We start from the raw sequence: 54,400 nt of genomic DNA on the forward strand, positions 1-54,400 counted from the left end.
CTGCACTCCACAAGCATCTGGCAGCAGTGATGAACCAGCTGCTGGTCAATGAGAGACACCTGGAATGGCTAACCGAAGGCCGGACAGTCCTGATCCTCGAGGACTGCCAGAAGGGACCGGTCCCTTCCAACTACAAGCCAATAACCTGCCTCAGTACCACATGGAAGCTCCTATCAGGTATCATAGCCATTACAAGAAGGCCTATGACCCGATGTCCCACACCTGGATCCTGGAATGCCTATAACTATACAAGAGGATACAGGAACTCAATGGGGATGTGGCGTACAACACTGGAGGCTAACTTCAAGCCAATAGCACAAGTCACCATCAAGTGAGGGACCAAGGAGAGGCTCTGTTCCCACTGCCATTCTGCATAGACCTGAACCAGTGAGATCATAGACATAGATCATAGTCTCGATAAATGCACGGCGTTTCGGCGGGTACACTGGCTTCCGCGAGTGTGATGCTTATTTGGAGCAATGAAAAAATAATAAAATATAATTTTATTTTTAAATTTCAATATCACAATAATCTTCCAATTTAGAAGTACAAGGGTTTTTTTTTTTTTTTTTTTTTTTAAAGAACTAACATAAATAAAATACACTTCAGCTAAATACTTCTAATTTATTTTCCCAAACCACGAGGAGCCGCACTATAACGACTAAAGAGCCGCATGCGGCTCCGGAGCCGCAGGTTGCCGACCCCTGGTCTATACCTTACCCTAACACTATACTGTTTATACCGTCTTTATACGCAGGGGTGTCAAACTCCAGGCCTCGAGGGCCGGTGTCCTGCAGGTTTTAGATCTCACCCAGGGTCAACACACCTGAATCAAATGATTAGTTCATTACCAGGCCTCTGGAGAACTTCAAGACATGTTGAGGAGGTCATTTAGCCATTTAAATCAGCTGTCTTGGATCACGGACACATCTAAAACCTGCAGGACACCAGCCCTCGAGGCCTGGAGTTCGACACCTGTGCCATACAGTATAAGGTGTCTATAAAGTTGGAATGTCAGAAAATTAATCTCTGCTATACTAACACAAAAATTAATTCTCAAACTCCTAACTACATTCACAAAACACACAGTAGTTTCAGATCATGCACACAACCAGTCACAATAACATATCATACTATAAGGACTGTAGTGTATTTTTGTTTCTATCACTGAGGGAACATTGACTGCACACTAAAAAGCACAGTAGCTCAACTATTTTCAGCATCATGTGTCTCTTAAATTCCTCAAAAATATGATAGGAAAAAAGAAATGGATTCTGTTTGTACTTAAACATTCGTATAATACACATTGTCCTTCTTCTGTTATTGACATAATAAAATAAAATAAAATGTTAATGTTTATGATTGAAAAATGATTATTTACACTGTTAGTGTAATATATTATTATTAATAATATATTACATTACATTATTATATAGTGTCTTAGCAATTCAGAAAAATGTATACAAAATGTAAAACTTTTACATTACCTTGATCTTCAGAGAGGAAGAAACAATCAGCCCCACAACATCTAGAGAAGTGAAACTGACCTTAAGGCTCACAGCTGAAGCTGCCAGTGATATAAGAGTGAAGGACAGGGGCGTGTCTAAAGGGTTGTCTCTGAGTTTACTTGTAATAGAGTATTTTTACACGGTAATATTGCAACGACTGCTTAAGTAAACGGTCCAAATGTTTTACAAGAGTTGATCAATACGAATACAAAACACATGAAAACCATGGCCTCTTTTTTTACTTAGCTAGTTTTTAATGCTCCATTTATTTCTGAATGAATTTTCAGAAATTTTGAAATTTCTGAATTTTCTTGGCATCTCAGTCCTTCTCTCCTGACTGGTTGCTAGTCTTTCAATGCCATCATATTTGAAAAATTCTATAATTGCCGCTGCATATCCGCATATCACGAGCATAAATAATGACATTCAAAGGTATTAGAAGTAGGAAGTTTTGCTTCTGAGGCTATATTGCACAAATAATTCATTATAAGAATCAGCACTGCAATGAGCACATTGTCTTCTTGTGGTGTAAAGGTTTCATCCAATATTTCATGATTAGTACCCTGATGTACATGTGGCATAAAAAAACTGAGATAATAACATTTTCCCTAAAGATGGTCTTTCTGCAGTCCAGGAGTCGGCAACCTTTCTGATGATGAGTGCCAAGTCAATGTGCCATTTGATTGCATTAGCAATAAATTTAATAGCACTCTATATTAGCAGTTACACGCTATATAGAACAACTTTATAGAATTATATTTGTTCACAGATGCTGGCAGCTATCAGCGAATAGTTATCAGCTATTTTTTTTTTAAAAAGAGGCACTTTTTATCCATAACAAGAACTCTATAACAGCAAACAACAGAAAATCCAAATGGTCTCCAAATGGTCTCCTCACAACAATGATAAGAAAAAATAAACTGAGCCAATACGGCATGTTTGTTAATACAGAGATACACATGTTAATGTGATCTCTGGTCTCCCACTCAGAGACACAGGTCTCCCAGCATTCAGACAGCTACCTGAGGACACTCTCCGTGTGAGAAAAAAATCTGTAGAGCCAAATACTGTAAATAACATCCCTGCAATGTTCTGAAGACAGTTAACCTTGTCAGGTAATGATGTCCAGCAGGTGAAAATGCAAGCTCCATGAACACGTACAGCTGTGGATTCCATCTGCGTTCGTAGTTCTGCAAACTTCGACTGCCAGCTAACAATGTCCGTCTCACCGGTAGGTTAAGTGATTTTTAGCCAATTACAAGATGAATCTGGTAGTTGGGGTTGTTAGCTAAGATACCGTCATTAAGAAGCCAATATGGCACAACTAATGTGTCAGCTAATGTGTCTATGGGAGGAAATTTGCGATTTGCACCGCTGGCCCGGCCATCTATTTTTTTAAGATAAGATAAGATAACCTTTATTAGTCCCACAAGTGGGAAATTTCTTTTGTATTGCACCTTCTCAGATTAATTCACTGTGTGTTGTGCCCGGGGCTGGACTGGGACAAAAAAACAGCCCGGGCATTTTGACTAGAAACAGGCCCACCAGGTACTATAGGAAAAGCCATAAAGCCTTTGAATGAAAACAAACGCTGTTGTGACAGTGATGTACACTGTTTTGTTGGTATATGTATGATTTCTATACATTTTACATCAAATAAAAACTTTGGTTATAAGATTCAGATAATTATTTATTAAAAGCGAGATATTTTAAATGAGAATAAGAAAGAAAAGTATTTCTTTGTGCCCCCCTTTCCCTGTTAATGCCCTACCTGGCCCCCCTGGCAAAACTTTGCTAGACCCGCAGCATCTGTAGAGAAAAGAGTAGGAAACAAGTATAAAATCTAACAATAAATTGGCTCATATCACTCTTTCAGAGTTTTAGACATTATTTAGACAGAGATATAGACATTACCTATTACCTATGTTATAGCCTTAACACAGAACGAAAAAAACTTCCATCAATTTTTAAGTTACAAACCTTTCTTTGCCTAATTAGCTATGAGTGTGTGATGTCTCCAGTTCCAGTTACACTCCATCTTGTCTGTTTTTTGGGTGCATGTTTGTGCAATCTAAATTCATACAATATAGCCAGGTATTTCACGACATAGAAAGTTGTATGCATCCTTCAATTCATTTATTGAATTGACCAGATATACCAGATAAAGTTAGAAATCTACTATGGAGGTTTATTTGGCTTCTTCAAACTTGTAGCCCGAGACTTCCAGTAAAAAACAAAATGATCAAATGGCTTATTCACAACTAGACAGTTTCTAGTGGGTTGATAAAAGAAATTATAAGTGAAGGCAAACATCCAAAGAGAAATAACTCAAATTGCTGAAAAATTAAATCAAGTCACCCATACATACATACATACATATTCTAATTTTGATTCTGACATGCAGGCATATAGAAACAGAGAAAACAGGGGAAACAACTGTGACGATAGGCCTGACTATAAGGTTGTCCACAAGGACTAAAACCTGAAGAATTCTTGTAAAAGCCGAGTAGAAGGTGGACAAGGCACCTCAGAAATGATCTCAGTTGATCTTTACAGTGAAGCTGAAGGGAAAACATAGATAGGCTAAGGCCTGAGAGCAAGACCAGCTGGAAACCAGTTAGATCCAAGTGAAGCTGGCGGACATAAGGTCCTTGGTCTGCGAGTCTATGGCAATGACTGTCTAGATTGATGGAGGTTGACTGTAGACGTCAAACAACTCTAGAGGATAGACTTCATTGGCTGACTCAGGATCAGGATGCACATGGCAGAACAGACTCAGGACAGAATGCCTTAGACTCAGACTTGGTATCAGGAAAGACATCTGATAAAATAATGACAGTCTGTTGCTGCTTCAAAGAAACGCCAGATTACCCAGATTCACTAACAGTTTCAGGATACATGGGGGAACAGAAAGATTGTATGATCATTCAGAAAGAGGAAATTGGTTAGCTGATCCATAGATATTTTCAGGAACTGAAAGGTCATCCACATATTTTGACTCAGAAACAGGAAATCAGTTACCTGACCAAGGGATGGTCTCAGGAACAGAAAGATATTCAGACATAGAAACAGGAAACCAGCTAGCTGACTCAGGAACAAACTCAGGAACAGGAGGTATGACAAACTCAAGGTCAGGGGAACTTGCAACCTATTCAGGTGCATTCCTTCAAGAAGGGAGAAGAGTCAACTGACCAAAGACAGTATTTATGCTGACCATCCATAAAAGGAGCTCTATGGGTTTAATGTGCAGAGTCAGGCAATCGTTTTGGTGATCATTATTAGTAAAGCTGTTATGAAATGTACACTGTGTGTGTTTTTTTATTTATTTATTTATTTTACAAATGTTATATTTTAAACCTTATGCACTGAAATCATGTTTAAATAATGTCAATGCCACTGAGGTTATCTTGCCATCAGTAAAATAAAGCAGACACATCAGTAGTAAATGTCAGGCGTAACAACTATTTGAAATTTGCAGCTTTTTCTTAACTTTTTCTTTGACTGAAAATGTCAGTTTAGTCAAATTTATTTGACTTTACCATCATCTTTCCACAATATGTAAAAAATACTACATATTGATCGATTGCTGTATTTAGTATAACATGTGCCGATGCTCTGAGACTGACTTCAAATTCAGTGTGAACTAAATATTGATGTTTGGATACAGCTTTTGTAACACAGAAATACCAGAAAGTTACACAGTCATGTGAAAAATAATGTTTTTTTACATGACTTTGTGCAGTACTGCGAAAAACTAAGTACACCATTGGTGTCTTCATAGGAATTAAGAGGGTAAATAGCTAGGTGCTGCTGATTAATTAACCATCACCAAGTGTGAGCACTTCCATAAAAGCAGAAGGTTTTGAGGTTTGTTAAATCACGCCTGAATGCACCACACACACAAATACTTTCAACACCAAACTGCTGCTCCAGGTTCAGCTGTTTGATCAGTGGTTTTTAAATAAAGTTGCCTTAGCTTGGCTTAATATTATCTTACAGTCTTCCCAAGATTAGATGTCCCAGCAAATTCACAGCCCCATGTTTGACGAAAACAGAACACAGGGTTTCAGAACATGTCAAGCAAAGTGGTAGAGGATTGATGATTTTGGTTTCTGTTTGAAGCCACAGAACTTAGGCATCTTGCAGTCACCGAGTCAACCATCAACTCCTCCGTATATCAAAGTATCTTAAAGTCAAATGTCAGGCCATCTATCCAACAGCTAAATGCTGGCCAAAATAAAATCATGCAAGAGGATGAAGAGCCCAAGCACAACAGTAAAAGAACAAAATGGCTGAATGTGGCAGGGTGTGGCTTGTGGCTCAGCTGTAGAGGAGGGGTGGAGCAGTGGGTTCAGGGTGTGGTTTCAGGCGAGGCAGTTGTTCTCCATCACCTGATCACATCTGCCCTATTTCAGGAGGATACGTGACCTGACGACAGAGCTGAGTGCTGCACAGGAACAAGGCAGCTGGAAAGCTGCACAAGCAAAAGAAAACAACATTATAAAGTAAATAAAAACATTGACATGATGTAACACTTTGTGCTTCATTTGTACTATGCTGAAAAAAAAAAGAATCAGTGGGTTTTAATGACCCAGTCAAAGTCCAGACTTCAACCTGACTGAAATGCCATGGTGGGACCGGTAGAGAGCTGTGCATAAGTGATAGACTATAAACCTCGATGAACTGAAGCAACATTTGTAAAGGAGAAACGGAAAAGTTTCCTCCACAACAACGTGGGAGACTGTAACATTTCTGGAGAAAACAAAAACCTTTTAAGGAAAAAAGGAAAAAAAAACCAACAACTTTATTTTTCACAATTCAGCAGATTCACAAAGAGAGAAAGGGCACAATTAAAAAGCACAGCCGAACAGAAGCCCCAAGTTACAAAAACTTCAATTAGTAGGTGTGTATTTTATGTATCACTTGATTTTTCTTCCCTGTCATCTTCTTCTTCTTTTTAAGAAATACTGAAGAATAAGTTTGCTTCCCTTTCAGTTTGTACACACAGCAGTGAACGTGTTTTTCTGTTTTTGTGTACCTGCAGTTTGTGTGCTGATTTGACCACATGTTTGACTCCTGTTGCTGCATCAGCAACTTTTATAGAAAAATAAGGAAGAAGCAACTTCAAAATGAACCATCACTTTGAGATAACAACGGATTACTGCACACTACTCTCTTATGTTTAATTGCCTCACAGTGGCTTTAAACAATTTCTGAGAAATTAAACCTTTGTAAAAAAAACAACAACAACAAAGTGTGCAAGTGATTTTCTCCAATGAGTACAGTAAATAGTACATCTTAGTTTAAAATGCAATAATTAAGCATGCCATTTTGAGCCGGTGTCCCATACACCATAAGGTTAGTAAAGATGGCTCTGGCTGTTTATTATCTTCCCTTGGTTATTCTTCATGGTCCATAACATTAAAGGCTAAAAAGCCCCCAAAATGATAGTACAAAGAAATGAGTGGTTCACTTGGACCACTCTAATAGATTCTCCTACTGAATTAATAATCAGAAATGACCCTGAGGTAACATGGAAAAATGATCATATTTATGCCTCTATTATACAAACTTTAGTCAGGAATGTCAGGCATTTCTAAACAGGAATCTGTGTTCATTTGACTGGTGCGTTGGGTCTCTTAATGATATTAAAAATTGTATAGGCCTGAATTAAGTTTATTTATCTAATATCATTTTCTTTAACAAAATCTGAGTTATTTAAGAATCTCTGCTGTATTGGCACATCCACAAATATAATATGTAGGTATGTATGTTTGACTTCTTTTATCATGTAGCCTGATGATTTTGGTAATAAAAATATCGCCTGTGAGCTCTTCCATTCATTCAGAAATGCAGTGTTATGAAGTGTTTAGAGAAAATGTGAGAGAAAAAGTTCTGGTCCTATCTTGCAAAACTGTACAGAGGACTGGAGCAAAGTAAAACAAAGAGCCGTGGGTCATTGTACAATTCAAACCATCATTGTTTTGTCAGACCACTGCTGATTCCACGGACAGCTGTTCCTACTTACATCTAGAACCTAAAAGGAGAGCCGCTGTTAAAAATACTCAAACATGTGCGACAAATGTGTGTCTCATAATTCAGAAGGTCTGCCGTGGTTCATGGATGGATGTTTAACATCCTCACAACGGCGACTATAATCTGCAGTTCTCCCGCTGTCCACTAGATGCCCTCAGTTCCCTGCTCTTTGTCCATCCATTCCCTCCCAACCCACCAGTTTTAGTTTCTACCTTTAGCTGTTTGTGACTTTATCTTTACAACATGTATCCTAAACTTCTGACTGTTTCTGACCCTCATCACCTGCTTTTTACATTTTTTGTTTGCTGATTCTGCCGCAAGTCCCGTGGAATTTAGACTCATTAAACACTGTTAACAGCACGTGTTACGGAAGCGATTTAAGAATAATATCGTGACAGAGTGTTTGCAAAGCATCAAGCTATGACTCCCAAGACTATTGTTCATTTACGATTGAACACAGTCAGAACCTAATGTTTTTATTATAATCCATGTCCTCTTAATAAGTGATATAAACAAGCTTTCATCACTTCCACGTCACCTTGGCAAGCGGAGAAACGCTCGGATAGACCCTAATCAGGATTTATCCTGCTTTTCTCTCAGAAACCAGGCCTTGCTGCGCAGATCAGGCTGGAAACACTTTCCCCCCCTCAATCTTTCATACGAAAAAAACAAAACAAAAAAACGATGAAACAAAAAGACTCACTGGATTATAATAAGCGTTTGGCTTCGTCTTACTGATAATTCTTTCTAGAAGTAAACGGAGTTCAGCTTTAAAGGTGTTTCTCTATTTCAGCCACAGATTCTGGTAAGTTGTTGTAATCAAACTATGACTTTATCACCTTCAGCCTGAATGAAAACTATTAACTTGCATGTTCGCATTTTTGTTCGTGTTCGTATTTTCCGTTAAAATCGGTACTATTTGCTTCACATTCCAGTAAAATACTTGTGATTGTGAGAGTTACGGTTATTTATTAGTTTCACGTCCGCATTCAAAAACAAAAACAAAAGTAAGCTGCAGCTTCAGGTCTGATGGAAAGAAAAGAGATTTCTTCTACAGGAAGTGTCAGTAGCTCTGATTTTTCTTGTTAATGCTGCAAGTTACGTCAGAGTACTAGATTACAAGTTTACACAAAACCCAGTGAAGTATAATTAATTATAAAAATGTATCAAAAGTGAGTAAAAGTACTTTATTTGTAATAGTCCCTAGGAGTGACGTGTGACATGCTGAGAATTATAAAGAAGCCTGAATGGAAAACATGTTAGCTGGATCTGGTTCACTCTCTCCAAAGAGTCTCAGCATGTATTTTAGGAATCATGTCTTAATTAAAGACCCAAGAGAAAAAAATAATGACTCCTTGAACATCAGGCTCAAACATGTTTGATTAACAGTAGTTTAATGTTTGTGTTTTATAATCATACCATGTTTTTAAGAATCATAGGCTTAGAACTTGTAACTATAACTGTAAAGTACTATAAAGTAGTGAAGTACTCCTTCTTTAGTGAATATATTTCTTTTTCCTCCCCCAGTTTGCACTAAACCATCCAGCTGTAAACTCAGGTATTCTGGGAACTTTGTCACTGTCAGGTGTTTTTGTTTGTATTTTGTGTATTTTATTTGGCCTGACTATTTTTCTCTTTTCCAGATGAAAACAACAAGCTGATTATTCAGTCGGTGAGTTTGAGACAGCTGGTGGGGTGTCAGCCATGGGTCGAAAGCTTGATCTGACAGGACTGACGGACAATGAGGCGGAGCACGTGCTGCAGGTGGTGCAGAGGGACATGAAGCTGCGCAAGACAGAGGAGGAGAGACTCAGGTGAGTTCTGACCTGTAAATGCAGTGGAGCTCCAGGTGTTTTATGTTTAGGAAGTGAACTGTACTGACTTTTCCCCCCATCCTGCTGTTTTTTTATTGCAGCTTGGTTACTCTCACTGCTCATATGAGTGTTTGAAAGTTTTGAACTTCCTTACCTCTGATGAAATCTTATTTCTTTGAGTCTGCTAGTAAATGTGAAACTGCTGAATAATCAGCTTATCACAGCGGTTTATAAAAGTACACTTTTTCTCTTCTTAGTGTTGCAAGAAACATAAACCTAGGATTTATTATTGCAGATATTCTTTTATTTTTGGTTTTAATTTAAGTAGATCTTGGCGTAGACAGAAAGAGGGATTGTGGAAATTAAAATTGTGCAGAGACCACGGAGACGCACTTGTGTGCAGTCCTCCAAAAATTACAAGAATTACAGTCATTTTAATACTTTGCCATTTTCAAAGTCCCAACATTAACTAGACAAACCAACCAAATTTAAACATGAAGTTTATTTTAAATCCTTTGAAATGAATGACTGCTTGATGCCTAGAACTCATGAACATCACAAAATGTTGTTTCCTTCCTTGAGATGCTCTGCTGGGCCTTTACTGCGGCTACCTTTAGATGCTGTTTGTTTGTGGGTTTCTCTGCATCCAGTTTTGTATTTTATTTATTAGTTGAAAAGCCTCCTCTGTTCGATTGAGATCAGGTGACTCACTTGGCCACTGGGAATGGAAACTATATCTCATTTCTTTGCTTTTGCAGTTGCAGCATTTGGCTGAATCTGTGTAGAGAGATCAGCCCTGTACACTTCAGAATTCATATTGCTTCTTCTATCCACAGTCACATCCTCAATAAACACTAATGACCCAGTTCCACCAGTTCCAATGTCATACCATTGCCTCCACTGTGTTTGACAGATATGTTATGTTTCAGATTATAAACTATTTCTACCATGGTGATGAAAATATAAAGTATGGCTATGGAAACAAAATGAAGAACATATAAGTAAGTAAGGCACTGCATAACCAGTATACCTTTAAGGTCTTTCACACCAATTTTCTCAGGCTGCTTTTCTTTAGCACAATTTAATTCGAGGAATTTTTAGACCTTGGTGGAGATTTCCTTTCCCGCCTCTTTGCTCTGAAGTGTGTCCTAAACACAGTAGCCAGGAAGTGAAGCCTTTTTCCGCTGCACTCAGACCAGCTTCCTCCTTCACCCCAACCTCAACATATATAGATACAAAGGCACAATAACGTGGTAAATAGGTGGATTTCATTGCCTGTAGCCTCAGCCTGAGAGTTACACAATAGTGGAAAATGATTTGCCTGTTTAACAAAAAGAGTCCTTGCTGGTCCTGGTGCTTTATTTAGAAAAACACTTACCTCTTACAGCATTACTCCACTGTTTACCAAAATGCTTTCAGTGGACTGAAAACCCATGAGAAGGACCTCACATACAAGATGAACCTAATTGTCAGGATTTCCCTTAGATTTTTATCAGCAAAAGCCCTTTTATTTGGACATCTGGCTTGATTAATTTAGTGTTTATGTGTAGTGTTTGATAATGTAACTTCACAGCTAGATTTTTTTTAAAGTATATATTCTTAGGAGTATGTGTAGTGTGTGCTTATCAGCCCAGTGTGGTCTATTATAACTTCCCATAAGAACTGTTTATTGTTGTTGCTGTTACCCTCCAGTCTCACTCTGTCCACACACTGAGGACACGAGGTTTCTGCCTGTAGGTCAGACTACGCATATGCTTTAAAAGTATTTCATATTTAATATGAAATGTTTTACTTTATAAGCCACCTACCAGATCAGTTAGCTACATTAGCTACATTCACATTAAAAAAAAGCAGATGGATTTATTTTTCAGTACCACATACTGAAGATGAAACAGGGTCCACAGAATTATCTATGAAACACCATAAAATATCTCTGCATCTCTTCAGACGCATTCTTTGAGGACCAGCAAACAGATTTTCAACCCGTGGTCTTTTCTTTAAACTTTTAATCTATGTTGTTTCAGATTATTTTCTGGTTACATTTTGGAGGGGAGTGTCTGTAAAGTTGAGGAAACAGAGACACCAAAATATTACTGTAAGAAAAATATGCTTTAAAGAAGTGTACTTTAGTACATTAGACGGGCAGGTAGTTGTTACGTACCATACCTTAACTGAGTTATAGAAATAGTGAAAAACTAAACTATACGACTAAAATTTATGACCCTCAGCTGCATATATATTTTCGGTACATTCACCTTAACTTACTTTCCCACCTCTCAAACTCTAACTCTATCTATAAGTCTCTGTGACAGTCTAGTCAGAACATAGAACATACGTCTGTGGCCTGAATACACTGTAGAACTACAGTATCGATCCAATTTTGTGTCCATATTCAAAAATCTGTGTATTTGCTTCACTGTACCTGCATTAATGTTTAAAAAGACCCATCATCACTATCTGAGGCCACTGAAATGACAACAGTTTCTCTGCTTGAATCATATGTGTAACTGAAAGGGGTTTTTCTGTTAAATCCCCACATGACATGATGAAAAAAGTGATTAGTTGGTGAGCTTTTTACATTCCTTAACTTCAACAAGTGTTGCTAAGCAAAGCGCTTACCACCAGCTAATCTTGTAATTGTTTAGCCGGCATGATTACACATTGTTGACATTGTCTGAGTTCTTTAAAGACAGACATGCTTTTGCCCAAAAGTTAAGTTATTTCTTAGGTCAAAACAATAATAAATTCAATCTATACTGCAGTTTTTAACAGCTGATAAATGTGGCCAAAGATCTCCTCAGCTAATCCCTTCTTTAGCAGAAGTGCTTGAAACAAAAGGTCACGTACTGCTTTCAGTCATCACACGTATGAGTTTAATCTGTCATGTCATTTCGATTGTTCACTTTTCTGCTTCCTCACTCCCAAACTTGTTACGTGAGCTCTCACTTCATGCATCTTGCTTTTCAATTTCTGCACCGACATCCCTGAGATGAAACCCAGGAGTGTTCATGCATCTGAAACAGCAATCAGAGGGCAGAGATGAAGTTAGGAAAGGAATAGAGATGAGCGAAGAACAGGAGAACACATCTGGATGCTGTTGACTTTCTTTGTGACCTCTGCTGCATGTTTTTCTTATGAAAGGAGGAACTTCTGTGTTAAGACGTTCAGGACTGATTTGATAACTGAAATGTCACACATGTATTTTATAACTGATCTGAGATGCTATTATGTGTGATAAAAATACTCTTCTGTTTTTCTCAAGAATGTTCAAGCATAACTACATCATTAGATAATAATAGAAAAGCAAGAAAGACACAAAAAACACAAATAAATACTCCAGATGAGATTTATTTTTAAAGCAGTGTGCTGGGGATTTCTGAAGCTAAATACAGCATCTATTGATTTCACACTTACCCGGGGCTAATACTTAGTTGGACTCCTTTGTGCCCTCAGAACTGCCTCAATTCTTCATGGCATAGAGAGGCAGAAACATTCCTCAAACATTTTGTTCCATATTGACATGACAGCATCACAGTTGCTGCAGATTTGTAGGCTGCACATCCATAATGCAAATCTCCCATTCTCAATCCAGCAGAGCATCCCAAAGGTGCTCTACTGGATTGACATCTGATGACTGTGGAGGCAAACTCACTGTTCAAGAAACTAGTTTGACATGATACGAGTTTTGTGACATCATGTGCGGTCATAAAGGGATTGAAAAGGGACGAAAATATGAGCACAGAAATAAAAATATTAGACACATTCTTGATTGTAATGATTGGTTATTTGAGTTACTATTCCTATCAGCTGAAAGCATACTGGACATTCTCCTCTGACCTCTGGCATCAATGAGGGATTTTCACCCACAGAATTGCTGCTCACTGTTTTTCAAACCTTTCTCTGTAAACCCTCGAGAATTTCTGAAATATACCGACCAGCCAACAACCAGGCCACATTCAAGGTCACTTAAATCACCTGTCTTCCTCATTCTGATAATCAGTTTGAACTTCAGTAAGTCATCTTGTACATGTCAACATCCTAAATCAGAGACAAGTTAAATGCACATTGCAAAAAAGGTGATTTTGCAAAGCTTTTCTGAGACATGGTTCCCATAACTGAAATGACTGATCAGTAGATGAGAAAATCAGCTATAAATGAGTTTTAATGTTGCCGCATAGATGTTAACATGTAAATAAGCTGCTATTTGTCAGACGTTTTCATGCATCAGCCTAGAAGTTGATGATATATGAGAGATTAGCTGTCCTGGAATTGTGAATAGTGAAAACCTCCGTTCACCAGATACAAAAATCCTAAAACTTAAAACACAGCTGTCCCCTGCTGTTCAGAAGCAGCACAGCAGGCACATTCATTTGGTAAGATACACTGTTTACAGAGAACAACATAACCCATCTTTCTATCTTCTTATGACAAAAGATAACTGATCCCCATTCAAATCTTCAAACACAAGAAAAATAAACTAAGCTCCATTCAGACAAATGCCAGCAGACATTAGTTAGCTTATCACCAAGAAGCAGACTTTATGTGAGGATAACTGCAGCTGACACAGCCTGAGCCTCTTCTTGTTTGTTCTCTTTGAATGACCGAAGCTCAAAAGCTTGTGTGTGAGGATAAAGCTGCAGAGTCCTGCGAAACATTACTGTGCATGTCTTATTAGGTCAAAAAAAAGGTCCACAGCTTTTTTGTGTTGAGTATCAAATCAAATCAAAATTTATTTATATAGCACATATTAAAACAACAGTGTTGACCATAGTGCTTCACAGTCAATAAAAACATGAGACAGTTAAAACAAACAATAGAAGAGGACAACAAACAATAGGTAACAACGCAACAAGCTAAAACAGCCAACTAGACAGAATCAAAAGCCAAAGTAAAAAAATAAGTTTTAAGACGTAATTTAAAAGACTGGATAGACTCGGCAGTGCGAATATGAACGGGGAGGTTATTCCAGAGTCTGGGTGCCACGGATGCAAAGGCCCGATCGCCTCTCGACTTCATTCGAGTCCTAGGTTGTGTCATGTATCATGGGATGCTTTAGTTTCAGGTATGTTTGTGCATGTTTCTTCACTTTCTTGATGTTATTACCTCACAGTCTCTGAGTCTGGCTGATGCTGTTCTGTCTGGGAGGTATTTATATCATCCACTGAGCTTTAGTAATGGATGTGGTGCTGTAGTGAGGGGCATCCGAGGGAGACTGTAAAGTGTTTATGGTTTTAAAGTTACAAGTTTCATTTAAATATTTGTGGTTAAATTTTTTAAAGGACTTCTAAGTCATATAACTCTACAGAGCTGAAGTGATTAGCCAACAGAACCAAAGCTTGCTATCATAATTGTTATTTTAAAACAAATAAAATTCATCTTTTTCGTCATCGCTGATGTGACCTTTGGCTTGTTACTATTGATTAACAGAGAAATTGACACATTTTTCTACACTAAAAATATTCATTTGTTGTCTGAGTTTTTGCTTTGAGCTTTTGTCACATATAACATCACCATCTTTTCTTTTAAAGAAACCCCTAAGTTTCTATAAATCACATTCTGTAAACGTACTTTAATAAACATTGTCACGTGCAGAATGAGGAATTTATTTTGGTGCTTTGTATTTTGAATTTCACGTCATCAGAAACTGAAATGAAACCAACCTGCATACCTGCAGAAGCAGTTCCTGCCTCTCTCCTCATCTTGTCAGACTCCATCAGTTTCGAGCTGTAATAATTTATAAATGATTCAGTTATGGCTGATGCTCCTGCTGTCATGATGTGAAAATAATGGATTTCTTTCTAGTGCCACCTACACAGTTACACTTTCTATTTGCCTCTCCTGCTTTGCCTTCATTTGTTTGACTAATTTTATATTCCATCATGTTGGAGCTCCTGTCAAATCATCTGCTTCTGTCTGTATTTCTTTGCTGGAAAGCTAATGATAAAAGAAATGAATGCTAAATTGTTACACAATTACCCGTGTTTGTTTGCTGTCACATTTACTGAATGTAACAGAAAAAAAAATAGCTGGCAGTTATTCAGCTCCCTGGCAGAAAGCAACCAGTCTAAAACAAATCTATAACAATGTAAATTCAGATAAATGTGATCTAGTAACACCACAAATGAAGAGAGATGTGCATACCAAGTCCAATTAATTTAGATGAGTAAATAAATAAATAAATAAGTAATTAGATTAATGTGTTTCATTTTAATAAAACAAATAAGGAATTTGCGTACAGTTTTAATTCTATTACTTTGACCAGTTTGACCAGAACAGATTTGTTCCTCACAAACGCACAGAAACAGAAACACTGTGCCAATGATGTCAAACAGCAACATTAATTTAACTCAACAACAAAAGAAGCAGACTGCTGTCTTTGTATGGCACTGAAACAGATGATAAAATGGTAAATGGACTGGTCCTTATATAGTGATGCACTCAAAGCACTTAATGTAAGTGCTGTTTGCAGGTTGTAAATGCAGGCTGCTGTAAGTCTGTTAGTGCTTTGTGTTTGCGAAAGGATTATAAATGCAATCAAACGTGTAAAGTCGAGACGGCATGTTAAAAAAAGTCATTTTGAGGCACACAATTACAAAATTACATTACATTAATTAGCATAAATTATTATTGCATTAATCTCCATGGCTTGAGCTCTTCTCACTTCTTTTGCACTTTCATCCAGATTAACCTAAAAAAAAGACATCAGGGGTCTCAAATGAACCCCTTTCAGTCCAAAGTTACCTGATTTTACATCTCTCTCTTCAAGCCTCAACAAGTTCTCATATATTCATGCCATCATTAACACCATAACTAGTGAAGACACTTGTTCAGTTATTAACATTAGTTAATTCATTTGTCTTAGTGAAGATGCACTGAAGACACTGGGCTCTTTGTGTGTGTTTTAACCATGTATTTGTGGTTTAGTCACCACGGCTGTTATTTATTTAATGCAGGCTTTCTGGTAAACAAGCAGCTCGATAACCATATGAAGTAGCTCCATAATTCTCACCGTATCTATTTATTTTCTGTTTACAAAATGATGAAACAACCTGACCGAATTTTTGAAACCACTTTAATTTCTGCTCCATTTTCATTAAAGGGATGCAGAGGATCAGTGTGTGTTCATCTGTGCACTCTGTGTCCTCATTCACATAATCATCCTATTTGACACAGTAAACCCTGGTCTGGTGCTTTATCCATGTGCAGGAACTTCATATGATCCCTGTGGAATACTATACTTCTTATCTTACTCACTGACACATAAGCATCTTTTTCAAACAGATTTTATACATCTCTCTCTCTCTCTCTCTCTCTCTCTCTCGCTCTCTCTCTCTCTCTCTCTCTCTCTCTCTCTCTCTCTCTCTCTTCTCTCTCGTCTCTCTCTCTGCTCTCTCTCCTCCCTCCACACACACACACACACACACACACACACACACACACACACACACATTCCTGGTTTCACTATCTCTCTCCCCCCTCCTCCCCACAGCGAGCTGAAGCAGGAGCTGGACGAGGAGGGCAGTCGCTGCCTCCTGCTGTCACGGCAGAGTTGCTTCAACCAGCGCTGCTGCATCCGCTGCTGCTCGCCTTTCACCTTCCTGCTCAACCCCAAACGCCAGTGTCACGACTGCCACTACAATGTCTGCAAGGCCTGCCGGGTGTACAACAAACGGGACAAGACCTGGCTCTGCTCCGCCTGCCAGAAGAGCAGGTAAGGTCAGCGGTGGTGCCTGGAAGTGCTGTGGTGTTTATCTGTGTGTGTGTGTGTGTGTGTGTGTGTGTGTGCGATATACAAGGAGACTAAGTGAGGATGAGAGGCCGAGAGTGACGTCAAAGGTTATTAAGGTCTTACTCCACTGTTGGAGAGATGGATTTAGCACTTATTACACATAACATAGACACTAAGATACAGTGCAGGATAAAGTCTCCTTTGGCCCCAACATTTGCACTAATGCAAGATGACAGAGGAGGAGATGAGGTAGGGAGATGTGCAGCAACATAAAATGGATTTTCAAAGACATTTTCCCAAATTTTCCCTTTAGAGGTCTTTTCTCGAACTCAACTTGTTTGTTTAATGTTACAGAAATCCTGAAACGCTCCATTAAGCATGTGAACTTTAAATCCACACGCTCTACTTCACTGTATTTTTGTGTAATTTTATATTTTTTACAGTTTGCTCAGATTGTAAAGCCTAATGGCTAAAATCGAAAGTGTGTCATAATTAAAATTCCCTTTGTTCATGAAACGCTGACATTTCAGGAGTTGACATTTTCTTTTAAAAGGACGAGGCTGAGCTTGTTATATGTTTTTGTCATTGCTGAGGGGTACAAAGCAAAAAACTAGTTTCTATGACTAATTGAATGCTGTCTTGTTAGGCCTGCTGAAAATGCAGCAATCATGAAAAAGGTCGAGACGTGATAATCGTTCAAATGTGTGGAGAACACATTTCTAGACAGGCTCTTAATCAGAAGTGATTGCATGTAGAAGAAAAAAAAATGGAGCCACTATTCTCACCTAAACATGCGGGTATGACCCTCAGACTGTTGGTGTTTGAAAATTACAGACTGTCAGATTTATGGGGTTTTAGTGGGAATGTATTTCTGCAGCCTCTAGTCAAACTCTGAAGTGACCATGTCCGGTCACGTCTGCTGCACAGAGTCCAAATTAAAAGCCTGTGATTTCTGCTAAATGATTACATTATATACTTCACAATGGCACCTTTTTAAAAGCCTTAATATATTCCAGAAACTTCAAAGACACTGTAGATGTAAATTTTAAATGTGTAAAGCAGTAGCTGGTTTAAATGCCACCCTGTATGCAGTGGATCAGGGTTGTGCTGCTGTCTGACCCAGACATTCAAAATCAATTAAGTAGATAATATGAGAATAGAGAGCCATGACATGCGCTGGTGTCAGGAATCACTGTGATAAGCTTACCTACCTGCCACCTGCCTCCAGATCATTCAATATAGCATCAGCCGTGGGGTCAACGGGGACTGCAGATATCCAGTCATGCATTAAACGATGTATTTAGGTGCTACGTTAATTTTAGTATTTGTCAGAGAACCTAAAGGTAGAACATCCAAATAGACTTAAAATAAAGAAAAAACTGCAGTGTAATAAAAATGTAATAGTGCTTTGTAGATGTACTTCTTTCTTTCCAGTGAGGCATCGTGGCCAGTAGCTGGTAGTTAAAACCTGGCTGCTTAGTCTGCACCAGGAGGCACCTTACAAAGCCTGTAGAAGTGCAGTAATGATGTGTGACATTTTATGTTTTGCATCTGCTTCCTGTCAAAGCACTCGCTGTGTACACACACTTACAGCCACTCAGAAATCGGAGGGTATCTCATTAAACATAAACGTGTCATTATACAGTTAATTTAAAAGCAGCAGTGATAGGAATTGCAATCTTAAATGTACTTGAAGATAATGCAGCACGTAACTGAGCTAGACTAACAATATCATGCACACATTGGATCATATACTGGGTCTGTTTACAGCCATGTTTCATATGTTACATACAACAATTTTAGTTATAGTATGCAAGGCTAGACACTTTTCATAGAGTCAGTCACTATTTGTAAATGTTGTAGTTGAGATACATTTTCTGCACACTTACTCAGATTCTGCAGAGTAACATGTTACTTTCACATTAGTCTAATTCATGTGACCTCACTAACTGATAGGTCTACAGAAATCTTCAAATTCTTCACATTGACTTATTTAAGTAAAACACTGCTGAAATACTGTTCACAGCAGCAGTGTTCTGGGTTTGGGTACATAAACGCCCTTCTGTCTGGGGTTTGCATGACCTTACATGATTGTGTGGGTTTTCTCCAGTTAATATGATACAGTAGGTAAAACAAAGAAAACAGCACAGTGTATCTACGAGATGTGTAACATTAACAGGTTTTGTTTTGGACTGTGGGAGGAAGTCGGAGTAAACCCACGCAGACATGGGCAGAACATTCAAACTCCATACAGAAAGATCCCGGCTAGATTTGAACCCAGGACCTTTTTGCTGTGACGGTGCTAATTACTGCACCACCGGACTGCTCCCAACCATCTTCACATTTAGATTTATTGGTGGTTCAGACTTTTCACAGTTAACCAAACAGTGATTTCATATCTACAGATTGCTTCTTAACTTTACGTCAGCAAGACTCTGCTAAGTTTGTGTGAAGTGTTTCTGTAATGCTGCCTTCTTGGTGCAGATCAGATAGTGTCACTGTGATTTGTTGGCTGTGACTTCTTACCCGTCACAAATGATAACAGCTGCTGTGTTTTTCCAACTGACTTCCAGCTTTAAAAACACTTATTTTTTAGGTAGAGTGTAAGATGAAATCAGTGCGACAATCCTGCTATTTAATCAGCGTTGTCACTGTATTACCCCCCATGACGACCCAACTTCAGTGTAAACCGGCCCGTGTGATTTCATGCTGTCTTGCAAACATCAAAGTGAGACGCTTATGTGTCTCCTGTCTACCTTTTACTAATGATTAAACATCTCCTGCTGAGTTCTCTCAGCCTCCTGATTTATGAAGTAACTCCAGAGACGTTTTGGCTATTGATGTGAGAGACATAGTGGAAATGAATCCGCACAGCTGCCAGCAGCTGGTTGTGTTCATCTGTGAGTCAGATGTAGATTGGCACCAGGACTGACTGATGGTTTTGCTTTTTTGTGTTTGACCTGGTTACTGAAATTCTGGTTGAATGTTGCTTGACCAAAACGTGGAAAATAACAAATCTGTGGATAATAACAAATGTGAAGAAAACTACATTTCCTTCACATTTGGTAGGGTGATTAGCATAATCTATATTAATCTGTTGTATGTTTGTGTGTTTCTTTCTCAGGTTGTTGAAGACACAGTCACTGGAGTGGTTTTACACTAATGTGAAGAAACGCTTCAAGAGGTTTGGCAGCGCCAAAGTGCTGAAGACTCTTTACAGGAAGCACCTGGCAGAACACAGTGCGCTTTCAGAGCTAACAGGTAAACTACTTCTGCTGCGTTAGATGCTTAAGATTCTCAGTTAGGAAACAGTTCCCAGCTTTTACTTCACTAAAACCTCACATATGATTGGCTCGTTTCATAACAGCTTGCTGTAGGGAGAATCTACTCTGATGAGAAATTAGTGTGCTCACTCAAAGTTGTCTTGATTTTTGCTGTTTCATATCTCAAAGCAGTGGAGAACATGAACTTGGGAAGAGGGTGAAACAGGATTAAGCTCTTGGCTTTCATCCCACATTACTCTGGCAAATCACTCAGGCTGTTGCTACACTTCAAGTCTATTAATGTTTGTTTGCTTCTTTCATATCTTCACTCAGCAGGGACTCAGTGCTGCTGTATGTGTGCAGGTTTTATGATCCACTGTTCAAAAGTGTTTACAGACGTAGATGTGAACATGACGGTGCAGTTACAAGCACAGTTTAAGTTAACTCGAATCAGTGGATCACTTTTTAATTTGTTTTCCTCTGTTTTTGGCCTCAGAATTTGTGTAATTTAAAGCTGCAGTGATCAACGTTTTTATATTTATAATCTCTAGTCTTTAATTATTGTTATTAATAGGTGTAATGTGTATTGCAGACAGTAGATGTTCTTTAATTGATGTTAGCGCAGGGCCAGTTATGGTTCTTGTCAGTTTTTTCTTTGTAATGTGTGATCCTGAAGCTTGTGTGAGATTTGTGCAGCAATGAAACGTTTCCTCTAAAAACCTTTCAGCACATCTCACTGATTCGACAGCTTTGTGGTGGGCTTGAATTTCTGAGGGATGAAAGTCATGCTAGACAGAATCTTTGCACTGCATCAGCAAATCATCTGTGAACAGTGCACCTCGCGCTCCCTGATGACTAATATCAGTGTTGGGTCCAGCTGTTTTGAGACGGCAGCTCTTTAGCCCTTTACTTTTTTAGGGATGGACCTGGTTCTAGATTAGAGGAGTTTGTTCTCAGAGGAATTTGATTCGAAAGATTTTCTTTGAAAAGTTCATTACGAACTTCAAACATTGCAATATCTTTTCCTAAAAGTTTTGTTTTTACACGAGATCTTTCAGTTTTAACCTGTTTCTACTTCAGTGACAGTAAGAAAAAAGGCTTTGAGCTTTTCTTTAATGAAAGCAAAGTCAGTGTAGAAGAAGCTTTTTGTGTCTTCACAGCTAAATGAGAAGCTGTCACACTGAAAATGTTTTGGTTCAGACACAGAGAGCTTTGAATAAATGTGTTCCTAGTGACATATGCTCAGGCATCTAGGTCTAGTCAGTGACAAAGCACCAGAGCATCTGTGAGCCACTGGTTCAGAGTATGATCTGATTGAACCGACAAGGGATTTCAGAGAATTATGTGTGTTGTGTGGAGGAGAGGTCACCTGCTGCAGATGATGCAGAGCTCTGACCCTGGTGGGAGGAGGACTGATGTGGGCTGGCGTTAGGCCGTCGCTCCTCTGATGTATAGCTTTTTTTTATTCTCTGCACACGCACTCTTTAGCACTCTGTTTCTTCCGTTTTTGTACTTTTATGACAGACCGGCACTGAAAACTAAACTCTCCATCCAGTTGCAAAATGCGATCGACTCAGCGTGACTCATGATGTTACTTTGCATATGAATAATGCGTATGACATGAATAGCATCAGAACTAGCGGAGTTGACCTTTGAGAACTAAATGCTGTGTGATCCTGAACCTTGTGTGAGATTTGTGCAGCAATGAAACATTTCCCCTCAAGACCTTTCAACACAGTCCACTGATTCAACAAAGCCTGGAGACATTCTCCTCTGAACAGAGACGCAAAGGAACAAAGTGGCCCTGAGGAGCAGAGGAAGTGAGGCGAACTCATATATATGATTTACTCAAGGTTTGGATAGTACAGACATATAGGCGTTTTATTATCATCTAAACTAGTCATTACTGTTGTGATTCATCATTTGAGAATTCTGAAACTAGTCGTTACCTAAAGGCTAATGTAATGTTTTTTTCCACGAACAGTCAAATCCTGATGATAACTATGATTATAAAATAAATACATCTACAAATCTTTACAACTGTTGTTGTAATTTTGGTGTGACATCACTTTTTTTTTTAATTGTTCAGTTTTTTAATTTGCTGCTGTAAACATGGAGAACAAATGGCATCCTCAGTGTTAAAGATTACTTATATAAGCATACTAACAAGTCAAAAAACATTGTGGGCATAATGATGATTATTAGGATTCTGCTAGCTTTAGCATTTAGCTCTAAGCCCTGCTAGCACGTTAAAGATATCTAAGACTGTAAAATAATAGGTTAGCTTTAGTACTGATTTAATTTTCATTTTAATTCAATTTCAATTAACTTTTATTTACATAGCTCCAAATCAGCCCCAGCAAACAGATGACTACCTATGGCCAAGCACTTAGCAACAGTGGGAAGGAAAAACTCCCTTTAAACAGGAAGAAACCTGGCAGAACTGGGCTAAATCTTCCGCTAGCGGTTGAAAGTGATTAGACGAACACAGGACAAAACACACCATGGAAGAGAAATTAACAATAACTCTTTGATCAGTTAGCTGTTTAACAAATACTCTTTCAACAAAATGATAAAAGGATGGTTTGAGATTGGCCTATAATTAGGCCAGTTGACAGCCGGGTCGAGTGATGGCTTTAAATGATGGTTTAATATAGATTAATCATGCTGAAAATTGGAAAATTAATAATGGTTGGACTTCTCTGAGCAGTTTTGCAGGAATAGGGTCTAAAAGACACGTTGATGGTTTGGAGGAAGTGTATATTGAAGTTAAGTAAATATTAGTAGTACTGAAAGTAGCTGTATATGATAATGAGTCTGTAAGGTGGTTAGAAATGTTTTCTCTCTAATGGTTTCAGTTTTACTTTTGAAGGAATTCATAAATTCATTGGAAGTTGTGGTTAAAGGAATTTATTGGATTTCTGTAAGATCTAAAGGTAGAATAGATGTAGGTTAATGTTATTCAAATCAATGGAATATACTCTGCCATTCATGATACACGGGAGAAGTACTTTCTGCTGCAGAGTTCATATTCTCATGCATGCCTCTGTCAGCTCGCCTTCCCGAGAGATTCATGGCGCCTTCAGGGTTACAGTGACCTCCAGCTGCTGTTCTGGTCATACTTCTAATCGCATGCATCTGTTATGACACAGATGTCTGCAGACATGCACGAGGCGTCACTAGAACAAAATCCCTTTTCCTGCAAATAAAACACAAAAAAATCCTCAGGTTGTCTCTATTTCAGGATATTTCACATCAAGCTTGTCTCTGGAGTTTTAACCAGTGGAGTAAAGTGCTTGCTTCATTTAAAAAATCTGAACAGTTCATATTACTTAAGTGCTCTGTGGCCTTTTAAATGAATTGAAGTGACCCCGTGTACTCAGCTGTACCCTTGAACCGGGCCCTGCTGTGCACAGATCGGCTGGTAATGCCATGCATGAGGAAACTAATGCACTTATATAACCACAAATGGCTGCATTGTTGCATGAATATTTAAATGATGTGAAAAGAGCTCAAGAGCTGCAAGGGGAAACTATGTAGAGAGTGACTGAGTGCTCTCTACTGAGCAGTTACCGACATTAAAATCAGATTATGTATTTCAAATATCGGTCAGAGATACTGTTGATAAGTGTGTGTAGTTATATCTGTTTACACCATAGATGTATTACCAGCAAATGTAGTGAGGAAACAAGTAATCAAACCAAGCGAAAAACATGGTAGAGTGTCATTTTTATCAAAACTTACACTTAATAAATCAAAAATTAAGCTCTCATACAGGAAAGAACATTTCACTGGAGACAGCACAGCTGAGGTTTAGGTATTTGCAATGAAAACTGTTCTTGTCATAATAAAATATCAAAATTAATTCTCATAATTGCACAAATGTAGTTTCCATAACGCAATTTAAAAAATGACAGTGACCAAAAAGATGCTCCTTCATCTCTTTAATGCTTCATCTTATTTAAAGGTTATCCCCGTGATCAGGTTCCAGGATAAAAAGGTTAATCCCACGTGGAAGTCTTTTCACGTTCATGTAAACATGTGTGTGTCTGCAGAGGGCAGCGCCTATGAGGAGAGCATCTGCAATGAGGACAGCGTCTGCGGGAGCGACTCAACGTTTTACAGACAAACTGAAGGTGCAGACACATTTAATTATGACTTCACTGATGCTTGATTGTACTGTACACCTGCTGTTGTAATTACACATGCATACACTTGGACTTTAAGTCCCAGCGTAGCTCTGTTTTCCTCAATTTTTGAGGTTGGGCAAGTCCAAATTTAACAATCTGCAGCACAATATTATGACATCAACTTTTATATTGAAGATAAGAAAGCTGAATTTGGGTTTGCAGGGAAATATTTGCTTTCTTGCGAAGAGTATTAAGATGCACAAAGGTGGATTTTGTTAAATTAACACAGTTCAGATGATCATCTTGTGTTACTCTGCAAAAAACCCAGACAGCAAATATTTGAGAACCTTCACCAATATGAGAGTATTTGCAGTCGAATGTGAGAGCTTTTCCATCTTTTACCTAAATCGGTCAGTGAAATGCTCACCATCTATTTGCCATACATCAGATTTGGCTACTCGAACATTTGGCCTTTTTCTCCTGATTGGTCATCCATTTCCTGTTAAAGTGAATTTCAACAAGAAAAAGATATTTCCCAATATCCAGGTCAAACATAATCCTCTCATGATTCCACATGAATCCATATTTGTTCCCATGCTGACTTTCATGTAATGCTTTATAGCAGAAGAATTGAGTAGTTTTATGATCTTAGCTGTAATCTTTTGGCGCAGGTTCCTAGTTGCATCTCAAACAACCATGTCAGTCTGTTCTCTTCTGTGTCCTGCCTTGCTCTCATTTGTCATCACGCGCATAGTTCACTGCGCTAACAGGATGAGTGACGGCAAACATGAATGAAAAGCTGCTTTGGGCTGGTGGTCATGTCTCAGTCTGCAGAAACTGGGACTGAATGCAGACAGATGCATGTCTTTAAAAGTGAACTGAACTGAAAACTGCTCCTTCTTTATAAATTTTTGCAGAGTAAACAATGTAAACAATTGTTTGATCCAAAAGTCCTTTAAATAACAACAAAACACGTGATTGTTATTTTTGCATTTAGAGCACAGCATGGCGGAGACGCTCACTGTGGCCAGGCGGGTGGCAGAGGAGGCCATAGACGAGGCCATTTCCAAGGCTGAATTTGACACTTCCAATCAGGTTATTCATGTTTTTCCTCTCATACAAATCGTTGCTTATTGTTCAAACCTTTTTCCACCCATACAGTCTTCTACTGGAAATGCTACATTATGTTGGAGATTATCCTCAATCTGCACTTTGATAAATAGCCTCTAGAGACCTTACATGAAGTTTCTTTTTAATCTGACTATTCTGTTTTTTTTATTTTCTTTCAGTCAGATTAAGTTAAACCATCAGGATTATGCTTCAGTCCAAAACTCAGATGGTTTAATACTACAGTATAAGACAATGGCAGGGCGATTGCTATCTTTGCTCATAGCTGTATGTAAAATGTGGCCGCTCCATGAAATAACCCGAGGAGGTTATGATGTGAATCCTCGATCTGAATGCTTTTGCTGATGTGTTTTGGCTGAGTGACCCTTGAATGGTTATAACTTGTCAATCACAAGGAGGGACTGCCATGAAACCGCATTCTTTTCTTTTCTAACTTGAATCATAATTTTAAAAATTGTATTCAGTAAGCCTTGAACCCAGTATGTACGACCATAAAGCCATGAGGTTGGGTCGTTAAAGAGGTCATAGCTGAAAGGACATTTTTCCTAAATTTCTTTGTTTCAACCATCGTCAGCGCCCCCTGTTGGTCTTTTCAAAGAATGCAGGTTGAAAGTATTTTCTTAAACAAAGTTCATCTAATACCTGCATACCTTTTTAACTCAACTGAAAACGATTTGCTCATTCACAAGAAACCCCAGTAACATGCTAGCCTTTAAAATGTTATACTTTTTCATATAGGGGGAATTATTTTGGTTTAATTCATCACTTGACCTTTCTAACTTAGATTTCTGATGCTGCATCTTTAAAAACACAGTTATGTTAGAAAAGATTTACTTCTTACTAATCTCTCAAAGTATGCTAAAGCTTTAGCACAGCAAACATGTATATTGCAGTGTATATTCAGAGGAGTAATCAGCTTAGAGTGTTTGTTTGCGGCGATGAATAGCTTTTTTATTTGTGTTTACAACAGGAGAAGCAGAATGAAGCACGCTATCTGCGGGAGCACAGAGGAGAGCTCATTGAGGAACTGGCCAAAACCATTGTGCAAAAAGTAAAAAACATAAGAACAATAATTTAGCATGTGAAGGCCTCTTCAAACCTTCCAGTATTAGAAAGGAGTTAATTATTTAATTTTATTTATTTTTTCATCTGCAGAGTACTGAGCTGTTTGCAGCACTAATCCTAGTCTCTGTTTATGTAAGATCATTAGTAGGAGAAAGACTTTGGCTGAGATGAGAGCAGAATATGATCACGACTTGGCCCTTGAACGCAACCCTGACCTTCATCATCAACATCAGTCCCCCTCTGATCAAGCGTCCAGCTCACAGAAACATCAACCAAGCCTCTGGGTAAAAATAAATAAATCAGAAACACGTTTTGTGATCCAATAACTTTACCTTTGTGAATAATTGGTGGGAAATAACTCAAGTAATGTATTTGTATTTATTCTTAATGAGTAAACCAGTTTGCTTAGAAGACGTTAAAGCTCCAGGAGCACATGTAGTATGAAGAACAAGTTACATTTAAAAATCTCTTTTGTTGGTACCACCCAGGCTGTGTTTTTAAAAAAAAGAATATTTGGTACTTAGAGTCTGTTCTGTGATGATCCTGATGAAGGCCATGGGCCAAAATGAGCTAGTCAAGTAAAAAGGTTGTTCTTCATATGATAAATGTTGCTGGACCTTTAGGTTCTTCTTCACACGCACATCAGAAGCAGCTGAACAGTAAGTCATCAGTTCTTCTTTCACTGAAACAAAGGATGACATGATCATTTCTGTTTCCACATGCTGACCTCTGCTGGTTGAACTATTCAACAAGGAACCTTTATATTATCATCAGTTTATAGAAATAAAAGATCAATTCAAATATCACCAAACTATTTTTTTCTAATTTTGCAATGACTTTTATCTTTTTCCCCAGAGGTCACAATCTGCTTTCTCACTGTTGGACAATGACCTTCCGGGCCTTATAGAAGACTCCCCGCAGACATTACAGAAGGAAGGAGCTGGGTCAGCTTGGAAGAGTGTAGACCGGCTGGATAACGCTGGTAAGATCCTCAAAAACTCAACAAGTATGTTAAACTCACAGTTGTAAATTGGATTATTTTATGTATATTTTTCTCCTCACACTGTTTATGATTGAATGTATTACCATAAAAAGTTGGAACAGGTTCATTACATATGATATACACAACATGCGTGCTCCTGTAACTGGAACAACATGATTTAAGTGACAGGTAAACAATGCTACAGTCTCCCAATTTTAAGGAAAACGGTCCACATTTGCATCAGCATTTTTTTTTTCATACTTTATCTCTTTTCAAAGTTTTCATACAAACTGGCTTCATATCCAAATTTTCTCTGCCTTGTTGGGGAACTGCTAGCTGTAATGTCACGCTCTCAGTTCTAGTTAAAGGTGTGGTAGGTAATACTTGTGTGGGTGTTTTTGTTGCATCGTTATATGCCTCGTTTGGCACACTGCTCCCTGCTTCTCTGCGTGATATCTGCGTCCTTGTGTGTGTATGTGCATGTCTGTGTAAATGCGTCTATGCGTCGGTGTGTCCGCAGTGCTGAAGAGCCCTGATGGGAACTGGATTGCCCTGCAGAGCGCCCAGCTGTCTCGTCCCAGCCTACTCACTAAAAGGAAGAGCCTGGTCTACAGCGCTTTGGAGAGGGAGTCCGGAGTGGTGTCAGCCTACGAAGGTCTGGGCTCAGACAACGAAAGCAGACCAGAGCCTGACAGCTCCTGGGGTGCCGTCCTCAAGGAGATCCACAGGAAGATGACGGACTCTAACTTTCACCTGCCTGACGCCGGCGACAGCATCCCATCGCCACTAACGGGCGAGCGAGGCAGCCAAGATGGTCTGTTTTCAGACTCTGAGGGGAACTGGAAGCCTAAAAAACCTCTCATGGCTCTCTTAAAGCGGAAGGTGCCGGCAGAGATCATCAGACCTTCGTCATCCCACAGGACAAACATCATCGATGTGAACTTTAACCTGGAGGGAGCAGGAGGGAATCAGGGAGAGACGAAGGTGACAAAAATGAGGAAGTCACGGAAGAGGAGAAAGAGTAAAAAAGAAACGGTGGCTTCTTCTCCTGTGTCGGTAAGAAAGAAATACAGATGAAAGGACACTGGACTATCCAGCTGAGTCATTCAAGGACCTTTAAACATGCAAAGCTGCCAGCTTTTGCTCTGAAACTTGTCTAATTTCTGCAGTTGTTTGCATGGAGCTATTACGATAAAGAAATGAGATGATTACTCAGTTAACTGATAAATCAATCAGTCAAGTCTCTGTTTTTCAAGACAACAAACCCACTTCACAAATAATAGCAATGGTCAATATAATAAATTTATATTTTCTAAGTCAAACACTCTTTCTGTTTGCAGGATTTAAATCAAAATGACAACGTCCCACCACATCCTTCTAATGATGTGACCTCTGACACTCTGACGTCTGAAGCCACCACCCCTGAACCGTTTGACTCTGAGGGTAACATCACTGTAAATAAATCCAATCCAGTGGACGAGGAGCTTCAGTTAAGTCTGCAGCAGCAAGCGGCACGAGTTTCTGACTCGACCACAAGAAATGAAAAGCTTGATGAAGACGGAGATGATGGACAGACGAAGAAAAGGACTCAAGAAAGTACGGATGTAGAGGAGGAAGATGAGAGGCTGTGGAAAATGGAGATCGATTTGGATGAAAGGAGAATGGAGGATGAGGAAGAGAAAGAAATGGATGAAGAGATGAAATACAGATTTTACAGGCTTGTTGCACAGTCCAGACTCTCATACTTTTCGTCTACTGAAGATAACCTCGACAGAAGTGAAGTAGAGTGGGAAAGAGAGAACGATGAAGATATGGAGGAGGAAGATAAAGAGCAAGATGAGAAAAAGCCAAAAGGACTGACTTACAAAATATGTCAGTTGGAAAAACAAGTCAGAGCTTCACAGTTCTCATCCACAGAGGACGAGCTGGACAAAGTTGGCATAGAAGAAAAGGAAAAGGGAGAGGAAGAGGACGAGGACGAGGAGGAGCTGGTGGTGAAAGTGTGTAGATTAGTTAATCAAGTCAGTGCCTCCGAGTTTTCATCTACAGAGGACGAGTTGGACAGAGTGAGCAGAGAAGGAGACGAGACGATGGACGAAGAGTCTCTGTGGAAACTGCCAGCAGAGGAAGCAGCACAGCTACGCGATTTGGTCAGTTTAGTGAGGGCTTCTCAGTTTTCTTCCACTGAGGATGAGCTGGATAGAATTGGAGAGAATGAGGGAGAAATGGAGGAGGAGATGAAACAAGGAGAAACTGAGAACAGCATTGAGATGGAAGAGCTTTGGGAGAGAGCAGATAGGGAGAGGACAGAGACCATTGGAGACCTGGACGTGAACATGTTTGAGTTAATGGCTGATACTGAGAAAACAATGAGAGAGGGCAGGGATGGAAAAGTAATACATGAGGATGCTTTTTACAATCAGATACAAGTCGAGGCTGTCCAGCATGAGGAAAATGAGAGAGCGGAAAATAAAGATTGCACGGTGGAGAGGGTAACAGTGGATGAAACAATAGCCAAGGGGCACTTAGGCACTGAAAAAGTAGAAGTTTTCAAAGGAAATGAGAGTGAAAACGACTCAGAGAAAAGACAAGAGATTAACTTAAAAACAGGGGTGGAAGCACAGGGAAGCGACTTACAGCAAAAGAATTGGCTTGAGGCAAAGTGGCCCGACCAAGACAGAGAAGACAAGTTTCAGAAAGAAAGCAAAGAAAGCGAGAAAAAGAGGCAATCTTTAGAGGACAGCGATGAAGAATTCGACAGAATAATCAGCAGCATGTTGTTAATGACTTTGGGCGACATGGACGTAGAACCAATAATGGATAATGTCGGAGGAAGAAACAAAGAGCTAAAGGATGAAGATGAAAGCAGTGATCAAGGAGGAGAGAAAGGAGAAAAGGTTGGACAAAGCACAGACGCTTCAGAGGAGACGGGACATCTTTCAAAGGAGTCTCAAAGTCAAAGAGGCCACCAGAGGTCTGAGTCAGAGGTGAGAAAACATCCCGAGGAAAATAGAAGTGAGGAAACTGAAGGAGATATTTCTGCAAAACGGGAGAACACAGACAAGGCAGGCAGAGATGTAAATGAGCAGAAAGAAAGTGAAAAAAGTTTGGTTAAAGAAAAACCTGCAGCTTTGACATTTACCAAGACATTTGAGACAAGTGAAGCTACCCTGATGTGTGAAAGAACAGAAGAGGACACGGAGGAAAAAGAGGATGGAAGAGAAAGTCTGGCAGCAGAGCGGCAAGCACTGGAGACATGGGGAGATACTGCAGACATGGAGAAGACAGACATGAAGGAAGTCAAAGACAAAAGTGCAGACATCATGGAAGAAAGCAGCACTTTGTCTCTGCCCGAGGGTTTACTGTCAGCAGAGGAGATTCAGAATGTAAGCACTCAAGCTGTGAGACCATTTCAGAAGCTTTTTTCTGACACTTATTTCCTACTAACACTCTGCTGGGTAAAGTGAGCCTATGCACCTTAGAACAAAACAAACACACACGTGCACATTTCACCAGTTACAAATGAAAAGGTCAGTTCATAAGAAATAAAACACAGGATTCATTATTTCTATCAGTGCCACAGGATTACACATAATCCTGCATCAGACATAGTCTGTCCCAATAACCAGATTTATTAAAGACCCTCCAAAGAATGTATAATCGTGCTAATGAGTCTGCATGGTGTGTTTTATTTGCCAGAGGGTCCCTGATTAATTCCTGGCTGGCCAAACCTTTATTCTATTTTCTGTCTGCCGTAAAGAAAACAAACGTTTGTGTAAACCTGCTTTTCATATTTTCCTGCTTCATCGCTGTTTTCCTCTCACTTCCTAAAAGTTTTCCGTTCATTTGAGCTCAGGTGTTTATATTCAGTCCAACAGGCCTGTGCTAAAATTTCATTTACAACCTTTGCCCCCTTTAAGAGTTTGATTACAGAAGAAGTCTTGATTTGTGTTATTACAGCTTATAGTGCTTCCTGCTGTATTGGACTAGATTATAATAACATAATAAAACAATACTGACGATGCGAAATGCAGAGTTTATGATAGAGCTGTAAGAGCCGACACCCCAGTAGAGCTCTCTACGAGTTTAGGTTCTCCTGTGTCTCCTTTACTTGCAGTATATCACTTTAAAGTCCAGTGCAAACTCCCTAAAAATCATTTGTTTTGAATGCAACTAACTTCTGTCTGATGCTTCTTTCTCCTCTGTGTGCTTCGTTTCCTCCTGCGCTGTGTGAGCTGTAGGGTAGAGACATGGAGCTTTACAAAACAATAGAGTTTATGTCGACTCTGTTGGAGCAGGTGAGAATGAACTTTGTTTTGGTTGAAGACGGGTACTCAGATTAGTTTTTGTTTTTTAATATTTTTCCATGTTTGTCATGCATAACTTATTTTTCAACATGTCATCAATGTTACCCCCCCAAAAAAGAAAATCCATAATATTAATGATTTACTAGCTTTTACAGCTGATTACCATCCACTGTGACTGAAGTCCCTCCTCCTGAAATGCATTTGAATTCATTCATGCATCTGGATGTTTTTATTTTGAACTTTATTTAGAGCAGTAAGTGGAGTGGCACTGCATTTCATTAATCTGAGTCCAGGCTAACGTAAGAGCGTTAATATCCCAGTATGACCTAAAAAACATCAGGATGTGGAGGAAATTCAAACTGCAAGCTTTAAAATCCTTCACACTGAATTCACCTGGGTATGAACAGTTGTTCTATTGCACTCTTACTTGTTTTTCTAATTTAAATGAAAATAAAGGTATCCTTAATCACACTGCCAGGAGATGTCAGTATTTAGAGTAACACCCGTCTCTGTTTGTGTGCTGTAGAGATACTCAGCCGTGTCCCTGCGCAGCATCACTACTGAGATGCTGAAGGTGCTGAACGCCACTGAAGACCTGCTGCAGGGTGTGGAGGGAGGAGAAAACACCCCACCCCCATCCACCTCCCTGCCCCCGAACACTGACCCCAAAAAACTGGACCAGCAGTTCTCCAGACTGGAGGAAAACGTGAGTTCAGTTTAAAGATATTCTACATCACATGTAGCACGGTTAGCTCTTGTTTTGAAGATGCAGCATTTTAATTTAGGCTTTAAAAGGATCCGCTAAGTATAATTAAATATTACCATAAATCTTTCAACAAACATTAAAAAGAAACAAAGCCAACTGAATAATAAGTTACTTTGGCTGCTTCCTTTTCCCCTTACATTTACCCTGCTTCAATTTCTCTCTCAATAACTCAGTGACGTGACAGCTTGTTTTAATAGTTTCACTTTATTCACTAGATTTTCACTTGCTGTTGAGATAATTTATTAAAATCATTATTTTTAATAATTTTCAGTTGAGTCCATCAAATAATTAACACATAAAAATTGTGGTTAATGTAGCTGTTATTCCATCATGCATTGTTGGTTTTTTTGGTTTTTTTTATTTTGTTTCACACATGGTACAGCAGTAATTCATTTCCTATACACATCCTTCCTTTCAATTAAAGTAACATGAAAAGGAGCAGGAAGAAGAATAAATTCTTATTGACACCTGCCCCCTATCTGTGATAATACAAGTAGGCACTTACAGCCAAAAATACACTCTGACACTATTCTGCACACAACACAACACAACACAACAAAACAAACAGAACAATATACTCAACAATGAGCAATACCACTAAATATCAAACTAAAAGGATCATTCTTTCTACAATTTCTGTTATTTTCAGCTTCTTCATATCGGTTTATCATTTTATTCTTGTAGCAGATTTTAAATTGAGAAACATTTGTGCAACCCTTAAAATGATCACTGAGAGAATTCCAGTTTCATATGCCTATGACTGTTGGACACATTTGGCTTTGTGTGGTTCAAGCAAACCGGTGCTTAAAATAAAACCTCCTATAATGTCCCCATTTTCTGAACACAATAGAAATAAACTTTGTAACTTAAGAGGTAGTGTTTTATTTTTCGCCCTAAACATAATAATTAATGTCTGTAATTTCACTATGTCGTCTAGTTTTAATAATTTAGATTTTATAAACAAACTATTAGTGTGTTCTCTATATTTAACATTATGCATAATTCGAAGTGCTCTCTTCTGTAATAAGTATAATGGTTTCATATTAGTCACATATGTATTTCCCCATACTTCAACACAATAACTCAGATAGGGTAGAAACAATGAAAAATATAATATTCGCATTGCCTTGTAATCTAATATATACCTAACATTACCCAGGATATAAATACTTTTAGCCAACTTTTTATTTTTAACATGTTGTTTACATTTTTTTTAACATCCTGTTAAAGTTTATAACCAAAAACCTTTATGATTATCTAACTGTTCAATAATATAATAATGTGGAACTAGTGAAACTTGTTTTCCATTATTATAGTTATAATTATAGTTATAAATGAGCACATAAATGAGCAAATATGGCCTAATGACATTATTGTGAAGATGAGTATTAAACAAAATTGTCTGCAAAAATGTGTTAAAATGCAGCAAAATCTCCAAAATAACTGCTTATTTCACTTATCCTTGTTCCATCACTGCAAGCTGCTATTTCCTGTTTTGTGCAATTTTAGTAGTTTTAGAGAAATAAAATTCGAACGAACGCAGGTTTCAAAAACACTTAAACTTGATTTTTAAAATGTGCTGCAGGTGTACGTGGCAGCAGGATCAGTGTACAGTCTGGAGGCTGAGCTGAGTGACCTGGAGGAGTGTGCCCGGGGAATCTGCAGCTCCACGTCTGACATGGAGTTGTCCTTCCTGGAGGAGCAGGTGGCAGCAGCAGCTGCCAAGGTACAACAATCTGAACTGCAGGTAGGTCGAGGTTAGATTTCTAGTAAAATATGTAAATAGAAGGAGAGATTTTGATGGACAGATATTTGGACGGTATTTCCTTTAAAAAAAAGATTTGGCTTTAAAAACATAAAAATTACACCAACAGATTAAAATGAAAAACAATTCAAATATTGAACAGTGCTGTTTTGTTTGTTAAAAACACAAAATCATTTTAATCCTTTCTCTGCGTCTGCTGTAGATCTGTGACATCTCAGCAAGGATCGCTGCTCTGAAGAACGCCGGTCTCAATGTGGACACACAGTCGCGCTTGATCAAGAGCAGGACTATTCCAGTTATGGTACAGTATCTGTTTACATTAACACACTGCAGTGAGTCCATCAGAACAGGAAGTCAAACTTTGCACGTGCACACAAAACTATTTCTCACATGCATCTCCCTGCAGCCCGTCACCCTCGACTCCTCGAGACAGATGAGAAGGCGATTACCTGCACCCCCCGTGAAAGGTGGAGAAACACTGTCCTACTTCAAACAGTAGAGTTTGAAATACTTTATTTCACTTCATATGGTTTATGTAAAAACAAACAAAGACATGAAGTGTTTTAGTTATTCATAATGAACTTATATCTATGATGTAATATGTGACTTGTTAGTTTTTATTGACCCAATATCAGCTAAATGCAAAATTACAGCATTTACGTAGAGTATTTTCTAGGAGTACTGCAGTGATATCTATTTATTTTGTAACTTTTCATCTTCCCTGTTTTCCAAATCATATTCTTTTTATTTCACTGCATCATGCAGCTGCTTTTAGACAATATTCAAATTTATGTCCAGTACAGGACATATTTTTTCTTCATGAATTTGATATTTGACCCTCCCCCAGGAGCATAGCTGTGCAGATGGTTTCTTGCTTGGATACTGCAAAATGTTAGTGGTTGTAGCAGGATTTCCACTTGTTTTGGGGCATCGTGGACTTTACATTCATTGCATACTAAATAATATGCATTAATTATACATTATATAAGTTTTGCAATTCATTACGTGTCATGCCAGGAAAAACATAGGTGAAGCAAGAATTGCTACTCAGTTTGTGTCAGTGACACTGAATCAAATGGGGAGGGGGGTTAGGGATTAGGGGTCCAGGTTAGGTACACCGAAAGGTCTTTTAATGTGTATTTTTCTATTCAAAATATTTTTGTAAAACAAGCCAATTTATGTATGCAGTTGCTCTTTTATAGCAGTACCTGGGTTACAAATTAATGTGTCTTTCTCCTCATTTTCTTTCATTCTGCTTTAGAGTACAAAGACAAATAAGTCACCGGACAAGAACGTCTGTAGTACCTCCAACACATCAGTGCCTTGACCTTGCTACACTGCAGCCTACAGGCCAGTCTTAAACAATCCATCTAGACACCATTTGCCTTAATTTAATTTTAAACTACTCACGCCTCAAATCATATACCATAAGACTTTAGTACTGTATGTGTAATATGAGATGTACAAATAATGCAGGAAATAGTTGATTTGCATCATTCTATCAGATACATCCAGCAGATTTCTATCAGCACTGATCACTGTTAAAAAAAAATCAATCATTTACTTTTTAATTCCCCAAACAATGAAACAGCAATCTGAAATGATTAAACATCAGGTGTAAAAAAGTTTTAATGTTTTATTTAGAAAATGTTTCAGTCTTCATTTCACTGCTGTTACTGGATAAAACCTGCAATTTACACTGTACATTATATAGAAAATACAGTGATTACATTTACACAGGAGCAGTTATAGCATGTTAGAGAAATGTTGTGATACTGCTTTATGTCTACAGTTAATATAAATTTAAACAACTTACAATGTATACCTGTATTTTATTTAAGTGTGTATGTTGAAGTGTACATATCTGCAAAGCAATCAGTAAATGTTGTTTTCTGCCTTTTAAATATAGAAAATAAAGAGAAATAAGCCAAAGTTGCTGCAGTGTGCAAATGTTACACAGGGCTGAAAACACTGTGCATCCTGTTTTCCACCTCAGGTGGATGTGGGTGTAACGGTGAGGAATTTAGTCTGTAATTTTGAGATGAGGAAATGACACTCAAATATGACATTCCTCTTTGTGAAGGTGTGGGAAGGACAGCTGTGGAAAATAAAGGCCGTCTTTGAGAGGTGGTTTAAACCATTCAGCAGCATCACCTCGCGCTCTCTGTGGAGCTGTGGTAAAAATGAGCGGATGACCTGAGCAGCGTAAACTCATTATTTTGTCCTTTATGCTTCATAAAAGTGCTGTGGCTGGCCAAATGGATACAAACAGGAGGTAAAACTGGTGCATAAACATAATCGTAACACTTTCCTCATAGAGGTTTGGTGTTTTTGTGTTTCTGTGTACTCAGCTGTTGTCCTTAAAGTGCAACAGCTAAATACAAATAAACTGTAGCATCTGAAAAAGGAAGAAGACGTCCATCGAGAACCAGATCTTTCCCAAAGGATGGTGGGATTTGTAGTTTTGGTCAGGAGCTCTCTGAACTTAGGAAGCGCTCCCTCTGATCAGGAATGACGAATCCTTCTTTCTGTTCGCTCTCTCGTCTGTCGGAAATCACAAAACACTTTTTGGGATCGATGACCACGATGCTGTCTCGGTCCTGACCGGGAGCTTCCACCTCGGCGTAGGAAGGACGACCCGAGCCTCGCCTGAACTTTAGGATTGGCCAGTGGGTTGGGCGTCGCTGTGGGGTTGGTGGAGGGGGGGCACAATTAGCAGACAGTTCAAGGAAAGAAAACTATTAAAAATAGTGCCCATTCTATTATCCCCCCATTTCCTGCAGTCATTACAGTCCAACAACAAGCACTCATGAAGATCACATAAACATTCATCACATTTCACCTAAAGCAAACATAATGCTCCACTTTAGAAGTGTTCATTTCTGCCCATTTTTATCAGACTGACTTCTATTTAGATGTATTTAATGTATGTAAAGTCCATGTGTAGTCCATATTTCACTGAATATTATAACAACTGATGGAAGAATTTTTGGCTGAGCTCTCACAACAAATGTCGAGTAAAATAAGAGCCAAACAATAAAAATTTAAAGTTCACTTCAAGTATTTTTCTCAATGGGAAATATTTCCACGTTGCTAAAACAGTTCATTTCAATTCAGTTCAATTTTGTTTATATAGCACCAAATAAAAGATATGTATTATTTAATTTTATATAATTACACTGTTTGGAATATGATTGCATGTTTTTGTACATGAGTGTAAAACATACTCAGTAATGTACTTGTAGGTTCAATAGGAAGTAAAAACAAGGTGACTCATTGGTGCTGATTCACTTCTCCAAACACACTGAAATAACTGATGAGTAACGTCTGCAAATGTCGAGCAATGTCTGGACATTAATTTAAAATCATGTTTTAAAGGGAAGTTTGGGTAACTAGTTTCATAGTAAATGTGAGTAGTTTCCTCCAAATTAAATCTAACCAAATGTTTACTGTGTTAGGTTTGCTTCTGATAATTTATTAAAATTCACTGTATTTCCAGTTTAATTTTAAAGAGGGGGGAATTAAAAGGATCTAGGAACTCGTGATTTTGCATAAATATAATGTTGGCAAGTGTAGGTTCAAATAAATTAAGCCGTACTACTAGTGCCGTTTTTTCAGGGAAGTCTGTTATGGAAACCTTGGCTGATTTTAGGTTGACGCACCTCCATGAAGAAGAGGCTGGCGCTGGACGTGGGGTGGTTATACACGTAGATGTATGTAAAGATGGCTGCTGCCAGCAGGACCATCACTACGAGGACTCCCACCAGCAGACGCATCGGCGATGCCTCATAGGTGTCTGTGTTCTCCCCCTCTCCTGCTGTACACAGAGAGTGGTCAGATTCAGCTCATAGACTTAAATGTAAATGCTGCTGCAGTCACGTTAACTTTTCATTTTTCTCGACATAAAAAATTTACCAACTTTGAACAATATCAGCTTCATTAAGTTGCGACATTGTGGGAATTGGTGCTTTTTCACACGAAACCCAACAGGAGGCCTGCCTCAGACACAGTCTCACTATGGGGAAACACTGTGTTTGACTAAGGCGGAGGTACTGCTTGGGTAGAGCGCAGAGGAAGCAAGACTCAACACACACTCGCTGGATGTGAATTTGTTAAGGAAATTACATGCACTATTCTCACACGGGTGCAGTTTAACGTCACACACTTTGGACTAAGGAGCTGGAAAGCAGAGACCGTTTCAGGTCCAATAGAACTGCACGAGGCACTTTCATTCGACTGTGAGTGACTTACGTGCATCACTGATGTGAAAAGCAGTCTCTGCACCATCTAGAAAAGAAAAAACAAAGACTTTTAAATGCACACAGTACATGACATGCTGTGACATGACTTTAAAAAATATTTTGGTTAAATTTCACAAGTGGCGGTTTCTGAGCAATCTGTAAACTTCATTTTCTCTTCCTAAGCTTTCACTTCAGTGGACTTGACTTAAAACGTAGTCTGCAGAAGAACGAAAAAAGTGATAATCAACAAAAAATTTTTTGGCTTGAGTCGGATATTGAGTCTTTCTCACTCTGCCAGAGTGATGAACGTATATCACGCCATCCTTCAGCACACTGAGGACATCATGCAGTATTTAACATGGCGCTGTATATGCTCAGCTATGAGCTAACAGGGGGCTGGGAAATAGCTGGCCACTTGACCCCCACCCTGTCAGATGTTCCACAACACACCAAGCATGGATACTGTGCAACAACAACAAACATTCATTCATGGGGTCGTAATGATGGCTGCGCTGCAGAGGTGCACAAAGAGCGACAGAGTGATCTCAGATGATTCAGCATTCAAGATGATTTATTTTAATGTTAACAATCAAAAGGATTCCATTAAAGGCATCCACGCTCCTCTATGTTAGTAGAAACTGACATTTGTTTATAAGGCAAACAAAATAAAAGTGTAATCAAGGCAAAGAAATTATTTCAATTAGATTTCAAAACCGTTTTTTTTTTATTCTTATTGATTCTCTGATTAGAGTCAAGTGAGAACATGTGCATGAGGAGTGTGATCAGACAAGCAGTCACAACAAACTATGAGTACTATTAAAGCAGATAAAAAAGCTTTGTGAGTTTACCACCTGCAGATTTGTTGGTGGGACGCTGTGGATGTGATTTTGTTTCTCTGCTGATGCTGTGTGTTGAGGGAATGGTGAAAGTGGGAGTCTCGGGGGTGGAGGTCATGCCAGATGTCCTCTGCTGCCCTGCAGACACAGTAACTGGAGGGGTTCGGTGTCTCCCGTGATGTGATGTGGCATTTGTGACTTCCATCATCCGGGGACATCGCAGATTCTGCCTCTGGGAAACAAAAGTGTGTTCAGACTGACGCTAATGGTGCTGAGCTCTAATGTGGTCAATCTTTATGGAGAAAAGCAGAAGAACCTCCTCTGGACAGCCGAGGTCAACCCAGTCCTGCCGTTTACGATCAAAACCACTGGAACATCTGAGAAAGAATGAAATGACTGCTGTTACATTTTCACTCTGTGAGAGCACAACCCGCTTTATTCGTGGAGATGAATGTTTCCAAAACCAGATTTAAGTTATCCACCTTAATGCTGGCAGCTGATGATTTATTTTTAAATTAAAATTAAAATGATTTATTGGAGATGTGGATAATAATCACAAAATATTTAAACCACCATGAGTGATGCTTAAAAACCTTTTTCATTGTCACAAATCACTAAATGTATTACAATTATTTATTTAAAAGATAAGTTTATTAGACTCTTCAGTGCTTGACAGGAGATTCGGCTGCGTATTCCTGCTAACTGCAGTGAACTTTGTATATTCATCTCTTAAGGTCGCTAGGCCAGATTCGGGTAGTTGGGGTTGCTGACTATCCCGCAGGCTTCCTGTTGACTGTACTGTATGTGAATGACATGCGAATGACTCTGCGAGCCTGCTCTGTTTACTCACAGTGACAGGATATGAGACAGTCTCAGGAAGCACCGCCTATGAATCAAGTTTACTGAGTGTGAGTGAGTGAGCGTATCCCTGCACGCGCAACCGCAACTGACTGAGAGCTGAACTGAACAAACTTTGGGCAACAACAAAAAAACTCTCATGGATAAACTGTGAGGTTGAATAGGCTGCATGTACAAAATACTTCAAATTCATTATTATTAAAATGAGAGATAATGCAGTTATTATATTTTCATATTTATCCAAAGTGAGAAATGCCTCAGTTTCACACTGGAAAAAAAAACTTACTGTAACTGCCTTCAACTAAAAATATTCTCTAATTTTAATGGATCCACATTAGACCATGAAACATTTTCTATTCCTAAAATAGTGGCAAAGTCACTGGTAAGATCTCTTTGACTGCTTTTCCACGTTACCTTCGTAGCTTACTGCACCAGCTGCAGTTAAAGCCAATCTGAGAAGTGACACATGGGCCACAGCTGGAGAACTGCAGACACGCTGAGAAGACAGACAAAGAGAGTGAGGAGGAAGAAACTGCTTTGCCTTCTGCAGATAAAACAGCATAATAGTAGAATATCCTGTAGCACAAAGATTATACATTCTTTGAATACTGACTGGTTCAAATGGTATTAAAAATAGGAATAACTTACTAGGGAGAGGAAGCATCTCCACAGCTATTAAACGGGAGATTTTGGACACTGGAATGTCGACTTTGTGATACTCATAGATGGTTCTCCGACGAACATCTGACGCATGTCGGATAGAAAATAAAGATGTCACATATAAGCTGCTAATAATTAAAGAAAGTATTTTGATGAAATTTTAACAGGACAAATTTTCAACTTACTGGGAATCTGCTCTAGCTCACGAAGCACCATAAACGCATCGGACAAGCCCACTTTGACAGGATGATTCTCAGAGCTGATGTCGCTGATGCTAATAGGAATCTATGAGGTAAAAACTACATGAATAAATTTACTTCGTTTTATAAGATGGACACAAAAGAGAGAAGAAAAGCCACCTCTTTGTAGGCAAAGACAATCCGCCCGTCACTGTGCAGAATGGCCTGGAAGGTGAAAGCTCCCACGCTGATGTTGTCCTGGAGGTGAAGGTGGTTCCACTGAACCACCAATGCTGTGCCTAATGGATGGACATGGGCACACACAATACTGTAATGTTTTGTACGCATGTTTGCATGTTCCCTGCCAACCGTATGCAGCACATGTTAGGGCGTCTATTCAGTAAAAATATTTAGTCTAGTAAATAAATAAGATCAACAGTTCCTACCGTTATCGAAGTAAAACACAGATGAGTTTTTCGACAGGCTCGGGTCGAAATTCGCCATCAGAGGAGCGACGTACTGAGTGGCTGTGAGCATCCGATGGATTATGTCTCCAGTGTAAATAAAACCTGGTAGGAAAAGATGTGCAGCTGTTAGCATCAGTAACTTATTATACATTATAATCAGTTGACACGGACAGCTGTCATGTAAATTGCTTGTAGACACAGTCATTAATTTAACTTATGTACTTTGTTCCTGTCAATGCAACGGTCAGATCTTTGACTCACTAAAGCTCAGGCATTGATACTGCCCCAATAAAACTTCAAAATATGCAAGTAACAATTATTTATTACCATTTAATAAACTAATATATTTATTAAGTAGGTGGAATTCCAACTAACAAAAGTGTGTTTATTCTTAGATTTGAAGAAGGTGATGGGATTTCCTGACACGTGCAGCTTTGGGCTCACAACCTCCACAGAAACAACACTGAGTGTAGTTAAAGACTCACCTCCAGTTGCAACTGTGATTTCTTTGAGTAAATGGCCATAAAAAGGAAAGTCAAAGGAAAGATTCACTCTCTGGAAGCACAGAAACATAAAGCAGGAAATTAGGTAAAACAAAGTTGTTGTTTTTTTGTCTTTATTTAGGAAGAAGATGAAACTATAAAACTAATATGAAAGGTGTACAAGACAGTCTGGACATCATACCTGGAAAATAAACCACTTCACTCCCCACAAATTTGAAATGTTCCTATTTTAGTTATTTCTTCACAGACTGATCTCTTACCTCAGCTTGTCGGTGAGTGCTGGGCAGGAAGCCACGGACCTTTTGCTGATCCGCCTCCATTTTACTGATGTTGACCCACAGCTCTTTACCAGCTGCATCTCCAGGAGGATAGATTTTAGATGTGTAGTAGACATTATCCATATCCTACAACAGCAGATATTATTATATATGTTATTATATGTTCTTATCACATCTTTGCATGTACCCTTTTTAAACACTAAAACTGTAGTACAGTAATATTTCTATTGCATTAACTCTATCTGCTGTTGAATGTCTTTGCAGCAGAATAACCTTACTACGATCTGTGTAGAATTACTGGGCTCATCCTCCATCATTACATTTGGATCTGACTCCTCTGACTGGTGTTGGTTTCTGTAGTGGCCTCGTTTATCTGCAGTCCTGTCAGGGGCCTCGGACCTGGGCCTAGATGCCCACCTCCGTTCTCTGGGCTGGTGGTTCACAGAGAGTATATATAACCTCTGCTCTGGAGGAGACGGCTCCTGCATGTTGGCAGGGTAGACTCCTAAGAAGTAACAGAGGAGAGCAAAGAAAATAGGTTGGTTAGATTAGAATTTTTAATGAGACAACAACAATGTAGCCAAATAAAAAAATTATGCATTTGTTGTATGAAGCATTTTATTGGGCTTCATATGTATCTTATCATAAATCAATTTATTATACACCAGTGCTTTTAGTTCTGTCTTTTTGTTGTTGTTTTTTTTTGCAATTTTCTCTTTTATTCTGATATAAAAAAAAACTTTTAAAAATCTATACTTATAAAAGACAAAGGGGTTATAATCAAACATCATAACAAATCTAATTAAACATCTATTGACTGAAGAGTCCAGTGAACAGATTTAGTGGATTTAGCAGATGTAGTAGATAAAGCAACATCTGACAAAATAATATTCAGCAGATCACTAACTTACTGTAACTTGAGCGCTTACAAAAATACCAAACTGACAAAGTTTTAAATAAAATCGAAAATATTAAGTGTACCTGTCAAATATGATCTCTTGAGGCTTTTCATTTACTTCTCTCCATTTTAAGGTACTGATTTGTTTTCCAAATCAGTAAACAAACAAACACATAATTTAAAATGAAAAATTTTGTTTTCTAATTACAATTTCGCTTTTCTAATTAACTCTGTAAAGTCTGATCTGATTGAACCTTCAAACAAATTTTAAAAAAGAAATGAAATGAGTATTAATTTGTCTACATCCGTCATTTTTTGCCAAATGTATTCCTAAAAAATTTGTTTGTGCAACGTATTAATTGTTTTCAATAACAACCAAAATTGACTGACAATGCTGAAAAACTCACAAAAACCTGTGTATCACAGTAGGCATTAAATAATTAAGAACATCAATTGTATTTTAACACGACGTGCTGTCATAAACTTTACATCCACAAAGTTTATAATATCAGTTTCTTATATGAACCCTTTCAGAAAGTTCTGGCTTTTCTTACGTCACTTCAGAGGGTGTGGTTTGTCAGCTAAATTGCATTATGTCGTATTGAGCACATTTCCAAGAACAAAATATGACTATTTTGTTTAAGCATTTTTAACAGTAGCACAAACCAAATCCTGTAAAACAACACCTTGCCAAAAACAGTCTGTATGCTGTGAGGCTGCTGTATTAGAGTGCATCAGCTTTACTGAAACACCCCAAACTAAAAGGCTTAAACAGATTAAAAGATTATTTTAACAGCATTAAAATAATCTTTGATTATTAGATATTAAGAGATTAGATATGGACAATACGAGGTCTAAAACGTAAGAAAGCAAACTCGCTCTTTTACATGTCCGGCTGGATGTAAACAGTTCCTCAGTGGGTGCCATGTGGCAAACATGTGGTCACTCTTCCCTTCCAGTGACAACAGTGTCCTAACTTTTCCTTTCACAGCGGACAGTGAAGGCATGCTTCACATTCTTCACACCAGGAGCTCCAGGACCTGGCGTGTGAGGCCAGACATCAGTGGGTGATGTGTCCATGAATCTGTTACACGGTGACTGTCGGGGCTCAAAACACGCCACAGCAAATGCCAATAGGTGCTTCCACGCAAGATGTGTTAGATTTTCTTACAGACGTGAACTCTATTACACAAAGCAGCAGCAACAAAACAGCGTGGTTAAACATTTCATTAGTTTGCCGTCTTAAAATAATAAATAAATAAATCACTGCTTTCAAAGCAGGAGGTTAAATTTGTGATTTAGTACTGAAATAACTGAAAGGCCATCGGGCTGTCAGTACTATGGTAAGAAATATGGACACTGTAAGCATATTCAGAAAAGGTTACGCTTCATGACAGCCAACCCATTATTAGCCTAATAACAACAAATACATGTTAAAAAGGAAAAAGTGATTTAAAAATTGTCTAAATAAAATTAATAATATAATTAACACTTAATTCACGATGTGGGTCTGTGCTTTTTGTAGCTGGTGTCAATTACACTTTTATGACTCACCGTAGGCAGATTTTAGCCTCATGAAGCTGATTTCAAGCTGGAGAACAAAGACCAGACATCTGACGAGATAAACCGTCTTTGTCGTCGCCATCCTTCCTGTAGCTCCAGTTTCTGAGCGCAGAGAAACTCATTAATTATCCCGAACAGATTCTTCACTCTTTCACTGATGGCAGTTATCTATTTAAAAAGACAAATGCAGTCCAGTGTTTTGAAGAGAAAAGAAAGGAGAAAAAAAAGCAGACGAAGCAAAGTTAGATATTTATGTATCCTCATGTGATGTTGATGTCCAACTCCATCGGTGTTCATCATCAGCAAGCCTTCTCTGCATCAGTTCAGTCTGCAACAAAGTCAAACCCTGCAGGAAACGTTGCATTCAGGCACTGTCGTATTGATCAGCATCTTCAACGTCATTGCATTGATTTAATTTAATTTATTTTTTTATTTGTCTGAATTTTATTTGAATAAATCAAAATGTTTTTGAAAAAGAATCTGTGCATCTCAACCAGTATACTGCATTGGCCTAAGGTACTGACAGAAAACTTGGGATTAGGCTACTAACTATATCATTCCTGTGACCATGTTAACCTGTGATGTGCACAGTGCACAATTCTGCAATTACAATGTTTGACAAATACATAAAAATCCATGCATGCATGAGTATTATAAGGTAACCAAAAGCACCAAAATTAAGACTAAAGTGTCCCACATCATAATCGTCTTGCAGATATAAAGAGCAAAAGAAATCGCACACACTGCCAGGATGTATCTTAACTCAATCATACACTCAAATTTCTAACTGTTAGAAGACGTTATGAGAGTTTGCTCTTTTTTTCACCTGCACCTACATTCACATTAATAACAACCTGAGCATCCTCTGTCTATCTCACTCTTCTATCCAAAGAATGTTGAATGCAAAAACCTGCACCTACAAATGGAGAGATGCCAAACTCTGTTTCTGGTAACAGTGACATTACAGATCTATCTTATCTTATCTGATCTTAATCTGCATTGAAGTTTCACGATTACGGGGAACAAGTGAATGCACCAGGTCATCCACGCAGCTCCAACCTTTCCCGTTGGATGGCGCAAGATTGTGCAACTGAGAAAAGGACAAAGCAACCCACTCGTGGGACTAGTATGAGTTATGCATTTATTTGAGTATGCTGATTCATTACCGCTTATTTCACTAATAATATGCCACATATTAGAACAAACAAAATGCCTAAATGTCTGTGATATTACAGGTTGAATATTTAGATAAAATCAGAATGTAATAACATACAAATCTCATAAGTCCATATCTTTTCAGAAACCTAAAGAAGATATAAAATATATTGAATGTTTGATTTTCCACATCCGTGGAAGTGATTTGAACTTGTGGAAATGTGGAATTGATTTGAATACCTGAAAACAATGATTTTGATGTGTGAGACAATACTTTTTTCAATATTTTGCAACGGTCTATGAACACAGTTCATCGCACCATCCATAAATGCAGGTTATCATGTTTTAGTTTTAGAGTAACATGCCCACAATCACTATGTTAAAATGTGTATTGCATCTATTACAGCACACAATGAGTCCTTCCTACTGAACTGGCCTGCATGCTTGCAGTCCAAACTTGGGACTGTCCAAAGTGGAAACATTGAATGAAATGAAAAATACAACACAGAAGACCCAGGACTGTTGAACAAGTAGCAGGAGGAGGAGTCAGCGGCCTGGTCAGGGTCTGGGATGCTGGGCCTCCCTGCTGCTGTAGGACCAGGGGCGGTCTGCTTGTCTTCACCACAGGGCCAAGGGCAACATCTCCTGGGTCTGGGGGTGGATTGCCCCTCTGGGGGTAATGCTACCTGGACCTGGGGGTATAGAGTATGTTTGGGGAGTGTGAGTGTGTGTACAGTGTTCATTTCTGTTTGTCTCCACATTGGGCGAATGCTGACTATTTGTATATGTGTGCATGAGGGTGGGAATGCATGTTTGTGTCTGCGTGCACATAGGTGTATACACGGTGCTCACAGACTTACGTGCTGCTCAGTAACATTCAATATTGATTATTTACTGTTACTTATACTTATCTAGGTTGTTGCTGTGGTCTCCCTACTCTGTTGTTCTGTTTTTGCTTGTTTTCCTTCCCCCCGTTCCAGTAGGTGATCCAGCAGATTTTTAGTGTCTTTTCTCACCGTCCCTCTCACCTCTGTTTTTCTTTCCTTCTTGTTTTCTTGAACTTCTCTTGTCTATGTCTTTCCCTTTCCTATCCCCCAGTCATGTCTGTTCCATTTGTAATAACTCTAAAGTTTAAATAAATAAATAACAAGAATAAAGATCAATCAAGTGGACCAGTATGACAAAGCCATAACAATCCACTTGGAAAAATAAATCCATTGGGCTTTTTTGTTGGTCTTCAGAAAATAATTCTGATTGCTACAGTGCCGAACGGGAAAGGCAACAAGAAAGTTGATTTTTAGCCTGTCTTGATTATCTTCCTATAATCAGCTAAGTCTTATCTTGTTCCCTCCCTGGATCTATAGTGGCTGTGAGGGTAGTCAACTAAAAAAATTGCACTCTTTACATTCTCCACTTTTCAACCTTCATTTCTCAACACATGGTAGTTGGGAGTTATTTTAGTTCAACATTAAATTAATTTTGAAAGGAACATTAAGCTTAACAGTTCATTATTTTCTTCATTTCTTTTATATATTCATAAATGTCATGGGAAAAACACTTAAATATGCAAAAAAAAAAAGAGAGAGAGAGAGAAAATTCTTACTAAACTGCATAGCAACTGAAAAGAAAACTTCTTTATTTAGAACAGACAAAAAGAACTGACTTTCATAGAACACAGCGTAACATTTCAAAAGTACACAGATTAAATTTAGAGTGTAATAGTCTCACCCGATGACATTGTAAAACATGGAAATGCATGTCTGACGGTGTTCCAGTAGAGGCAGCATTACTGTGGTATTTAAATTCATCACCGAGAAATGTGCTGGCTTCCTCAAAATGCATTGCTTACCTCACGCCACATAGCCACTAATTCAACATACAGTAAAGCTACAATGTTTGTTGTTTGTGTTCATAATGGTTTCATTTTAGGAAAAACAGGCCATTGCTATTATTTTTTGTCATCAAGGTTGGTTCTGTTTAAATAAAGAAAATGACCCTGCATGATAAGTTCAGAGACAGGGTATCAGATGAAACAGTCCTGGTAGGCATAATGTCTAGGGAGAATTTAGCTTCACTTCATATCGACATTGTGGCACTGAATGTTTTCTCTGTCTAAACTTCTAGAGGTTGGTAATGTAGGGATATTGTAATATTTTACTTATTTACATGGTTTTCTTTGCTAAACTGTGCTAGACCAGAAATGGAAAAAAATCTGCTACTCTTTTTTTAAATGAGGAAAAACAACACCGCAACAACTCAGCTCAGCACTGAACTTTGAGTAAAGGGTATGAACACCCCCCTAAAATGTGGTAACCTGTGCTGGATACATAACCTAGTTGGGAATAGTTTATTTTATAAGTTTCTAAGTATTGATTTAAAAATGGCTGTAGGTGCCACGTGATTACAGATTTTTTTGTTGTTGTTGTATATAGCTTCTCTAACTTAGGAATAAAGCATACCTACACTCTCTGAATGAAGCCCAGCTGTAACATTAAATATTATATACTGATACTGATTTAATGAAGCAGAAAATGTGTAAATGTTCTTATGTTTCTAATCTGCTGCTATATAATATTAATTTATTGCCCACAAACGAAAGTGATTTTGATGTTTCCTTTATAGATTTAAACTTTAATGCTTAAATGTATTCAGAGTTTCAGAGCACAGATTGTCTGACAAATAGAAAGCAGCACAGATAGCACAAATAGTGTTGAAAGTATTAGCTTGAATTGTTTATTTTAGTCTTATTTGCAGCCAAGTTGCCTTTTGCTGTCATATTTTTTTTAATGATGATGATGATGTCTCCAGTTTGGAATAGGTAGCGCTCATGAGGATAATTTTGTGCAGAAGAAGAGTCACATGATCCACAAAGTGCCCCTTTTTGTGAGTGAGTGTAACCAGTGTGTTTCTGGGTTGTGTGTGATCCTGACGATAAAAGGTAAAAGAAAGAAAGACCTCCAAATAAATAGCTTGCCCACTCCAGCTCCTATAACCAAATACAAACAGCGGGGAAGAGGGTTAGCTCAACCCACCACAACTTCCAAGCTAGCAAGAATTATCTATTCATGCTAGCATTCACGTTTCCTAGAACACATATGCGGCACACACATACTACACATTTATAGCATCTAACAAAAAACAGGCATAATGATGACAATAATTGAACTAAAATTGCAATCAGAAACATCTGGGTGGCTAAATATGAATTATATGTGTGTTTTACAGTTTTGGAAAGAAATGACACCAACCTCTCCCACAGGGGAATTATAGAAAAGGGGAGAGGCAAAAGGGGTACACTGTATTTATAGGGTTGCACCAAAGAAGAAGAACAATGAGGAGGGGCCCTAACTGATAATGAACATAACTACAGGCTTGGAGGTCCTAACAGTCAGGTATTAATAACACATTTTGTGTAATTATAACAAGATGTGATTTATGACCCTGTTACATTTGCACAGAATCACAAGTAGAAAGTCTAACAGAAAAAGCTGATATGCATCCATACCTGTTATCTCTGACGGGTATCTGTTCATCTCTCTTTTAGGTTTTGTTAAGGCAGCTAACTAAAAGAAAGGCTGGCTTTGTTGAACTTTCTTCGTGTTGCCCCTCAAGTGTTTTTTTGACTTTGTTATTCTTAAGCACCATTAAGCTACAATAAAGGTCAACATTTGCTTATCTCAAGTTTGACTGTGCAGACCTCCTTTGGATTCAAATGCATTTGTTTTTGCTGACTCAATAACCCGCAATGACTTGCTTCATGTGTTATTCGTAGGTCTAATAGATTAACATCAGAACAAGGTGTCATACAATTGTGCTTAAACACATTTCATTTGAAATGGTCCATTTTGAGAGTCAGGTCAACACTGTCTGACTTTCATTCCTTTTACTTAAATTTACATTATATTTTTCTTGACTAATGTTGAAGGCATAACACATAAACAAGATATCCTGATATCCTGGAGAAATATTTAAAGATCTTAAAATATGAAATGTTTGTGCACTGAAGTTTAATACTGTCACATCATGGTTTGCCTTACAAATAGTACAACACAACAACATAAAAAAAAATTAAACAAAAAAGCAAAATACAAACTGGAGCTTTCAAAATGTTAACCTTTAAAGTTTCAACACAGCTCTTGTCAGATTTTATAGGTTATATTATATTCTGATGTCTGGTACGACTGATGCAGGATGCTTGTAGACAGTTATTTGTCAGTAAAAAGTATGACAAACTATGTTAAAAAAAAATGTGTGCTTTCCTTTAAGGCAGTGCTCTGACTCTAGCTTAAAAAGAGGAACTACAAGTTTACTTAAGAACACCAAAACCTTTCCAGCACAGGAAATTGATGGCTGATGCTTGGGGTAAGTTGATCAGTATTTGCTGTGCCTCTTCTCCTAATTTGGTGCTTTATTACTCTCTGTGTTTTACAGATCATACAAAAAGTAAAATATATAAAAAAGAAATTCCCATAAAGAAAACTGCTTAGTTAATGTGTTTAATTACATTTTAAAAATCTAGTTTTGTGTTTGTGTTTTATAGAAACTTGACAATGGAAAGCAACTACACAACTGAAGAAGAACATTATCTATGTGAGGTTAACTTTCCAACCTTTACTGGCACTTTGTTCATATTGATCTTCATCATCAGTGTCATAGGCAACAGCCTCCTCTTATGTGTTCTCTTCATCTACGAGAACCTGAAAAGTATCACCAATATTTTCATCCTGAACCTGGTCTGCTCTGATTTGATCTTCACCATCACACTTCCATTCTGGGCTGTTGATTATCTACACCACTGGGTCTTTGGAGACCTTTCCTGCAAATTCATAACTGCTCTATTCTTTGTTGGTCTGTACAGCAGTGTCATTCTGCTGACTGCGATGACAGTGGATCGTTTCATTACTGTGGTGCTGCACAACCAGCTGAACAAACTAGATAGAAAGAAGTACGCAATTGGTGCTTGTGTAGCTGCCTGGGTCATCAGCATCTCTGCATCCCTGAGGGAAGCTGTGAGCACAAAGGTGGGAAACTGGGAGAATTATACCTATTGTGAGACATCTGAAGACAAACTCGGGCAACACCTCCAAGTGTCACTGCTATTCTTCCTCCCATTTGCCATTGTTATTTTCTGCTATTCTGCCATCCTCAAGAAGGTTTTACAAGCTTTAAACAGAAAGAAGCACAGGACTGTAGCTGTGCTGTTGTGTATTGTTGCAGCATTTTTCATTTGCTGGGGGCCATACCATATTATGTTTTTAATCAATTCTCTCTATACACCCAAAGATTGTAAAACACAGGAACGGTTGGCTATCACGTCTCGTATTTGTGAAATGCTTGCCTATTCTCACTGCTGCATGAACCCTCTGCTGTATATGATCTCACAGAAGTTGCGAAAGCATCTGTTGAATCTTTTGCACTGTGAAAATGTGTGCAGGAAGAACAGGGAGAGAGACACTGGGCGGAACACAACTATTAGCCAGAAAGTTGTTTTCACAGAACAAGCTACTGCTGTCAACGAGGACCTGCATGACTATCCATTAAACAATCTGTCTTAAATTTACATATTGATTTAATTTGTAAATGCTTTTACATAATATCTATTTTTCAGTTTTTCATTGAGCCATTTAAGAAAACAACAACAACATATGTGCATTTCACTGCATTCCTTTGCATTCACACTGTTTTGTGTAAAAAAATAAACTGTTGCTGAAATTCAGTGAAGCCGTTTTCACTTCTCTCTTCAAACGAAATTCTGTATAATGCCATGGCAGGCCGAACTGACAAAAAATGCACTGAGAGCACTACTTTATGGTGTCACTACTGTGAAGTGTCAGGGCCAGATTGGGCTAGTGGTAAATTTTGAAATGATGCACTCCCAGCAATGTGCCAATGTGAGAAGAGTGTTATACTAACAATGGACATTTTTTAAACACATATTTCTTTCAATAATGATCAATGATAGTCTGAGTGACTAATAAAACAGTGTGTGCAGGTTTTACACGTGTTTCTCTTCAAAAATGGCATTACAATTTAGGAAAATCAACATGTTTTTGATATCAGCAAAACTGATCCTATTAATAACTGCTGTGGGTTGTGTGTGCATAAATCCACGTGGTCTAGATAAATCTGACAGTTAAAGAAGAGCACATGACTCATCCAGAGAAGGTCTGCATTATTACAACCTATTCCACCATCCTGAAACCTCTGCCGTCCTCTGATCAAACCACCACCGGTTTCACGTCTTAACAGCTGTTTAATACGTAAGCTGTGGGGCGTGGCCAGGCTAGCCACAGTGTCTTAAAGAAGTATCCATGACCAAGGCAGAGGGGGCCATTTCCCTGTACATGTAACGGAGCGGAAAGATCATAGAGACACAGAGTTTCTCTTATATAAAACAGGTGCCTCTCCAGTGTATGGAACGCCAGGACTGCCATAATGAATTAATTAAATACACCATTAAATAATTAATTAAATGTGGCAATAATTAATTAAAATTGGAATATAAATTAATTAATATAAATGTGTTGACACAGTAATTATATTGACATTAATTAATTATTTATGTATTTCACATTTTAATTAATTATTGACACATTTAATTAATTAATTATTGACACATTTAATTAATTATTTATGTATTTCACATTTTAATTAATTATTGACACATTTAATTAATTAATTATTGACACATTTAATTAATTATTTATGTATTTCACATTTTAATTAATTATTGACACATTTAATTAATTATTGACACATTTAATTAATTATTTAATGGTGTATTTAATTAATTCATTATGGCAGTCCTGGCACTCCATAATATCAGTGCACTTTTATGACTTTGTGCTATACTGTTTTGTACTTATTTTTCAATTCATTTTTAAGCTGCGAAGTAAAAATTTCCAGTAATAAAATACAAATACATTTATTTTGAGAAAACAGCATTTTAGTTATTTTTAAGCATCCTTTCAGGTTACAAAGTAACAACTAAAATAAAAACTGTTTTTGATGAATATCTGAAATGTAATTTTTAAACATTTTTAGTTAAACAACAGCCATAAAAACATTTCCTCCTCTCCTACTATTTCCTTAAATGAGTTAATAGAAATTCAAATTATACTGTTGTAAAACTTACAGGTTATCAAAAATGTTTTATCAGGCTATTAATTTAGTGAATACTTCTTATGCCAGAAATGAGTAAATGCGAAGATTATTATTATAAATTAGATTCCAAGTCTCATAATTACAGGAAACAGTGAATACAGCAGTGGTTTTGACCTGAATGCAATCCCAACCTTCTCCATTAGATGGCGGAGAAATTTTAGAAATGAAAAAGTAAATCACTTACAGAACTACGCTGAGCGCTGGGCTCAACAAAAATACGGCAGGTAATTGCTGCCTCTGGTTTCGCTGCACCAAATGCATCTGGATTAAACATAATCCATATTTACTGGCCAAAAGGCATAATTTCTCATCTGAAAGGGCTCCTCATCAATACATAAATTATTTTGATTAGGTTAAGAAAACATTTCAGTGATAGAGAAATAAATATGATTTTGACCACATCTCAAATCCATGAAATTACTTTAATTTGCTGCATTATTAGCAGGCGTTTCACCAAGAATATGTCAATTATTAGGGGGGAAAAAAGACGCTAAACTGCACCCTTGGAAGCGATGGTCAGGGGTGGCTTAAACTTCTTCTGTAACGGAGCGGAAGGCTGATTTTATTTCCAAGATGGTTGGTGTTTTGTTTTTGTTTTTAAAAAAGGAAGGAAACCTTCCTGAAAACGGGCAGAGCAGTGGAGCCGCCAAGGGAAAGCACACAATTTAAACTGTATGATTAAAATATAATTTATTATATTTAAATAGGTAAAAAAAAATACTCTGGCCAGGCAGGAACATGAAGTTAAACACATTAAAAGTAATTAAAACTATACAGCCAAAATGCAATGGCCTCAGCCGTGGAGGTCAAGTCCCATAAAAGTCCAAACGGTGCAGAAACCAACAGGATTGTCGCCGTCCTGTCGGCCTCTTCATTCTGATGCCAACTAGAAAAAGGAGAGAGGGCCAGCGGCAGTCACCATTCTTAAATTCCACTGGAGGTTCGTCTTAGACGGGATGAATCGGGACTTACCCCAGATGGGCAGAGCTCCTAACTCCGCCCACCACTATGTTGTGCTTCACACGCGTAGCCATAGACTCGCCGTCCCGGGGACATAAGGCGCCATCCCGCTGCCTCTCTATCCCCTGCCGTGGGCCTCTCTCGG

At 38.3% G+C, this 54,400-nt stretch overlaps 4 protein-coding genes across 6 annotated transcripts in view; 2 read left to right on the forward strand and 2 right to left on the reverse strand.

Annotated features, from left to right (window-relative positions):
• LOC106632424 overlaps window positions 1-1,542 on the reverse strand; it is a 10,982-nt gene extending 9,440 nt beyond the window's left edge. The window contains exon 1 of the mRNA XM_014329818.2: window positions 1,488-1,542. The gene's annotated coding sequence lies outside the window, so the exon portion shown is untranslated. The remainder of the gene's footprint in view (window positions 1-1,487) is intronic.
• A 6,439-nt stretch (window positions 1,543-7,981) lies between these two features.
• LOC102311359 (rab effector MyRIP) lies at window positions 7,982-36,111 on the forward strand. Of its 3 annotated transcripts, XM_014329819.2 has the most exons (18): window positions 7,982-8,349; window positions 9,072-9,102; window positions 9,188-9,358; window positions 16,848-17,069; window positions 20,212-20,348; window positions 24,406-24,486; window positions 25,478-25,575; window positions 26,579-26,659; window positions 26,811-26,957; window positions 27,529-27,655; window positions 28,176-28,711; window positions 28,996-31,041; window positions 31,897-31,953; window positions 32,489-32,668; window positions 34,314-34,475; window positions 34,696-34,794; window positions 34,900-34,960; window positions 35,755-36,111. In XM_014329819.2, exons 3-18 carry the CDS (start codon window positions 9,249-9,251, stop codon window positions 35,769-35,771), a joined length of 4,161 nt encoding a protein of 1,386 aa, XP_014185305.1. In that variant the 5' UTR covers window positions 7,982-8,349; window positions 9,072-9,102; window positions 9,188-9,248; the 3' UTR covers window positions 35,772-36,111. The 3 variants fall into 3 exon arrangements, with proteins under 3 accessions (XP_014185305.1, XP_005949046.1, XP_014185306.1); XM_005948984.3 differs by lacking the exon at window positions 9,072-9,102 and having other exon boundaries at window positions 7,983-8,349; XM_014329820.2 differs by lacking the exons at window positions 9,072-9,102; window positions 31,897-31,953 and having other exon boundaries at window positions 7,984-8,349.
• Window positions 36,112-36,961: 850 nt separating this feature from the next.
• LOC102311057 (plexin domain-containing protein 2) lies at window positions 36,962-45,289 on the reverse strand. Its single transcript, XM_005948983.3, has 14 exons — window positions 44,968-45,289; window positions 42,794-43,020; window positions 42,498-42,641; window positions 42,220-42,289; window positions 41,714-41,836; window positions 41,448-41,566; window positions 41,274-41,373; window positions 41,077-41,172; window positions 40,843-40,924; window positions 39,887-39,947; window positions 39,586-39,802; window positions 38,745-38,780; window positions 38,156-38,310; window positions 36,962-37,177 (listed from the first exon to the last, which is right to left on the reverse strand). Exons 1-14 carry the CDS (start codon window positions 45,056-45,058, stop codon window positions 36,962-36,964), a joined length of 1,737 nt encoding a protein of 578 aa, XP_005949045.1. The 5' UTR covers window positions 45,059-45,289.
• Window positions 45,290-50,672: 5,383 nt separating this feature from the next.
• Window positions 50,673-51,817, forward strand: LOC121812487 (chemokine XC receptor 1-like). The gene has a single exon (XM_042214836.1). The coding sequence runs from the start codon at window positions 50,682-50,684 to the stop codon at window positions 51,684-51,686; it is 1,005 nt and encodes a 334-aa protein (XP_042070770.1). The 5' UTR covers window positions 50,673-50,681; the 3' UTR covers window positions 51,687-51,817.
• The last annotated feature ends 2,583 nt before the right edge of the window (window positions 51,818-54,400 follow it).

Source organism: Haplochromis burtoni, unplaced genomic scaffold (assembly GCF_018398535.1).
Source record: "Haplochromis burtoni strain Fernald_Lab_line unplaced genomic scaffold, NCSU_Asbu1 Contig_617, whole genome shotgun sequence".
Classification (NCBI taxonomy): Eukaryota; Metazoa; Chordata; class Actinopteri; order Cichliformes; family Cichlidae; genus Haplochromis; species Haplochromis burtoni.

Excerpts from the sequence above, each read along its gene's own strand:
- LOC121812487 (XM_042214836.1), top strand. The coding sequence starts at position 50,682 with ATGGAAAGCAACTACACAACTGAAGAAGAACATTATCTATGTGAGGTT.
- LOC102311057 (XM_005948983.3), bottom strand. The coding sequence starts at position 45,058 with ATGGCGACGACAAAGACGGTTTATCTCGTCAGATGTCTGGTCTTTGTT. Across the intron at positions 38,311-38,744 it reads TTTTCACATCAGTGATGCAC|CAGGAGAGGGGGAGAACACA; the intron begins GTAAGTCACTCA and ends CTCTGTGTACAG. Across the intron at positions 37,178-38,155 it reads CCAGCCTCTTCTTCATGGAG|CGACGCCCAACCCACTGGCC; the intron begins GTGCGTCAACCT and ends CCAACCCCACAG.
- LOC102311359 (XM_014329819.2), top strand. The coding sequence starts at position 9,249 with ATGGGTCGAAAGCTTGATCTGACAGGACTGACGGACAATGAGGCGGAG. Across the intron at positions 20,349-24,405 it reads TGCGCTTTCAGAGCTAACAG|AGGGCAGCGCCTATGAGGAG; the intron begins GTAAACTACTTC and ends GTGTGTCTGCAG. Across the intron at positions 34,795-34,899 it reads GCAGGACTATTCCAGTTATG|CCCGTCACCCTCGACTCCTC; the intron begins GTACAGTATCTG and ends ATCTCCCTGCAG.